The sequence below is a fragment of the Pelobates fuscus genome, chromosome 3 (genome assembly GCF_036172605.1).
Source record: "Pelobates fuscus isolate aPelFus1 chromosome 3, aPelFus1.pri, whole genome shotgun sequence".
In the NCBI taxonomy this organism is placed as follows: Eukaryota; Metazoa; Chordata; class Amphibia; order Anura; family Pelobatidae; genus Pelobates; species Pelobates fuscus.
Window position 1 is genome coordinate 276189160 of NC_086319.1, and position 72089 is coordinate 276261248.

At 42.0% G+C, this 72089-nt stretch overlaps 1 protein-coding gene across 2 annotated transcripts; it reads right to left on the reverse strand.

The window, feature by feature from the left end:
- Nucleotides 1-25235: 25235 nt before the first annotated feature.
- On the reverse strand, nt 25236-39370 carry LMAN2L (lectin, mannose binding 2 like). Of its 2 annotated transcripts, XM_063448602.1 has the most exons (9): nt 39202-39370; nt 36804-36922; nt 34481-34598; nt 34315-34397; nt 33867-33899; nt 33072-33233; nt 31385-31499; nt 27810-27929; nt 25236-27727 (listed from the first exon to the last, which is right to left on the reverse strand). In XM_063448602.1, the coding sequence occupies exons 1-9, from the start codon at nt 39359-39361 to the stop codon at nt 27585-27587; spliced, it is 1053 nt and encodes a 350-aa protein (XP_063304672.1). In that variant the 5' UTR covers nt 39362-39370; the 3' UTR covers nt 25236-27584. The 2 variants fall into 2 exon arrangements, with proteins under 2 accessions (XP_063304672.1, XP_063304673.1); XM_063448603.1 differs by lacking the exon at nt 33867-33899.
- Nucleotides 39371-72089: the final 32719 nt, after the last annotated feature.

A 72089-nucleotide genomic window follows, 5' to 3' on the forward strand; every position in this document is an offset into this window, starting at 1 on the left:
ATTAAACAGGTTGTGGTTATCCTTTCTACGTTATTTCATTTCAGGTTATTCCATTGTGGTGAACTCTAGTCTTACATTCAAGGTATACAGAATTAATTAATTTCATTCAATAGGTCGTTTTTTAGTGGTCCCAAATTTCATATCTATACGTGTTAATGCAGAATTGAGAGGCAACTTGCTACCAGTTATCTATTGTTGTTTTTCTCCAATTCCTAGCAATTGAGATCTTAAAGGACCACTATAGTGCCAGCAAAACATACTCGTTTTCCTGGCACTAGAGTGCCCTGAGGGTGCCCCCACCCTCAGGGTCCCCCTCCCGCCCGGCTCTGGAAAGGGGAAAAGGGGTAAAACTTACCTTTTTCCAGCGCTGGGCGGGGATCTCTCCTCCTCGTCGGCTGAATGCGCACGCGCGGCAAGAGCTGCGCGCGCATTCAGCCGGTCGCATAGGAAAGCATTTACAATGCTTTCCTATGGACGCTTGCGTGCTCTCACTGTGATTTTCACAGTGAGAATCACGCAAGCGCCTCTAGCGGCTGTCAATGAGACAGCCACTAGAGGATTAGGGGGAAGGCTTAACCAATTTATAAACATAGCAGTTTCTCTGAAACTGCTATGTTTCTAAAAAATTGGGTTAACCCTAGCTGGACCTGGCACCCAGACCACTTCATTAAGCTGAAGTGGTCTGGGTGCCTAGAGTGGTCCTTTAAAGGCCATCAATGCATGAATCAGGAGGTATTTATTCTCTTTTGATGTTTGAGGTAGTTTTAAATGGAGTAATATTGTTTCAGGAGTCCACTGCGGTGCAGTAGTTTATTGATTTCTAATAAAATTGTGTCCCAAGCTTTCTTGATTGGTGGGCAATTCCACCATATATGTATTTCATCTGCTCCACATCTCCAACAACTCTGAGTGTCTGCATTGGTAAATTTACCTAATTTAGCAGGAGTCAAATACCTATTTATCAATTTATAGTGGGCTTCCATTATATTTAAACAGTGGGCTACAGAATATACAGATTGAAGAGCCGGATTCCAGTCTTTTATATCAATTTTTACATGCAGGTCTTTTTCCCAACTATTTTTAGCAGAAGGCAACTCCTGAGTTTTCACTGGTTTTATATTATCCACACATTTAGTTATTAATTTCATATATCTTTTGTTCTTAATTAGATCATTTAATTTATAGGCCGTGGATGTCCCGCTCAAATAGCATATTCTGATATAGTTAAAATTTTATATTGTAGAGAGTCCAAATATGCCTCGTATCTCCTTAACCCCTTAAGGACCAGATTTCTGGAATAAAAGGGAATCATGGCATGTCACACATGTCATGTGTCCTTAAGGGGTTAAAGGGCATAATCTTAGCCTCTTTAAATAAATCTGAGATCTTTTTAATACCCTGCTTTGTCCATTCTCGTATATCTAGGTCATCAATCCATCTATCTAAATAAGTAAATGGTGCTAGTAAGATTTTGCATTTTTGGGGTTTTTTATAATGGTTCCAGAATTTGATAAGAGGTTTCAATATTAGATTGTCAGTCTGAGCTGGCTTGTTTCTAGTTTGAAAATTCAATCCTGTATCCCATAATATGTTTACCATATTATAGGGTTCCTTAATATCGTTTGATTCTATTTCAAACCAGTTTTGAGGATTATTATCTTGCTTGATTATATTAATCGTGTGCATCAAGAGCGCTGCTCGGTGATATAGAAATATATTATGAAAACCTATTTCTCCTTGTTTGAGTTTTAAATATAAAAGATCTTGTCCTATTCTTGGTTTCTTATTAAGCCAAATGTAGTTTCTAAATCTTCTATTTATATAGGTCAACCAATATGGTTGTATCGGGATCATTCTTAACAGATTATTTTGGGAAAAATATAAGCCTTTATAGAGTTAACTCTGCCCCACCAAAATATTTCTAATGTACTCCATTGTTTTAAAAGTTGTGTAGTTTCTCTTATTAATGGGATTAAATTAGCCTTGATTATATTCGAGGGCTCTTTCACAATATTTATGCCAAGATAATTAAATCCCTTCTTTTCCCATTTAAAGGCATATTCTTTAGTTAGAACCAAAAAATCATTTTCCATTATGTACATAGGTAATGCTACCATTTTTTTTGTACATTAAGTTTATAATTATATATTATGTGCATTATGTTGATATATTATGTGCATTACTTCTGGTACTGATGAAATAGGGTCCACAAATGTTAATAATATATCTGCATATTGATTAATCTTAAGTTCTTTACCCTTTATTTGAAAACCTCTTATATTTGAATTTAAACGAATTTCATATGCTAATGGTTCAGCCGCCAATATATAAAGGAGTGGGGAGAGTGGACAACCTTGGCGGGTTCCATTTGCTAAATCAAAGCACTCCGACCTAATTCCCCCTCCTACTATTCTACTCGAAGGGGAAGAATAAAGTGCCATAATTGCCAAAATAATACACCCTGAAACCCCAAAATCCTCTAAAGTTTTCCTCATAAAATCCCAACTAACTTGGTCAAAGGCTTTCTCTCCATCGAGCGCTATAGAAAGGAAGGGCGTTTTGTGGCATGAGCTTTCTCTTATATATTTATAATCTTCCTGATGTGATTGGAGGGCATTCCTCCTGGAACAAATCCCACTTGATCTTCTGAGATCAAAGTTGGGATAATACTTTTTATTCTCTTGGATAAAATTGAAGCATAGATTTTATAATCGTATTCAGCAGTGGAATTGGTCTACAATTGGTTATTTCTTCTGGATTTTTGTTTTGTTTTAGTATAGGGACAATATTGGCCACCAGCATCTCTTTTAACATCTTCCCGGAGGACAAAGCTAAATTAAAACATTCCACCAATCTTTGAACTAATTTATCGTTCTATATTTTATAAAAGGAGCCCACAAACCCATCAGGACCTGGAGCCTTATTTTTTTTTTTTATTGCATTTATTGCTTCTTCGATTTCTTGAGACGTAAGGTCTTCATTTAATTGCTCTAACTGATCCTTATTTATACAGGGAAGATCCTTATCTAAAAATATTAATTTATATCTTCTTTAGATGCTGTAACAGGCAGATTATATAAAGTGTAATAATATTCCTTAAAGACACTACCAATTTTCCGGGGTTCTAATATGTCTTGGCCTTGTCTTATTTTATTTATTCATTTATTTTTTTTGTTGTGTTTTGACTTTATTGGTAAGTAATTTATCTGCTTTATTCCCTCTATAGTAAAAATTGGTTTTCATATATTGCATATTATTTACTTTCGCTATTAAAAGCTCATTGATTTTATTTTCAAGAATAATTATTTGATTTGCTACCGCTCTTGTGGGCAATGCTTTATTTAGTTTATAATGTTCATCCAGTGCAATATATAAATCTGATAATGATTTTTCTCTATTTATTTTTCCATGCACTTCTAGACTAATTATATGACCTCTTATGACACTTTTAAAGGCGCACCATTTCATGATAGGTGATACTTCTTTGTCCCCATTTTCTAACCAGTATAAGTCAATTGCTTTTGCAATACTATATCTATTCGTTTTAGATATTAATAATTTATCATCTAATTTCCAGTCAGATCTTTTTCTAGCGAATTTAGTTTTAAACTGTATTTTCACCATATTATGGTCCGACCAAGTGGTTGCAATAATCTTAGAGGATTTTACTCTCTCCAGCAGCTGACGATCAATCAGAATTAAATCAATTCTTGAATATGCACAGTGTTTTTTACTAAAGCAGGTAAAATCTGCTTTGTTTGGGTGAAAAATCCTCCAGCAATCAAAAAGAGCCGCATTTTGGAGAGCATCACGAAATTTCCTAGCCTGATTGTAAACATTCTTAGATGTTTTTTTTTACCTTTCTCTGACTTTTTATCCAATTTAGGATCGATCGCACAATTAAAATCTCCTGTTAATATAACTGATTCTTGTTTGATTTTGTCTAATTTTGATATAAATTTTTGTACATATTGAATTTGGGCAGAGTTTGGGGCATAAATATTGGCTATTGTATTTGTATATACTCTGAAATTTTATAAAAACATTCATCTTAGCAGAAAATAGAATGGCTAGCCCTCTTTTTTTTTTTTTCTTTTCTTGTTAAGTGATGAACAAACAAGAAGAGGAAAAGCCTTAAACGTATGTTTTTCTACATCACCTTGGCGCCAGTGTGTCTCCTGAATACATACAATACGCGCGTTTTTATTTTTCATGCGCTCAATTAAAATGATCCTTTTTGGGGCGTTAATGGAGACAATATTTAACATTGTTAGTCTAGATTTGAAGTCCCACATATCTAGTCCCATCGTTGTAATGCCTTTTGTATCTTTTAGAGCCATCATTCCTTCTATTTATTATTATAACCTCGCAGAAAAAATAAGATATTACCTCCACAGCACAATCTCCTGATTTCGTTATCCACCAAAATACCTGTTGTTTAACTTTGACTTGAAAACATAACATTTGAACACAGACAGTAACATATATAAAAGACAGCCCTATAAGGCAATTTGGAAGGGTCAATGGATAATCCTATCCCATTGGTCCTTCCACAATGATCCTATACAAGGATCTATTTAAATGCTGCGTAACCTCTGAGAACAAGAGTAATCACTTTGATCTCTATTACCACTTAAGATTTCTCTTTTATAGAAAAGAAGAGACAAGCGGATAAAAAAACAAAACATAATTATTCTACTAAAATTACATAAATCACTGTACTAATCATTTATCCTTACATGCAATGTTTAGTATCTATAATATTTATATACTCATATGTAAACCCTTTATCTTGTATTATCTAAATAGCTGTGATTGTCGTGCGATTACTTAATTTCTACATGATTGATGTTTGTGGTTATTTTTTTCGTTTTACATTACCAATTTCTTTTTCTAGTGATCTCTTACTTACTTTTTTTACATACTTAAATATATGAGTTTTTTTTGTGTTTTTTACACACAACTTAAAATTACCTTTACATTCAGTGCTTAGTGCTTATGTCCTTTATATCCCCTTATATTATCCTCTTCTCTGATATTACATAGGCAGTTTTTTTGTGAAATTACTAAGTGAATTAGTGTTTATAGTTTCTCTTATCTTTTCCTTTTTCTTTCCCTTCCTTCTTTTAATTGGCTTACCTAGCCGATTTCTGGTGTATCTTGTGCTTGGGAGACCCCCATTTCTGTATCTGGTGCTTGGGAGACCCCCATTTCTGTATCTGGTGCTTGGGAGACCCCCAAGATCTGAAAAGACCCTGGAGGGTTACCTTCTATGTCACAATGCCATTCTGATCAGTGCTGGGCTTTGTAAGATGCCTAGCACAGATCACAATGCATCAGGCACACTATCTTCAGTATTAGAGATAGGTGACTGCCTTACTGAAAATAGCCAGCAGATGTCGGCAACATACCACTTTGTTTAAGTTTAGAATCCCTTTATTATTATTATGTCTTTATTTATAAAGCGCCATAAATTCCGCAGCGCTTTACAGTGGGTGGACGAACAGACATGTAGTTGTAACCAGACAAGTTGGACACACAAGAACCGAGGGGTTGAGGGCCCTGCTCAATGAGCTTACATGCTAGAGGGAGTGGGGCAAAGTGACACAAAAGGTAAGGATAGTATTAGACCAGGGGTCCTCAAACTACGGCCCGTCAGGGTCCGGAACCTGGCCCAAGCACTCAGGGCCACCCGATGGGCCCTATATCTTCAGGGGACCGGTCAGCGCTTTGGGCGTGCAATAGCACGACCAGGCCCCTTTAAAAAAATTGCAGCCGCAGAGTATTGCTGGGAAGAAGTGATGGCTGGTGGTCACTTCCTCCCAGCTCCCTCCGCGCGGGAGGGAAGAGAGCCAGGCCGCGGGAGCCACGCCGACTCCCATCAGCCACAGCCACTCTCCTGCAAAAAAAGGTAAGCAAAATTAGCTATGCGTATGTATGTGTGTATGTATGCATGCATGCCTGTCTGTATGTCAATATGTATGAGTGTGGGTATGTATTTCAGTCTGTATGTATGTATGTGTGTATATGTCAGTATGTATGTATGTCTGTGTGTATGTATGTGTCAGTATGTATGTCTGTCTGTGTGTATGTATGTATGTCTGTGTGTGTATGTATGTCCATATATATGTGTATGTCTGTGTCTGTCTGTTTATGTGTGTGTGTGCAGTGTGCATAGGAATTCGTTAATATTTTTTATAGTCCAGCCCCAACAGTGTCTGAGGGAGCATGAACTGGCCCCCTGTTTAAAATGTTTGAGGACCCCGTATTAGACTAATGACAGTTGCAAGAGAGGAATCAGTCAGGAGCTATTAACAGTTTAATTGATAAGCTTTTATGAAAAAGTGGGTTTTTAATGATTTTACTTATATCAATACTGATATTAGAAGAAGGAACCCTTTGCAATTGATTACATTAAAGAGACACTGTAGGCACTGTGGCAGCTTAATCTCATTAAACTGGTTAAAGTGTCTGGAGTTCCTTGGTACCATCATTTCATTCAGCATTAAACAGATTTTAATGTTAGATGTGAGTCCCCAGCAGACCATCCCCTCTGTGGTGCTTGGGCTAATGAGGAAGTATTAGCCTGAGCAGCAAAGGGCAGCTGTGATTAGCGGAGAGTTTCAGCTGACTGCTTTTAGTCTATCAGAGCTCCAGCTGACACCATGAAGGGTATGACTACAAGGAAGTGTGAAATGTATGCCTTAGCCACAGCTACAAAAGTGGCCAGACTGTGGGTGGCCAGCTACCCTTATTTAGTGTTAGACAGCTTTTAAGTGTTTTATCGCTGAATGGAGGAACAGTGTCATGGAACTCCAGGCACTATAACCAATTCAAAGAGATGAAATTGTTATAGGGACTGCAGTGTCCTTTTGAGGATTATAATTCAGTTTACAAAAGGTATTTATTATGTTTATGATTAGGCTTAGAATTAATTGTACTGTAGTATTAGGATTATGTTTATTATTAGGTATAGGGTCAACATGGTAACTCCTCTGCTGGTGTCCGCAGAGGAATTCCCTCGCTGGGTTAAGCAAAGGGAATCCTTCTAAGACAATTGCTAATGTTAGGATTAAGATTATAATTAGGATTAGGTTATTGATTAGGTTTGTTGTGAGATTTATGATTATATTTAGGGTTAGATTTGGGATTCAGATTTAGTTTAGGATTAGGGATTTAGATTAGGAGAAGTCACTTCAATAAAGCTCAAAACATATATGAGTCCCCATGATGTCCACTTTTGCAAATGGTATGCCCTAACTGAGATATAGACCCCTCAAATGCATCTATCAAAATTCTAATTGTAAATATTATATGACACTGTAGCTTCACAGGATAGTGACAAAGGCATACATTGGGGGTATTGTTTTATTCAGAAGAGTTTGCTGAGCTTAATTCATGAGGCTTAATTACTGTGGCAGTTATTAGATTTGAAAAATGGCCAACAAAAATGTATGTATAAGTAAAATAAAATAAAGGTTTTGACAAAAAATGGTTTAAAAAATGTCATCACGTTAAGCCATAATATTAACCATAAGAGATACCCTGGAGTGTTTATTTTCACAAATGGTTGATCTTTGTGGAATAATTTCAACAGTCAAATTGCTACAGTGCCCCAAAATGAGAGATACTACTGTTAAATGGCTACATTAAAAAAAGTGTCAAAATACCTTAAGGTAAATAGCCTGTGACATCTGCTTTATATAAATATTTTTGGTTTTCATGACAGCTATTAAAGAGACCACTATTCAGGGACCACATTCAGCTCAGTAAAGTGGACTGGGTCCAGTGTCCCAGGTCCCTTACACCTGCAAAGGTAATTATTGCAGTTTTTAACCCCTTAAGACCGCAGCCAAATGTACAAGTTGTGATCCAAAAAAAATGTAAACAAACCACAGAATTTTACTATATGTCTGTTCAACAATAATTTACCTCTTTCATACTAAGTGCACCCACACTTATTATATATCATTTTGTTCAGGGGAAACAGGGCTTTCATTTAATATCAAACATTCATGTATGGAACTCCATTTTATATGAATAAAATCTAAAAAACTTGAAAAAATTATGAAATCTTCTTATTTTTCAATTTCAGCATGGCAATTTAACTGTTAATGTCAGAATACTATTCGGTTTTCCTGCAATAAAACATACATATTTGTATTCAGAAATGTCTCACGAGTAAAACAGTACCCCCCATGTATAGGTTTTATGGGGTTTTGGAAAGTTACAGGGTCAAATATACGACTTGTCCATTATTTTATTTTCTGCATAGAAATTTGACAGATTGGTTTGAGTGACCTAGGTTGCCTTTTAGACCGTATGGCAGCCCAGAAATGAAAATTACCCCCATCATGGCATACCATTTGAAAAAGTAGACATCCCAGGGTATTCAAAATGGGGTATGGCCAGTCTTTTGTAGTAGCCACTTGGGCACAAACCCTAGCCAAAGTTAGCGGGTTTTTTTGTGTTTTCTTTTTTTTACATAAAATCTGTACTTTCACTGATAATATTATTGTTAGTATATAGTTTACTGCCCTGAAACACTCCTAGTTCTGCTCAGTGATGTCTCACGAGCGCCATGGTACCCCCCATGTATAGGTTTTATGGGGTTTTGGAAAGTTTCAGGGTCATATATACGGCTTATCCATTTATGCTTTTTCACCTTGAAATTTGTCAGATTAGTTTGCAGTGTCCAGGCTGCCTTTGAGACCGTATGGCAGCCAAGAAATGAAAATTACCCCCATCATGGCATACCATTTGAAAAAGTAGACATCCCAGGGTATTCAAAATGGGGTATGCCCAGTCTTTTCTAGTAGCCACTTGGGCACAAACCCTAGCCAAATTTAGTGTTTGTTTGTTTTTTTTGCATTTTTCACATAAAATCTGTACTTTCACTGATAATATTATTGTTAGTATATAGTTTACTGCCCTGAAACACTCCTAGTTCTGCTCAGTGAGGTCTCACGAGCGCCATGGTACCCCCCATGTATAGGTTTTATGGGGTTTTGGAAAGTTTCAGGGTCATATATACGGCTTATCCATTTATGCTTTTTCACCTTGAAATTTGTCAGATTAGTTTGCAGTGTCCAGGCTGCCTTTGAGACCGTATGGCAGCCAAGAAATGAAAATTACCCCCATCATGGCATACCATTTGAAAAAGTAGACATCCCAGGGTATTCAAAATGGGGTATGCCCAGTCTTTTCTAGTAGCCACTTGGGCACAAACCCTAGCCAAATTTAGTGTTTGTTTTTTTTTTTTGCATTTTTCACATAAAATCTGTACTTTCACTGATAATATTATTGTTAGTATATAGTTTACTGCCCTGAAACACTCCTAGTTCTGCTCAGTGAGGTCTCACGAGCGCCATGGTACCCCCCATGTATAGGTTTTATGGGGTTTTGAAAAGTTTCAGGGTCATATATACGGCTTATCCATTTATGCTTTTTCACCTTGAAATTTGTCAGATTAGTTTGCAGTGTCCAGGCTGCCTTTGAGACCGTATGGCAGCCAAGAAATGAAAATTACCCCCATCATGGCATACCATTTGAAAAAGTAGACATCCCAGGGTATTCAAAATGGGGTATGCCCAGTCTTTTCTAGTAGCCACTTGGGCACAAACCCTAGCCAAAGTTAGCGGGTTTTTTTGTGTTTTCTTTTTTTTACATAAAATCTGTACTTTCACTGATAATATTATTGTTAGTATATAGTTTACTGCCCTGAAACACTCCTAGTTCTGCTCAGTGAGGTCTCACGAGCGCCATGGTACCCCCCATGTATAGGTTTTATGGGGTTTTGGAAAGTTTCAGGGTCATATATACGGCTTATCCATTTATGCTTTTTCACCTTGAAATTTGTCAGATTAGTTTGCAGTGTCCAGGCTGCCTTTGAGACCGTATGGCAGCCAAGAAATGAAAATTACCCCCATCATGGCATACCATTTGAAAAAGTAGACATCCCAGGGTATTCAAAATGGGGTATGCCCAGTCTTTTCTAGTAGCCACTTGGGCACAAACCCTAGCCAAATTTAGTGTTTGGTTTTTTTTTTTGCATTTTTCACATAAAATCTGTACTTTCACTGATAATATTATTGTTAGTATATAGTTTACTGCCCTGAAACACTCCTAGTTCTGCTCAGTGAGGTCTCACGAGCGCCATGGTACCCCCCATGTATAGGTTTTATGGGGTTTTGGAAAGTTTCAGGGTCATATATACGGCTTATCCATTTATGCTTTTTCACCTTGAAATTTGTCAGATTAGTTTGCAGTGTCCAGGCTGCCTTTGAGACCGTATGGCAGCCAAGAAATGAAAATTACCCCCATCATGGCATACCATTTGAAAAAGTAGACATCCCAGGGTATTCAAAATGGGGTATGCCCAGTCTTTTCTAGTAGCCACTTGGGCACAAACCCTAGCCAAATTTAGTGTTTGTTTTTTTTTTTTTGCATTTTTCACATAAAATCTGTACTTCCACTGATAATATTATTGTTAGTATATAGTTTACTGCCCTGAAACACTCCTAGTTCTGCTCAGTGAGGTCTCACGAGCGCCATGGTACCCCCCATGTATAGGTTTTATGGTGTTTTGGAAAGTTACACGGTCATATATACGGCTTATCCATTTAGGCTTTATTACATTGAAATTTGGCAAAGTGATTTTCTGGGCCTATATCGCATTTGAGAGAGCATGGCAGCCTGGGTAATAACATTTCCACTATTATGGCATACCATTTTCAAAAGTAGGCAACCCAGAGTATAAGAAATGGTGCATTGCAAGATGTTTGGTCTAACCACTTTATCAGAAATGAAGGGCCCACATAGGGGTTATAGCTTTATTTGTGCTTTTTCACGCACATGAACTCCATTTTCACAGGACATTTCATATTCCTGATATGAGTTATTGCAACAAAGCCTCACTATTTGTATTTAACATTGTCTCCTGAATGTAACAGTACCCCCATGTACTAGATTCTCTGTTTTGGGGGGGAAGTCATGGGGACAAAAATATTAGATGTCCTTTTCAAAGTTGGCAATTTAACAAAGTGATTTTCTGGGTCTATCTCGCCTTTGAGAGAGCATGGCAGCCTGGGTAATAACATTCCCACCGTTATGGCAAACCATTTTCAAAAGTAGGCACCCCAGAGTATAACAAATGGCATAATTTGAGATGTTAGGTCTAGCCATTTTAACAGAAATGCTGGGCCCATGTAGTGATTTCTACTTTGATTTTTGTCTTTTTAATCAGATAAATAGCATTTTCACTGGAAATGTCATAATCCTGATATTAGTTAGTGCACTAGAGACTTAGTATTTTGATTTAACACTGTCTTTTGAATATAACAGTACCTACATGTACCATGTTTCCAGGTTTTTATTATATCACATGAATAGAACAGTACCCCACATACACTTTGATCTGAAGGCAGAGAGAGGCAGATAGATCTTTGATATCACATAGAGAGTCACTGTGCGAAAAGTTTGAGAAGTAAAAAAAACGGAAAAAAAAAACTATTTTTTGTAACCCTTTCAGTGCTAATCACAGCATTAACCCTGTGATCAGTTTTTTATTGGGAAGTCACATTTCAAGTACTACAAATGTAGTATTTTGAGTTGTTTGGTGTAGCCACTTTAGAATGGCTAGCGTAAACAGGGACAGGCCAAGGTCAGGGGAATCCAGAATTCAGAGTAGTCGGTAAAACAAGCCAATGGGTCGGTACAGGCAGCTAACAAAGCGTAGTCAGGACAAGCCGAGGTCAGAAATCCAGGTAAATCAAGCAAACAAACTGCCAAAGTCCCATACAGAGTGATTCAGAAATTCAGCTCTGTATGGTAGACTTTGAAACAGTCTGTTATGCAGAGGGCGGGTAGAGATGGGCAGGTTGGACAATAAAAACTGGAGTCCTTTCGGACTCCTTTCTTGTAGCAAACACGGCACTTTTTTTGGGGAGCTTTTTTACTAGGGGTGGATGGGATTTGGGAAGGGAAGTGTTTGCCACAAAGTCTTTGGAGATCTCCTGATTCCAAAGTGGGATTGGGGGGCTGGGTAAATAACATACGGGACAAAATGCTTAATGTGAATTCGAGGAAAGGGCAGGGCCTACCTATGACCTCTTTTGTATAGAGGACATAGGCATTGAAAATTGCAATCTGGCTCACGTAGATTGCAATTTTCTTGTACCAGGTCCTAGTTTTTCGGTTCACCAGATAGGGCTGTATGCATTGGTCAGCCAAGTCTACTCCCCCCATAAACTTGCTGTAGTCTACAATGCACTTCGGCTTTTCCAGATGCTCAGTGCTACCTCTCACAGACACTGGCACTGTACTTTCGTCATGCATCGTAGACAGCATGTATACATCTTTCCTATCTCTGAAGCGAAGAGCAAGCAACTCATCCTGGCGGAGAGCTGAAGAGGAACCTCTACTGCTTCTGCCACTTGCCAGGGCTTGGGGGAAACCCCTGCGATTCTTCCTCACTGTGCCACAGGCTAGGGTTTCAAAACAATATACATTTTTAAATAATTCTATACTGGTATAATAATTGTCAACCCATAGCCTATATCCCTTATTCAACAAGGGAAGGATTAGATCCCAAACAATCTTGCCACTTGTACCCACAGAATCAGGGCATCCTGGTGGGTCAAGATGGCTATCCTTCCCCTGGTAAATGCGAAACGCCCATGTGTAACCAGTACAGGATTCACATAATTTATAAAATTTAACGCCATATCGGGACCGCTTCGATGGAATATATTGCTTAAATAGCAGTCGACCTTTAAATTTCATAAGGGACTCGTCAATTGAAATATCTTTATCGGGGACATAATTTTCAGAAAATTTGTCTGACAGGAGTTGAATAAAGGGCCGAATTTTATATAGCCTGTCAAACAGTGGGTCGTTTCTAGGGGGACACAGCGAGTTATCATTAAAATGAAGGAATCGCAGCAGTTGCAGGTAGCGATCCCTCAACATAACCTCAGGGAAAAGAGGTGTAGCCAGGATACGTTGCTTGCTCCAGTAGGACCTGATACTGGGCTTTTTTACAATACCCATCATTAGGGTTAAAGCCCAAAACCGCTTCATCTCTGCGACATCCGTGGGTCTCCACATATTCCTGCGACCATGATGGGACCCCGGATGTGCAGAGAGATACTGCATAGCAAACAAATTCGTTTGCTGAGCCATGAGCTCAAATATATCGTCTGACATAAAGAGCTCAAAAAAACGAATTGGCTCGCAGTCGTCCACTGTTACAGTGATGTCAGGTGTAACAGGGAACGGCGGTATTTCTGGGGCCATCATATTTGGAGGCACCCAGTCTCCGCCTGGCATTGGGCTTGCTGAGCGTCCTCTTGTGAGTGGTGGTGGGGCACCATCACTTGAGGTCTCACTCAGAGGCTCAATGTCAGAGGCAGTGATAGTGTCACTGTCTTGCAGAGTGTCACTATCACTGCCTGCCAGAATGGCATACGCCTCCTCGGCTGAGTAGCGACGTGCCATTCTAGGGGGACAAATTAATTAATTTATATACTAAAGTGGGTAATTAATCATCTACCTGCCTAACACCTACTACCCGCCCTCAAAAAATAATATAAATGTACTGATCACAGTATAGGCAGCTGCAATCAGTACACTGAAAGGGTTATTTTCAGATCTATAAAAATAACCCTAAAAAAAAGTCAGTCTGATCAGAGAGCCCTCTGATCACAGTGATCACTGATACAGTACTGTACAGCAGATAAACTGTACAGTTTAGTGATCACGGCAGCGGGGAAAGGGTTAAGGGAGATTTGGGTTGCTGCGACTGACACAAAGGGTAAAAAAAAATTAGAAATAATTTTTTTGACCCCAAAAAGTTTTTAAAACTGAAAGGGTTATTTTTTGATCTGTAAAAATAACCCTAAAAAAGGTCAGTCTGATCAGAGAGCCCTCTGATCACAGTGATCACTGATACAGTACTGTACAGCAGATATACTGTACAGTATAGTGATCACGGCAGCGGGGAAAGGGTAATGGAGATTTGGGTTGCTGCGACTGACACAAAGGGTAAAAAAAAATTAGAAATAATTTTTTTGACCCAAAAAAGTTTTTAAAACTGAAAGGGTTATTTTTTGATATGTAAAAATAACCCTAAAAAAGGTCAGTCTGATCAGAGAGCCCTCTGATCACAGTGATCACTGATACAGTACTGTACAGCAGATATACTGTACAGTATAGTGATCACGGCAGCGGGGAAAGGGTAATGGAGATTTGGGTTGCTGCGACTGACACAAAGGATCAAAAAAAATTAGAAATAATTTTTTTTTGATCCAAAAAAATAATAATAAATAAATACCCTAATCAGGTTGGTCACAGTAATATGCTGTGATCAGCACTGAAAGGGTTAAATAAAATATAAATTTTAAAACTTTGAAAAAAAATTTAAACTTTCTTTTTCCACAGGAGCTGCAAAAACCACGATCTCTCTGCCTCTCTCTCTCAGATCGAAGTGAGGTGAGGAGAGGGGCAGAGACAATGTGTCAGCCAGTGATCTGAGATCATTGGCTGACACATACTAACAGTGATCACAGTGACTGGCTGTCACTGTGATCACCTCCTACAGATCGCGGTAATTGGCCACAGGGGGATGCCTGGGAGGTACAGGCATGCCCCCACCGCGATCTGTAGGGGGCTAATGGCTGCAGTTACATGTGTCAGCCAATGGGCTGACACATAGTAACACTGATCGCACTGACAGGCTATGGCAGCCTGTCAGTGTGATCAGACTGCAGCCTGACAGTTCAGATCGCGGTCACTGACCCCAGGGGGGCTGCCTGGGGGGCCAGGCATGTCCCCCGACCGCGATCTGCTGCAGAAGAATGCGGCCGGCTCCATGTGTCAGCCGATTTCAAATCGGCTGACACATGGTAAATACCGATCGCAGTGACAGCCTGTCACTGCGATCGGAAGCTGCAGACCGCGGTCCCCAGGCACAGGGGGGCTGCCTGGGGGGCCAGGCATGCCCCCCGACCGCGATCTGCAGCGGCCATGTTCCGCCGGCCACGTGGGGCTGAAGACCGCCCAGGACGTACTATGCCGTCCTGCGGCGTTTAGAGCCACCAAAATAAGGACGGCATAGTACGTCCTGCGGTCTTAAGGGGTTAATAAAGTGCAACATTTACCTTTTGAGGGTAAACTTCACCTCTACGATACTGCCACTAGAGGGACTTCCGATTCAATAGGTGACTTATGTTCATCTAACTAATGCTGCACCTACTCACGCTCTGCATGAGGATGTCCAGTGTTACCCAAAACCCCACAGGAAAGAATTATACAATACTTTCTTATGGGAATAGTCCTAATGCGAGAGCAGCCTGAACCAGCACTGATGGACATTGGCGCTGGAGTTAGGTAAGTGAAAGAAGTTTTTTTTTTAACCCCTTCTGCACCACAGGGGTGTGGGACACGATGGAGTGGGGCACAACTTTCCTTTAACCCCTTAAGGACCAAACCTCTGGAATAAAAGGGAATCATGACATGTCATACATGTCATGTGTCCTTAAAGGACCACTCTAGGCACCCAGACGACTTCAGCTTAATGAAGTGGTCTGGGTGCCAGGTACCTCTAGGATTAACCCTTTTTTTTTATAAACATAGCAGTTTCAGAGAAACTGCTATGTTTATAATGAGGGTTAATCCAGCCTCCAAATCCTCTAGTGGCTGTCTCATTGACAGCCGCTAGAGGCGCTTGCGTGCTTCTCACTGTGAAAATCACAGTGAGAGCACGCAAGCGTCCATAGGAAAGCATTGTAAATGCTTTCCTATGCGACCGGCTGAATGCGAGCGCGGCTCCTGCCGCGCATGCGCATTCAGCCGATGACTTCGCGATCAAGATGGAGAGGAGGAGGAAAGCTCCCCGCCCGGCGCTGGAAAAAGAGGTAAGTTTAACCCCTTCCTCTCTCCAGAGCCCGGCGGGAGGGGGTCCCTGAGGGTGGGGGCACCCTCAGGGTACTCTAGTGCCAGGAAAACGAGTATGTTTTCCTGGCACTAGAGTGGTCCTTTAAGGGGTTAAGCTTACAAAACAAACATACCAAATTCTAAAATCGCTCCACATTGAAATTTTATTTTACTCCTTGTATTTTATTTTGTGGCCTGTAACTACCAAAAATAAAAATAAAACCTAGACATATGATGAACTCTGTAAATCAGGACAACTAAATTAATTTATTTTGAATTACTTTTCTTAAGCTGCACTGATTATACACATATTATTGCCAAAGCTGTGAAAAAAAAAATATATATATATATATATATTTATAATAAATTAGAATTTATATATTTATATGTCACAACAAATGAAAGCTGTTTTGTCCTTTAAAAAAACGGTATGTATGTGTTGTTGCAATGGATGAGAAAGATGCTAATTGCAATTGGACACAAACAACAACAAAAATGCTTGTGTTGCAAGCTTCTGAAGCGGTGTCCTTAAGGGGTTTATTTTCAGTTACTCCTCACGTCCTCACCGTTATGTTATATCCTATGCCTTTCTGTTACAATGCCCAGTTGCTCCAAACTTGCGTCTGGTTATCCACAAGTCAATAGTTAGTGATTATGTACCCTCCTCTCTTGGTATTTAACTCACAGAGGTCGTGTTATGTATTTATACTAGCCACCTCCTTTAGGCCTATGTAACATATCTTTTCACGTTAAGAACATATCAGTACGTCAAGTCTCACCATGTATGTTTCCTACTGGCCTTTGAATATCTGGGGCTATTTTTAGCATATATAGTCAAGTGGGTCATTTATTATACTGTTCAGTTTCCTTCGGTTGTTTTGTGTAATGGGTATCACTAGAGTATTTTACTGTTCTGGACTCATTTATTTACTCTACCTACCTTACCGGCAGTCACTTTGCTGCATTTTCAAGTTGTTTGTAACAGTTCTGAATTATGAACACTTAGTTCCCTAGTGTCATTTTCCAGTTTTGGATTTAGGTTAATGAACCAATGCACACCTTTTGCCCTCTACTTTTTTTAATTGACTTATTCTTACTGTCAACTTCTAGATTTCACCAATAGGCCATGTGTATGTATATTTAGTCATATCACATTTTATTTTTTCAAATTCATGTTTTTAAGTAACCACACAAGTGACTCGTTTTTACAAATCTCCCTTCTAACAACAACCACTTGCTCTACAGAATGTTACGTTTAGTTTGGTCTGGCTGTCAGGGTACCTTAGTAGCCATAGTTAGTATTTTTTCCGCTTCTTGTGCCATTACATAGCTGTCCTGCGTGGCCAACGTCCATCCTAACTACAGAGGTATTTTGGCCCTTGGCCAAAGTAATATTTAGTGCCTTACATCTCTGCATTCCTGGCAATGTAGTTAGGGCATCCCCTGTCACAGGCACTCTATCTTGAATCTCTTTAACCATCACTGAGAGGCCAACACCTCACCTCAACGCTCAGGTGGCATATTTACCCAATGGTCCAACTCCTAGGTAGAGCATCATGTCATCCGCTTGATATGACATAGGTCAACCAGTACCTGGGTGTTATATAGTATCTCCCACTAACAATTTTCTCTTTCAGGTATGGTTATAACAGCCGCTACAACACAGGGAATGACAGAAGGGAGGAGATAAAGGAGGTCGATCAGCAAATATGATTTGTTTTAGGTCCAGTTTTGGAAGATGGACAGAGATACGAGCCTAGTACCAACTAGTAAAGAGCACCACTCACATCCAATACATTGTCTCACAGGCAGCATATTGTCATGGTTTTCTACATTCCGCAGTTCCTGTATAAATTTTGACCCAATTTGATCAATTAATTACATCTTTAAGTCTTTGATGTTTATCTTCCTAACAACCTGGGAAGTTTGTGTTCCTACTACTATAGTTACCCTCGCCCGCACATGTCCCCTCTGCAGCACAGAACCCTTTTGTCACTTACCTTAATCCAGCGCCGATATCCCTCAGTGCTGGGTCAGGCTCTGCCTTGGCTTCTCCTTCCCCGATGTTGGGGACCTAATGCGCATGCGCGGCAATTGCATTAGGTTAGCATTATATAATGCTTTCCTATGGGGTTTTGGGTGACACTGGATGTCTTCATGCATAGTATGAGGACGTCCAGCGTGAATTAGGCAAATGACCTGGAAGTCCCTCTAGTGGCTGTCTGGTAGACAGCCACTAGAGGTGGAGTTAACGCTGGATAGTAATTACTGCAGTTTCTTAATAACTGCAATAATTACTATTGCAGGGGTAAGGTAACTGGGACACCGCACCCAGACCATTTTAATAAGTTGTACTGGTCTGGGTGCCTATAGTGTAGTTTAAGGTACATGCAAGCCTAATAATAAGGGGACCTTTGTTATTTATTTAGTTACAATTTATGTAGTTTTAATATTTCTGCCCTCTTTTTTAGGCCTAACCAATCGCCTATCCCAGCACACCACAACCAACCTGCTATTACTACTATAGCTCAAATTTATGATTTGCCCTTGGTCTTTGTCCCTGTCCACAAATGTAAAGGCAATATGCCTGGAGTTGTGGGAGTTATTTTTCAAGCTTCCTCCTGGCATTTTGGAACCCCACCTGATTATATTCTTTCAATAAGTGTGCCATCTCTTTCAGGCCTACCTCATCAGTTTTTGCACAGCACAACCAACCTGCTGCTACTGGTATATTTCAAACTTATTGTATGCCCATGTCCTATGACCCCAACCATAAACAAACACACATACACACACACATTATATATATATATATATATATGTGTGTGTGTGTGTGTGTAAAAGGCAATAGGGCTGAATTTGTGGGAGGAGTTTTCCCTATATAAACTCACCCCACCTCTACGCACCTATGCTGTTTTCCTGTTGGAGTGACTTGACGTTGCCACAACAGCCAGCACTTCCGGTTCAGTCCTCCCGCCAATTTTCCAGCAGCAGCCCATGGACCCGGATCTTAGTCTCTCCGACCGTCCTGCAGTTCCTCCGTCCCGCCTTCAGTACCTCATGTATCACAGACGCCGGCTTCCGGTCACGAGACCCGGCACACTTACGTATGTATTCGTAGAAACCCGTTCGCGTTTTTCCCATGTTCGGGCCTACCAAACGCGGGGATTGGCTCCCATTACCTTCGCATATACGTGTACCGTCCGTGTGCTTTCGTTTAAAAATTCCTGTGCTAATACTCACGTTCGCGGGTTTCCGCTTGTTCCCATGTAGCCTGTTCGTTCACTTATCCTGTTCATTCGTCTGGTTCAAGCCGTAAGTTCGTTTACTTGTCCCGTTCGTACGTTGGTTGAATCATGCATTCATTCGTTTAAAATCCTACCGAGATGTTGACACTTAAGCTTTCGTGGGCTTGGTATAGGGTTCACTGTTCGTTTCAACATGTTCTGAATCTCACTCCATTCGTGCAGGCTTTTCTGTTCGGTTTTCCTGCACTTATTAATAGACATTTGGTTCGGTTAAATAAACCTGCTTTTCGCAGTTTTCCGCTCACTATCTTCACCTGTGCATTTCAATGCTGGTCACAGTTCAGTACTTTACCAATGTTCTTAAATATACTGCATGTTTTAAATTCACATATCCGTGCAGTAGGGCAGGGGTGGGCAATCTGCGGCCCTCCAGATGTTTTGGACTACATCTCCCTTGATGCTTTGCTAGTATTATGGCCCTAAGAGCATTATGAGAGATGTAGTCCAAAACATCTGGAGGGTCGCAGATTGCCCACCCGTGCACTAGGGTATATAGTCTATTACAATTTGGTCCAGTTCATCTGGGATTCCTGTTCACGAATTAACAGCACTTGATGGCCACTCACGCCTGTTTTATAATAACGCTTGGTTACACACTTATTCAGTGAATAAGTCTGGTATACATATATTAATATATATGTATATTTCCCCAACTCGTTACTCACTTTGTTCTCCTAGTATATCACGTATTCTATGTGCCCATATCAATTTAGTAGCATACTTACTGGAGAAACCAAGAACAGCGGTGTTCCTCCAGCAATTTTGTTTCAGGTGTTGTATTCCTTACGTTTATATTTTCATTTAAACATGTATATTAAAGGACCACTCTAGTGCCAGGAAAGCATACTTGTTTTCCTGGCACTAGAGTGCCCTGAGGGTGCCCCCACCCTCAGGGACCCCCTCCCGCCCGGCTCTGGAAAGGGGTAAAAACTTACCTTTTTCCAGGTCCTCCTGCTCTCCTCCTCCCCGTCGGCTGAATGCGCACGCGCGGCAAGAGCTGCGCGCGCATTCAGCCGGTCACATAGGAAAGCATTCATAATGCTTTCCTATGGACGCTGGCGTGCTCTCACTGTGAAAATCACAGTGAGAAGCACGCAAGCGCCTCTAGCGGCTGTCAATGAGATAGCCACTAGAGGACATAGGGGGAAGGCTTAACCCATTCATAAACATAGCAGTTTCTCTGAAACTGCTATGTTTATGAAAAAATGGGTTAACCCTAGAAGGACCTGGCACCCAGACCACTTCATTAAGCTGAAGTGGTCTGGGTGCCTAGAGTGGTCCTTTAAGCCTCACGCAGCCATTTACATGTTGTGCTTATTTAGGCATTGAATCGGACCCATGTTCAGGTCCTCAATACGCTTACGTTCATATAGTGACTTCTGTAGTACTATTTGCTTTCCAACTTTTACAATTACTCCATTAGGCCGCTGGCAATTCATTAGTTGGGTTTACTATTTATTACTTTGGCGACCCATTAGGGGGATTACAGTACATTGAGTTCTAGATTATGCCATACGGTGATTAATACCATCTCTTATTGTATACTTTCATTAATTTCAGTATCAATTCAGATTACAGTACTGATCATCCTTCTGCTACAGTAATACTACTTTTCAGACGTCATCTGATGTTAAACTTACATTAGGTATGTTTAATATACATAGGCTACCAAGCAAACACTTCTACTCTGTTAAATTTTCCACTTACAAGTTGCCCTTGCAAGGTTCATCACTTGATACGTACTTCACTTATCTGTCCAGTTTATATTAGGCCAACACAGGCCGATGTATCGGGCAATTACCTGCCAACAAATATGGGCTCGTTACAGGTTCATAATTCACATACAATCTAGAGTTAAACATTATTAGAATTTTATTTATTACATAATGCGGTATGGTTTGATCTCTGGTTATATGCTACTAACCATACGTATGGCACCTGGGTAATTCTAGTCACTTATACTAATTTTCCGTGTTCAACACTATTACCCCGGCCGACTACTTTATCTACCCCTAAATTGTTTGCAACGTATCTCTTGGTTTATCACAAATTGTTTACCTTAGGTCCCGTTTGGCACAAGTGTCCAGCAGACTCCAGTTTCTCAATGTACGCCTCCTAATTTTTATTAGGCATTTCTATTTGGACCTTTAGTGGTCACCTAAAGTTCACTGTCACCAAGTCTCGCCATTCAATACTATCTACGTTACAGGTAAGTGGTCCTTCATTGCATCTATGCTTATCTCGACAGGTTGAGTTTAATCGATCAGGTATCACTCAGCCTTATTACGCCTAGCGGGTAAGCAAAAACCCTTTACTCTTGGGACGTCAAGAGGCTTGGCTCCTTATACTTGACTCACGCATGGTCCACCCCATGTACACATTCTACCATTTTAATCAATTCATGTTTCATGTTCACGTATGCTCTTTGTCAACGTTTTCTGTCTAAAGGGAATCGACTTTTCACACGTCGCCTGTTACGTTCATATAGAAGTACCTCTCTCGTTCCCTCTAATCTTCATTGGTATACTGTAATCTCGTACGTGGTTCCTCTGTTTACAGATATCAGATCTACATTTATTACTCATAGGTCACAGCCAGGCTTTTCCATTACAGTCAAAAACGTGCACCATCTATTACTAAGGGTAAGAGGAGTTATTTCCTTCCTTCCACCTTCCCTATTACCTACGAACGCCTAATAGTATTCTGGTTGTCCTATCTCTGCAGGGTTTCCAGGTTCTCTCTTGGAGGTCATCTTGGTTACCAAGACAGGTACATTAACCTTAAGGGTCACATGCATATGTTTATAATCCTGATACAATGGCATAGAACTAACTTTAGGTTCAGGAGCTGGTACATGGGGGAAAGCCTCACAGCAATCATACTATCCCGACCGCAATTTCAACAATGTTCAACTTGCACCCGCCATCAACATACATCCAACAATCCCGGCACAACTAGTCACGAATTTATGCTACTCGCACGGTCACTATCCCATCACTCATTCTATGCATGCCAAACAATTTACATCAGGACATTTCCGTTTTAGTAGGTTGTTTGAGCGTCCTTCCGCAGGTAATGACTACATCTAGACCATGATGATTTTTTGGCCTTTCTACCATTTAAAAATAAAACATTACATCATTAATTCTTACCTTCCAGGAATATTACATCACTATGTTTCCCAATCTTACTACTGTTCTTTCCTCATATCCCATTACAACAATCTCCAAAGGCTTCACAAACAGACCAGTCTCTTTCAGCCATTATACTACTCATAACCGAACATACATTCAGGAGCCTATCCAATTTGTTGGATACCAAACCAGTCGATAGTAAGATAACGCAGTTTTCAAGTAACAATTATATTGCCTTCTACAATTTCTCAAGGCCCAGAGAATTAATGATGGTACACCATATAAAGTCAACTCAGACCTTGTCACACACATCAACCTTTACATTCTCACCGTTAAGGATTTCCAAATTAACCAGATCAACTATCTAACCACAATATCGCTATTCCTGACAGGCAACATCTGGCCCATGTTAATACTAGAGACACGCATACCCATATGAAACAGCTTCCACCTAACTCTGTTGCAGTCAGAGGCAGCTCTAGACTTTGAGGCCATAGGTGAAAACTCAAACATGAGGCCCCACTAACAAAAAATTGTCACATATACACAATGATGCACAGTTTACCTGTGTATGTGCCTGAGAGTGTGTCTGACAGAGAGTATCCTTGTGTGTGAATGTATGTCTCTGTGAGCATGTTTGTGTTTTTGTTCGAGAACCTATGGAGTAGCTGCTTGAAGTATGTTGTGTATATGGGGGGAGGGTGAGGCGGGTGATGGTGAGAGGGGGTGATGTGAGAGGGGTGATGGTAAAGTGAGAGTGAGGGGGATTAAGTTGAGAAGAAAGGGGGTTAATGTGAGAAGGGGGTAATGTGAGGGAGGGGGGTCATGTGAGAGGGAGGGGGTGATGGTGAGGGAGGGCGGTTGATGGCAAGGTGGGGTTGATGGTGAAGGTGGTGATGCTGAGGGTGGTGGGGGGTAGTGAGGGGTGAGGCTGAGGGGGTGGGAGAGCCTACCTTTACTTCCTGGTGGTCCGGTGGCCATTACTTCCGGTCTGCAGACCGTGTAATCTCGTGAGAACCAATCAGAGCGTTGCCGTGGTAACCCGCGGCCACGCTCTGATTGGCCAGTTCTCGCGAGACACATGGTCTGCAGCTCTGCTCACTGCGGAGCTGGAGACGGGTGTCTGTGGTGGCTGGCCGGGCAGCCAGGATCGGGCCTCACACCTGGCGGCATACCGGGCCCCCTCCTGGTGTCAGGACCTGACAGTCTGCCCACAGGCGGTTTAGGCGGCCGCGAGGCCCCAGCCAGCGCGAGGCCTTAGACGGCCGCCTAAACCACCTAATTAGAGAGTCGCCCCTGGTTGCAGTCACTTCACGGACATTAACTCAGCCCAGTCAACATCCTTAAATCGAATAGATGGCTATCCCTATATTCAGTTCTTAGATTCTGCTTCATGAATAGAGCTCAGGGAATCGCTCTTTGTAAGCATGCTAAAGGAATGTTCTCTTTGTTTATCTTTGTAAGCAGCATAAAGGAATGTTCTTCACCAATACCTTTTTGGCCCTCTTAATACAGGCCTACCCGTATGTTGGTTTCAGCACAACACTACCAACTTTCTACCTCTCCTCTATTTCCATATACGAATTTAAGTTCCGACCACACGTAAAAGGCCATAGGCCTGAATTTGTGGGAGGAGTGTTCCCTATATAAACTCACCCCTCACCCCACCTCTACGTACCTATGCCATTTTCCTGTTGGAGTGACACCACCCACCACTCCCTCTACTAACTTATCACATTATCCCTGGTGGGCCCTCTTTATACAGGCCTACCCGTACGTTGGTTTCGGCACAACACTACAAACTTTCTCCATCTCCTCAATTTCCATATATGAATAAGTTCTGACCACAAATAAATATAATTATATATAAGTAACAAGGGCTTGCACTCCTGGTTAAAAATTCTTAATGCCCTGTGCAGGTCTGGCAAAATCATATAAATATAGAAGAAAGGATGGATTAAATAAAAGTTACATTTTATTTGAAAATTATCACAAAGACCTTGGAGTGCGGTCCTTTCTACTATAAATATATATATATATATATATGTATATATATCTATAGTGACAAACCATGGGGTTGTGGGAGGTGCTGCTAGTTGGCTATTTATACCTTCCCTAATTACAGTCACTGCAACGTGATCAGTATATCCTGTATCCCACCCTCTACTCCCTTGTTAAGAACCCCATCCTAGGTGGGCCCTCTTTATTTTACAGGCTTACTGGTACATCTGTTTCAGAACACCACAACCGACTTACGTATACTCCTATGTAACAATATATTATACAATGCTAACTTTCTGCATGTTACAGCTTTCATATAAGAGATATAGATATTGATTTTACACAAACAATCTAAATAATTGTGAATGTGAATATACACACACACTTAAACTTAGAGAAACTTGAAAATATATGTAAATGTATTGAAACCTGCCTATTTCATATTTTTATTTTCTCCTGGAGATATGATTTTTAATAGCATTGGTGGGGCTGTCCTCGGATCAAGCTATCTCTAGATTTTCAGGTCACTGCTTGAATTCTAGTGGTATTTAAATTGGATGAATGCAAGAAGGCAGTCACAACAGCTTTTACCTCACTTTCCCCATCTGTCTCTCCCTACCCAGATCGGCTTTATTTAAAATGCATACAAGAAGCAGGGCTCATCATTTATTTATTTAGATTTTATCTCAAGTGTGTAATTTCAAAATTCATATCTAAAACCTACACACACCGTCACTGATGTGTGTCTGTGTACACATAAATATTGTCTTTGCATTTCAGGCAAAATTATGCAAAGAAATCAGGCGCTCTTTAGACAAACATGTAAACACAGGACCATGCACAGGATGCAACACATTCCTATTTTTAAATGGACAGAGTTTAATTTTTAATTAATTAATGCAAAACTGAAAATTAAACCTGCAGAATTTAAAATATTGTTCAACATTACAACTATCTTTTATCCCATTGCAAGAATGTATAATGGATGCATAACATTGGGCAGTAAACTACACTTTTACATTAGGATGTCTGATAAAATCTGAATGCCACTCATTTCACCTTTCCATAAAAAGAAAGCACATACACGCCTCTTGCTGGACTGCATAGCCTACAATGGGAATCGGAAAGGAAATGTCAATCGTTTGGCCACTTAAATTCTCCACCTCTCGTATTTTGCCCTAACATCTGCAACATTTTGGTCCATTCTTGGTTTAATGAATGGCCATGAGTGAAAGCTAGCCACAGACACAAGAAATAGACTTTCTGCTGCATAACTAGCACAAACTTATTTTTCCAGTCACAGTACAAATTACTCTAATAAATACATTAAGATACAAAATTACAAGAGATGTCAGAAAACCTTTAAGCTTATACAAATCAGTACCAAGCCAAAGAGACCATAGATATTAACTATAGAACACAATTTGTGTTCATTCTGGCACTCAGTGACTTAATACACGGGTAGAGAAACAGCTAAAGGCCTCAGTTTATTAATTTTCAAAAAGCTTTTCAAAGTATTTAATGCTTTTGGATAAACTTTTGAAATTATTTAATATTTAGAAAAAATACATTTTGAGTTTATCCAAAAATAATAACAAGGCCTAAGCCACGTTCACCAGTTTAATGCTTTACAAAGCTTCATCGTTTCTTTGTGGCAGCCCAGTGCTACACAAATGATACTTTTTGGGGGTTTCACCAACTACAGCCAGAGCCAATGTTCCTAACCCTCTCCTCATATGATTAATTCAGGGGTAGGTAACCTCCAGATGTTGTTGATCTCCTCAGATGCATTGCCCACATTATGGGAGATGTAGCCCACAACATTAGCTGTGCTAAATGTTGCCTACCCCTGGATTAGAAGTATGTTACGTCCAGTGACATGCTCAGCTGATTTAATTGATCAAGCAAAGAGATGTAGCTACCACTTAGTCAAGGTAGAGGTTTATTTATGGATTTCCAAAAAACTGCTCCCTGTCTGGAGGTATTGAGGACAGAAATTTGTAAAGCCTTATAAAAATACCTAAACATAACAAGTTGCCAAAGTGTTTCAGAATGGACTGGCAGGGAAGGCTTAGTTATTGTGAAGTACATGCAAACACTGGCTGTACCTGATGGGAGTTGAATGTATTCAAAATTCCTTAAAATATTAGAATAGCGTTTTCCAAGTAATTGCAGAGCCCTGTCCCTGAGAATAATTCATTTTATAAACCACTTTGTGGGGGCGGGGTGTAGAAAAACAGGCAAAGCTATTACATTAAGCCGTCAGAAGTTTTGTTTTTTTTTTGTTTGTTTTCTTAAACCTAGATTTCTAAGGCAGTTCCATAGTCAAACATTTGGTGATACTTGAAGTCAGGGCTGAAAATTTAGGCAGGGGAAAATAGAAAAATAAGTAATTTGTCTGTAGTGAGATACAGCTGTGTGGGCTCTTTGGATATTTGCATGATTTACTTTAGCAAAAGCTTAACTTTGCTTCTATCATTGCTATTTGGAATTACATTAAACATCTCTCCTTTTGAATGTACCTTCTATTTACACCAAACTACCAATTTAGATTGTGAATGCTCGTCAGATGGTAAAAACTAGGTTTTTTTTTTTTTTATTCGCCGGGCCCGCAAACTGGTGAAAGGAAGAGGGAAAAAAAAAAGAAAAAGAACTAATGTGAAGTGCTCCTTGTTTAGAACTTGTAATTACTGCAGCCGAACTAACTATAGCAATTTGCGATAATTTACATTATAACAACAATTCTGAATCAGAAAACAGAAGTTTACAAAACAAAGTAAAACTTTAGACCAGAAAGGGTGGACAGGAAAGTTGGGTAAATTCACAGATTGACACACGAGGAGCAGGGGCAGATTGGTTCTTTAACAGCAAAATGTCTTGTGAGGATGCAGGCACATAGTAAAGAGTATGGTTCACGTGTAACTGTTATTTGCAAAAAATTAAATAACATTAAAAGAACTCTGAGGTAAGGCAGATCTATAAAAATAATTACATCTTCAGTAGCAGCTTGTAAAAAAAAAAAAAAAAAAAAAAGAAAAGAAAAAGAAAAAAAAAGCCCAGTGTTTAAAACAAACTGAAGATAAATAGTAGTAGGGCAGGCAGCGGAGCAGTATTTCAAGCCTGTAGTGCCATTTGTAGATAATACTCCTCACTCCGAAGTAGTCAGACTGTAAACCCAGCCAGTGTCTGCTGCCATGGGGAAAGAGAATCAGTAGAAATGCTTGCGACTTCTCTCCTGCCACTTATTGTACACAATTAGCAAGATGACCCCAGCAAAGACCAGGCCCAGTATGGAGAAGAAGACAATGATGAAGAGAGCAAAACCACTCATAGGCTCGGACGACTGATCAACTAACGAAGAAAAGAAAAGAAAAATGAAAACTACAGTAAACCAAATACTGAAATACAGATGTGTGCCAGAAAGTGTGATTACCTCCAGGTAGCTTCATGTTGTCTACACTGGGTATAAATACTTCTTTATCTGCAGCTTCTTCATCCGGAGAACGTGTCACACTTAGTTGGTACAGTTTGAGAGAGATAATATCATGGTTATCTGAAAAAAGATCAAAGAGGCACATTATAGCATTGTAGTTCCTACATGTACAGGAGGACTATTATTAATATGGTTTTGCACCTTGTACAGCACTGCAAAAAGTACAAGAAAAAGTTATACATATAAAAAAAAAAAGTTATTTCTACCATTTTTTTTGAAGAATGTCATGGGTGTTTTAGATTATATACTGAGATCAAAGTTAAAGGGTTACTCCAAGCATCATAACCACTACAGCCTGATTTTGTTGCACAGAGTGTCAATTAGCCACTCTGGAGTTGATTTAATATATATTAAAAAAACAAAACACCACCACCACCACCACAACAACTGTATGTGCAGAGTTTCAAAGTGAAATACAGAAGTGATCATGTTGCTTGGAGTAACCCTTTAAATCATTACATGCAAGATATATTTTTGCAGGGAAATTTCCACTTTGAAACAAACATTTATTCCCATTTCATTGCAAAGCAACCCCATAGTTTAAATCTGTTTATCAAAAACTAATGTGGCAGTTCTTTTGCTTCCAACCTCTTAAATACCAACAACAGTCTATGCTAACTTAAAGGGACACTATAGTCTCAAAACACACAGCTTATTGTATTTGTTCTGGTGAGTAGAATCATTACCTTCAGGCTTTTTGCTGTAAATACGGTCTTTTCTGAGAAAATGCAGTGTTTACATTACAGCCTAGTGATCACTCCACTGGTCACTCCTCAGATGGCTACTAGAGGTGCTTCCTGGGTCAGTGCTGCCTAGTGTACAGCAATGCCATTCAGTGTCTCCACCCTGTGCATGCAGACCCTGAACTTAATTCAATGCATCTCTATGAGGAGATACTGATTGGACAGGGCTGTGTTTGGCTTAGGCTTGCACTGCCCGTAATCTGCCTCCTAGATAGTCTCAGCCAATCAAATACTTTCCTATGAGAAAGCATTGTGATTAGCTCAGATTAACATTTCTGATGTCAGCCAAGCAGGCAGATGAGGGCCAGCAGCAGCAGGATGAAATAGAAGTAAGATTTTGAGGGGGGTGGTAGGGGGGGAATGGAAAGTTGTGCTTATTTGAAGGAACACTCCAAACAACATAACCACTACAGTGTGCTGTACTGGTTACGGTGCCAGGAGTGCCCATCAGACCCCGAGTAAAAAGGTCCATCCGTACTAAGGTAAAGATGGTTTGACTACTTACACTGGGGGCACAAGGGTACTCCTGGCACCATAACTCTACAGTGTGCTGTAGTGGTTACGGTGCTAGGAGTGCTCCTTAACAGCAGCAGCATAAAAAAAAGTATACTAAAAGACAAATAATAATTAGAACAGGATAACTCTGAAGGAGGATGAGTGCCCAAGAGTATTTAATTTAATATATAACTTTTAATAGAGCCCTTAAAAGTGGAAGGAACAGTTCCTCCCGTACTTTATGTTTTACTGTTATGGTGGCGATCCACATATCTAACTCAAACATTATACTCAAGGCTAATCTCGAATCATACCTCTAACAATTGTAACTGTTGGGGTTCACTGTCGACCGTGATTGATCCCCGACATATCTGTACATTTAAGGCTTTTACCAGGCACCATCCAAAGCTGTATAATACGAACTCTGTTAGCATATTGATACACTGTTAACTAAGGGGTTAGATATAGCTATGGGCGGATTAGCGATCTCCATGTAGGAGGTCTCAGCCTTTATGACTACCCTGTTACTAAGGCTAACGTTGTATCTCTGCACCTTTCATTACAATATGCACTAGGAATTGTTTGTGCAGCCAATATCGTATAGCCGTTATGACATATTTGTATGATTTATTGTTTGTATAAATCGTAGAGGCATGAGCACACTATTTACGGATAGTTATCTACCGGGCAAATTCTGCCTCTGCACTAACTAGATTTCAGTATTGAGGATACTGGATAAATTCTGTACAGTTCCCCATTTACTAATGATCGTCACCTCTATTACCTCTACGATCCCCACATCAGTCTAATACCATACTAGGATCGTACTTAGTACCACTGTAGATATGCCATTATGAATGATTAATTGTATTTGCTGCCGTGAATTTGCAGGCTTTTGCATACAATCTTATTCATATCTCTGATTTGGGCAAATATCTGTCTTTTGCGCAAATAGATTTTTGTTCTGAGGATACTGTAAACTTTTAACAGTTCCTCTTTTACCAAGTTTGTTTCACTGTTGGTGGTGACTTCCACTTTTAAGGGCTCTATTAAAAGTTATATATTAAATTAACTACTCTTGGGCACTCATCCTCCTCCTCTCTGTGTATACTACTTTTGTAGTTCCTTTAGGGTTAACCCCTTGCCTGTGAGTGCCCCTTTCAGGCTTCCAGGTCTCTTCTGTTTTCTCCTTTCTAAGGATAACTCTGAATGACGCTATTTTGTAATAAAATCCTAAGAGAATTAGTGGATGTGCACATAGGCATGACATCACACATGCGTGATAATTTCTAACACGTGGCTAAAGAGAAAGATTGTGTTTGCACCCGAGAATCATTTTTTTCCTCCACCTGTAACTAATGATTGTTTAGGTGATTAACTGCTGGGCAGGAATAAAAAAAATAAAAATATAGCAATAGGAATTTTGAAAGGAAATAGGCATTTTAATAGGTTCACATAGTGAAACAATACACAATATTCACCAGTTTCCATGCAACTGCAAACTGACAGAAGAATGGATCAAGTTAAATTTCCCCAGTTAAAGATTGAGTTAATAAATTAAAGGCTTGAGAAACAAAACTGGTTATTGTTCTCGAAGGAGTGGACACTAGGATTTTTGAATCAGTTTGTGCAGCACATGAAATAATAATGGGTATGCCCCTCATGTTCTTTTCTTTTCTCTTCTTTCACTGCAGTTTACTTTTCACATTTCTATGGCATAGCTGTAGAAGAGGAACGTATGAGTCCAGAAAAGAGAAAGACCTACCAGGGCACTGTGTACCAAGCTAGAATAGATAACAATTGCGTTTGGGATAAGGGATCTCCTACAGCCCCCTGCTGTCTGTATACACAACTCATTGGTGAGTAGACTGTGCCGAGCCTATCAGATACCGCATAGCTTGCTTAAGATGACAACGGTGGAGATGGGAGCCCTATAAAAAGTAGTACGTTGGTCTACGACAATCACTGGGCATCAGAGATTACCCTTCAAAGGTGGGTTGATACTCGTTCGCTTCAGAGAGGTACTTCCTGAGGCCCAGTGCTAAACACTCACTATACAAGTTGAGGTCTGCATATCTCACATTATACATCAAGATTGTTATTGATATTGTTATCTGCACCTTCCTGAACGTATATTTCATGATTAGAGACCTGCGTGTCTCACCACCATTTTATAGTCTTCTCCCATGGCTTATTTTTATCTCTATGCTGTGGGACATTTATACATACATTTTTAATACAAATATATTTACAAAAAAAATATAAAGGGAATGCTACCTGACAGGTCTCCTGTGACCGCAGAGGCACCAAAGTAATATCCACGAGGCAGGCGCACACCAGGCACATCTAGGCAGTCCTTCCATTCATGCTTTCCATCTATGTCTATCATGATCTAGAAGAGCCAGCAATGGGAAAAACACAGCTTGGAAAGTAGGTAACAGACAAACAGGAGGGAAACGAGTGTAGTGTACTGAGCAAATTCTCTGGGCCACACCATCCAGAGCAAACTTTATATTCTACAGAGTTAACATTACACTGGCAATTTTTTTTTCAGCAGGTCCAAGATGATCAAGCTTGGGTTTCTATGAGGTTAATATTTGAAACATTTAAAGCGGCACTGTCATGGCGAACTTACCTTTCCCCAATCGCTTCCTCTTGTCTCCCTCTCTCAGGATCGGTTCTTCATATCTGCTCTAGTTTTGTTTTTTAAACATAAGACAAAGTAGGGACTTTGTCTTATGTATTTTTCCTACGCTTGAGCAGCTTTGACACAGGGGAGGAGCAAAATCTGCTCCATTTCCTGTGGTCAAAGCAATTTCCCCACAATTTTCACCTTCCTCCTGCTGCTTCATTCGGCGTTCCAACGCCGGCAAAACTACCAAATTTTGTCCTAACAGAATGAGAACAGTTTGTCCATTAGTGTTAGGACGCACTTCAGGTTTTTTTTGTTCGGAATTTCATTCCTACGGTATTAGGGAGCTATCTACTAAAATGCTATATTTACTAATACTAAGTAAAGTTTATTTAGTATTATTAATCTGCCCAATGTCTACTAAACAGTGAGAAACTAGTGGCTGCTCACTGTTGAAAAAAAACACCCACCACTACTTTAATAAAGTGTCCCTTAGTGAGGCACCTATAAAAATAATTAAGGGGGAGGGGTGGGGGAACAGCAGGAGGAAGGTGAGAATTGTGGGGAAATGGCTTTGACCACAGGAAATGGAGCAGACTTTGCTGCTCCCCTGGGTCAAAGCTGGTCAAGCGTAGGAAAAATACAGAATACAAAAAAGTCTCTACTTTGTCTTTATGTTTAAAAAAAAAAAAAAACTAGAGCAGATAGGAAGAAATGAACAGATCCTGAGAGAGGGGGAGAAGAGGAAGCAATTGAGGAAGGCAAGTTTGTCATGACAGTGCCGCTTTAATTACTGCAATGAGCAAGTTACGACAGCATGTATGCAACAGCTATGAAAGGATTATTGGTTTGAAAATCCTCATACTGATCTCCTTTAGAAGATTCCAAGAATTGTTTTGTTTTTTTAACAGAGTGAAGAAGGTATGTGGACAGAAAGGTTAATTACACTAGGTACTGTGGTAATATGGTAAAAAAAAGAACCCAGGACATACTTGAAAACGAGAGAAATCTCAATGTATCTTTCCTGGTAAAACATTTTATAAATAAATGACAAATATTAGAAGAATAAAGTAAATAAATCAACAGAAGTAATTATTTAAAATACATTAAACCCATTACCCATCTTAAAAGGAACACTATAGTGCCAGGAATACAAACATGTATTCCTGACACTATAGTTCTGATTCCCAGAGCCAGAGCTCCAAGATTACAGAATGTGATGCAAATAGGAAACTGCAAAAAGCGGATAACAGAGGTCTAAATAAAGAACCACATACAGTGCCGATTAGGGAAAGAGTCCTTATCAATTTTAAGCTATTAGTGAAGTCTCACCGTAAGTCGACGTTTCACATAGCGGATTACGAAGAAGGTGTCATGATCTAGGTTCCTCACCATGGCTGTACAACCTCCAAGCTCAGTGGGACGTCCATCCCGGCTGTGATCATATGTCAGAGACCCATTGCTGACCATAGCAGATATATAGGGGAATACACGCTATAAGAAAAAAAGTATAGTATGATGATGAGGGTGCTCTTTACAGTGCAATGTCATATTCTAGTCTTGTAGGCCACCTTCACACCCCCCATACTCTTTGGTTTCTGGGTCAAGTCCCCCCCCCCACCTTGGATAATTAAATTGAGCTGTGGAGGAGGCACTTAATGTATGCCATATGTGAAAAATGCAAGGACAGAAATTTATCCTCACTGGTTATTGTCGGTAAAAAAAATGTGTTCTTAAAATGTATTCCAGCAAAATGGTATTTAGTCACACACAGTATAAAATACTGAATTGCAACAGGGGGAAGAAAAGCCAGCAGTATATTAAACCCAGGAATCCTATTAACTACTGGAATGCAATTAATTTCTTTCATATATGCTTGGCTTAACAGGTACACGTTAAGATAAGCCATTTCTAAATGTGCAAGTTCAAGCGTAGAGAGTTTCTAAACACAAACAATGGATTAGAAAACACCAAGAGAAACAAAAAAAGTCTACAATGATTATTTCTAGATAACAGTTTTTAAGATGCATGCTCAGAATACAGCCTCTCGTTATTTTGGTCCTTTGGGTAACAAGGACATACCCTCTCCCAGCCAGTCAGAATATAAATAGATAGACATTGCAATACCTGCATCCCTGGAGAGTATCTTTTCTTTTGAGACTGCCATCCAGAAGCACAGGAGAGAGAACATACAGCAATATACAAACATGCCACTTAGTTACACACTCAAAAAAAGGAGCAGAAATGGATTAACTATTACATATCCACATAAACATAAGCAAGTGGCCGGCAAGATTTAGCATAACGGATTTTGATGAATGTGTCTAGTTTACAGAGTGAGCAGAAATCAGGAAGTGTTTGCTGCTGGTGGAAGGGATACAAGCAGATTATGATGCGGATGATGGGCTTTTTGTTTTTTTCTTTAATAAATCGTAAATACAAATAACTGCACTGGGAGGTTAATTAAATGATTTTCTAACGGGCATTGTTTTTGTTGCAGACTATATAAATTAACACAAACATACAAATGAAGAATGGACTTTGCAGGATGAAGGACAAGGCTTAGTATACTCACCTCATGCTGCTTCTCCTCATTTGGGTAGGTGTCTACAAAAACACCTAACCCAACAAAGTTATCTTTACTCCCAAATACAGGACCTGCAACAAGAAAGAGTGGTAAATTGTGGTTCTGAAAGTCACATCTGAAGAAGATCTGAAGATTACTGTCCACTAATCCATACCAGACTGCATCTTGTCCTTGGTGTACCAGATAGCAAAACCATCTCCATTGAGGTTCTTCTTGCCCTGGCCATGGATTTTGAAATGAACTTGCAACTCCCAGTCTCTCAGATAACAAGGCTGGTGGAACAGAAAAGTTCACAGATCATATACCAAAAGCTTAATTACTATTTTCCAATGTAATTTTCTGCACATTGAATAACAAGTAACCTATAACAAAACTTCCACACGCACGTGTGCAAACTATCACAAAACCATGTTTGTTTTTAACTTTCCTAAAATGTCTACATGTAATACAATTATCCTCACATTTATTAGAGTGTAAATAGATCCCTCTGTCTCCTTGCGGTTTGTAACTGCAGCCCCTTCATTGCCAGACATCTGAAAAGGCTGCTATAATTCCTCCTGTGCGTGCACAAATATTTGTACGTTGGGTTTAGTGTCAGCTGTTGCTCTCTGCCCGCCAAACATTCCTGTATACTGCAATGGCCAAGAAGAACAAAAAAGTGGCAGAGGTGTTGGAGCTGGGGGACCACTTCCCACTTTGGCGATAAAAAATATCGGAAAAGATTTTAGTTCCTGAAGGTATTACAATACAGACCACACAAACAAATGCACTAGCAAGAAACACACTTTCAGACACTAACTACCAAACACTTACTCTCCTACAAACAAACTGCCAAACACAGACTCTCCCAGACACACACACACATACACCAAGAACTTTGTCCTGTCGTCTGGGATTTGTCAGTCTGTTCATCCGAGGCAGGTGGGCGGCTGACTAAGGGTGTTTGGAGGTGGCCGGCCTCATAGCACAGTCATCATCAGCAAGCTGGCAATTATAATGGCTGATATACTCAGCCATCAATTAAAGGCTGCATGTAGTGCCAAATTTAAATGCCCCAGAGGAACCTGGAGAATGCAGACAGGAAGGCGGCAAAGGGAAAATGGAGCCGGTCAGTTAGAGAGGGAGCTGTCATCATCCTGCTCTGCTTCCTTGTACACCCTGCAGTAATGCTGGGAGCCGCAATATGACATATTTCCGGCCCTGGCATCACTGAACAGTGGCCGAAGGAGCAGAGAAAGGAGCTTGAAGATGATCAGATCAGCACCACTGGGCCCCAGGGAAAGGATCCACTTCCAGCTCTCCCAAAAGGTAGGGATGCTGGGTGAACTCGAAATAAAAATAATCTGTGAGTTTGTCAGTATTAGTGTGTGTCTGTGAATTTGTTTGTTTAGGTAGCTGCCCTTGCCTCCATGGCTGAGATCATCAATCTTTATGATCTCAGGAAAGCATAGGGAGGCTATTGCACATGTGTTCATCAGCATCCACTCTGAGTTTCATTGAATCAATGCATCTTTATGGGGAACCTTCAGCGCCTCCATGAGTGTGGAGACACAGAATGTAGGTGTTGCACAGAGCATTAAACTGTAGTGGTTCTGGTGACGATAATGACCCTTTTAAGAATTGTATTTTTTGGTCATTGAAAATAAAGCTGTTAGTTTTAAAAAAAAAAATACCACGCTCCTAACTTTTTCAGCTGCTTCTAGATTTCAAGAACATTTCTCAAGCCTTGGCTTAAAGGGATACTATAGTTCTAGGAATACAAAGCCAGAGTTGTGGTGTGGGGGATGTGAGCTGTAATTGGGAGTAGAGGGGCTATAATGGGGGTAGGAACTTTAGCAGAGAGTGAGGACATTCATAGTCAACTAGGAAAACGAAAGTCGCCTAACAAGCAGGAAGTGCCTCTAGTGGCTGTCTAACAGTCACTAAAGGCAGTCTTAACCCTGTAATGTACTTATTGCAAAAAAAAAACTAAGAAATGTAGGAAGAGTGGGAAGAAGAGTAAATGGGTATAAACCCCAAAAGAGATGAAGGACCATGTAAAGGTAGAGTTGAGGTGCCCTTCCAAAAAGGTAGATTATTAAAGAAAAGGACTGAGGCAGATGTGACAGAGACCAGAGGATAGGAAGAGGAGTTAGATTTGGACTTTGGGAGCAAGCAGTGTATTTGGCAAGTGACATAATTTAACAGTGCCCTCTCCAAGGCTCACCAGTGTATAATGCACACTGCTAACAATATGCCAGCCTGAGGGTACAAAATGGACAAATGTGTTTGGTGTGAAAAACGCGATCAATTTTCTTGTCTGATATTTCCACTAGTTTCCAAAAGGTAGACGAAATAGCATACTCAAGGGTTTAATCATTACTTGTTGATAACTTGGAAATTGCAAATCATTATGTTATAGAGTTGGGTAATGTTTCCAGTTTAGCTACTTTGCCCAAAAATACTGCTGTCTTGTCATTTCTACACAATTGCCTTACCACGCGGTTCCAAACAGCCCCCTGCTTGCTCTGTTGGTCCGGGGTCAGTCGTACATACTGCGGGGTTACAAGGACATTCCCCGTCAAATCCCACAGGGATGAGGAAGAAGAGCCCACTCCTGAAAAGTATTTATGTAAACTTATTGCTTCTATATTTCAACATAGATACAAAAATAAATAAAAAAACCCCTTTCTACATCCCATTAGCCTTAAAACAGCACTGTCATGCCGAACTTACCTTTCTTTAATCGATTCCTCTTCTCTCCCTCCTTTAGGATCTGTTCTTCATTTCTTCCTGTCTGCTCTAGCTTTCTTTAAAACAGAAGACAAAGTAGGGACTATTTATCTAATGGAGGTTTCCTACACCTGACCATCTCTGACTAGTGGAGGAGCAAAGTGCGCTTACTTTCCGGTGGTCAGAGCAATTTCCCCACAATTCTTACCTTTCCTTCGTGTTCCTGCGAAGCTTCCTTTCACTTTTCCTGAATGTCCTGTGATTTAGACAGAACGCCGGCAAAACTACCAAATTGCGTCCTAACAGAATGAGAACAGTTTCTCCATTCGTGTTAGGACGCAATTCGGGACTTTGTTCGGATCGGAATTTCATTTGAATGAATGAAACACTGATCCTATTCGTGCCGCGGCTGCATCTTGCAGCCGCTTAGTAGATAACTCCCTAATTCCCACGATTTCAGGGGCTATCTACCAAAAGGCTGAAAGACCTAAATTGGTCTTTCAGACAAATTTACTAATATCAAGTAAAGATTACTTAGTATTAGTAAATTCTGCCCCTACTAGGTATACCGTGAGCAGGGGCATGTCTACTAAACAGTGAGCAGCCAGTGGGGGCCCTAAATAACTATGGGGGGAGGTCTATTGTCCTCCTCTCCCTAATACCGTGGGAATTAGGGAGTTATCTACTAAGCGGCTGATGCAAGATGCAGCCACAGCACAAATAGGATCAGAGTTTCATTCATTCAAATGAAATTCCATTTCAAACAAATTCCCAAATTGCGTCCTAACACTAATGGAGAAACTGTTCTCATTCTGTTAGGACGCAATTCGGTAGTTTTGCCAGCATTCTGTCTACATGACAGGACGTTCGGGAAAAGTGAAATAGGAAGCTTCGGAGCAACAAGGAGGAAAGGTAAGAATTGAGGGAAAATTGCTCTGACCATCGGAAATGAAGCACACTTTGCTCCTCCGCTGGTCAGGTGTAAGAAAGCTCCATAAGGCAAATAGACCCTACTTTGTCTTATGTTTTAAAGAAAACTAGAGCAGACAGGAAGAAATGAAGAACAGATCGTGAGAGAAGGAGAGAAGAGGAATAGATTAAAGAAAGGTAAGTTCGGCATGACAGTGCCACTTTAAAGAAACGCTATCTTATCAGGAATACAAACATATATTCATGACACTATAGTCCTGAAGTGACTGTTTAGGTTACCAAACCCCCTACGATCTCCGTAAAATGGTGGTTTTACGCATCTTTTCTCCCATAATGCGTCAGTCTCACCACAGCTGGTCCCGCCTCCATGGCTGAAATCAATCTTGATATTCTCAGCCAATACAATGCTTTCTCTTAGGAAAGCATTGGGAGGCTATTGCGCATGCATGCAAAAATGATGCACAAATCTACATCTCCTCATAGAGATGCAGTGAACCAATGCATCTTTATGGGGAATGTTTTAAGGAAAAATTAGCCGAACTGACAGTATAGCTGACTTTGAGACTTTATCCAGTTCGGCTCCTTTGGCCATAAATTTTTAATTTTACTTTGAATTCCCAACAATTCTCACTTTAGCAAATAACCCTGATAGCGGGGTGTTTATTCACCATACATTCAATGAAAACTAAATTGAAAAATTCTGACAAAAAAAAAATTGTCAAAACTATGACTAAAGCTAAAATGTACAATTATTCCAAATCTGCACATTTTGTTATTTGCTTTTCAATTCCCTACATTTCAGCCAGGATTGTTCACTAATGTAAGAATTCAAAGTGAATTTCGAATTTGAGGTAAAAATAGCCGAACTTGAAACATTCTCTAAGTCATCTTTGCTTCCAATTCGTTTGGAATTCCCACTTTAATGAATAACCCTACCAGAACATCTTTCATTTAAGACTTCACCCTATTTCTTCCCCTTATCTCTTATAATTGAATCTACCCTTATTTTTATATATCCCTTGCCAACGTTTGTATCTATATTTTCTGGTATTATCACGCGAGACACATGAACCATGTTTATGAAGGCAGTCAATATACATCAAATGCTTTGTTCTGTAAAAGCACCTGTTTCTTCGTTGATTAATATGGCCCATTGTGGTATATCGCAGGACCTGATCTGACTCCTCACCCAGTCCTTGTCATGACTCCACTCACTCCCGTTGCCCTACTCACCCTGATAAGGTTTGGTTAGAGAGTGCTCTCTCTTCAAATACTCTTCTGTCTGATCGGCACAGCTGGTTTGTAGGAGCAGAGAAGCAAGAAACAGAAAAGTCCACGGAACCTTCCACCTTCCCCTAACCCACAGCCTCCGTCTTACTATATCCGCCGCCATCTTGCTACTCTCTCCTCTGGCACGACGCCAGCCAATCGCGACCTATACTCGTTGATAACGTTCATTGGGTAGTCTTGGCACGCTCTAAGCTCCCAGAGGATTACAAAGAGCCAATGAGTTATCAGGAAGTGAGCCATCTCCGAACAGCCGCACGGTGATTGGCTAGAACGGTCTTACAGTTTGGGTATCTTGACAACCAGTGGATTGAGTGTGACCACTCTTCACTGTGTGATGTACAAGGCGGGGGTGCTAACCTTTAGAAATACAGTTACTTACACTATGTTAAACATTTACAGACAACAATACTCTGTTACTGAGATAGTTCAGTTAAAAAACAAACTTTAACATTCAGGAGGTTTGGCAATGCGAATCACGTGCTATTGTGTGTGCCAGGTGCTAAATGTTGAGACACATTCTGTTGGTTTCCATGGTGGCTGTTCCTTTCCCCCAGAATAGCACCTTATTTTGTCCCAAGACAATCTCCTACCCAGTATCTAATTACATCACCTATTCAGTGAATAGAAAAATACATTGCAGTTGATTCTGTGAAAACATGTCAGAAATGGATATAACAATTAGGGGGACATACTAAAAGGAATGACAGATTGGAATGCCCATAGACTTTAAAAAGGCAGTGGAATGCCCATAGACAATAATGGAAGTAAAATTCCAAGTCACATTTAGCTTCCCATTATACTCCATGGGCATTCCATTGTATCATTCACCTGTCATTCCACAGAAAAGAGCTATAATCCCAGTTACTTTTAATTTTATAATCTACTGCTGTACTTGGGGAACACGTGTGGTAAAGCTTAATTTGCTATGTAACACAGATTTGCCGGCAAATTAGTTTATATTTTATTTCACATTATACTCTATGGGCATTCTCTTTAGTCATTCACCCTTGTCATTCCATAGAAAATATTAATAATCCCACCTAATCTCAATTTCAAAAATTGACACTGAATCTGGAGAGTATTGTAGCAATACAATTGAAATATTTCTCATTGAAATATTTTGTTTCCATTATTCTCTATGGGCATTCCTTTTACTTCCATTATAGTCTATGGGTATTCTACTGCCTTTTTAAAGTCTATGGGCATTCCAATCTGTCATTCCTTTTAGTATGTCCCCAATTAGGCTTGTCTTGATTTTAAATACATGGTTGCCGCCTGCAAGCAGGAGATATTAGGCAACCTTCCAGGACCTTGCAGGTGAGCCACAGCTCCCTTGCTGTAGTTAGAAGGAGAGTCTATGTTCTCTCAAATTTTGTATCTGGCCCATGGAGAGGTATGTGGGCTGTATAAGGGGGCTGCTTGTGGAATTGTGTGTGGATGATGTCACATTGTGTGTTTGATGGTGTGTGTATGTGTGTGGCTGCTTGTGGTAATGCATGTGAATGGCTGCTTCTGAGGTTGTGTGCATGTATATGGATTGGCAGTGGTGCTATGTTTGTGGGTATGGTGTGTGTGTGTGTAGGCTGTTTGTATTATTTGTATGAGGGGCAGGCTTAACCTCTTAAGAACGGCGGGCATGCTATGCCATCCTTAGGGACCCGGCTCTAAACGTCGGTGGGCGGCATAGCATGTCCCTGCCGTCCTATGTACTTACCCACTCGCCGGCAATTGCGGTGGGGGAACTTACCTGCCATGCCAAGGAGTCCCCCTACTGTCGTTCCGCCCTCCTGGGCCATGTAATCGCTATGTCCTTGCGAGGACCTCACGATCACATGGACAGAATAGTCATCCACAGCAGTGCCAGCAGGGGAGTGCCTGTAATGACAGGTAGTCCACCTGCTGCCTTTAAAAAGTAAAATGAAAGTTTTAAAAGCCGTTTAAAATAAAATATATACTTAGATCATATATATTATTTATATGATCTAAGTATATGTATACACTTACGCACACATACACATACGCTGTCTAAGTGTATTTTAATATTAATATATATATAATTATATATATATTTGAAGATAATGATCAGCACTCTCGGACTTTGAAAGGTTAAAACTTACAGTTTATTGAATTTCCATTAAAAAGATCAACGTTTCAGTTCCGTCTGGAACTTTCATCAGGATCAGGCATATATATTAATATCAAAATACACGTAGAATGATATTGATTAAATATATATATAATATAAAATAAATAAATATGTAAATACGTTAAAATATAAATATAATAAAAAATAAATAATTTATATATATATATGTGTGTAATTTCGTTCTAGCTGTATTTTATATCAATATATATATAGATATCAAAATACACAGATAACGAAATAATATATATATCTATATACTTAAATATATACGCATATATCACTATATATATACCTATGTATAAATGAAAATAATTTAAAATTTTATTATATATATACATATATATATATACATTCGTGTAGATATATAATAATTCTACGTATATATTTATGTAATAATTTTACATAATTAGGTCATTTTATTCATTACAATTTGCAGGACCTGCCTGACAACCCAGGCCGAAAGTCCAGGGAATTTAATTCGCTAGCACTATATTTAACCCTAACAAGTATATAGGACACTAAATTCTCTAAAATATAAAATACTTTGATAAATATATAACTTAGCAGCACCTTATGAGTATAATAGCTCTAAAAACACTAAATATGAAAATGTAAAAACATAAAGTGCGCTGTGCCTTTAAAACCGTGCCAACAGATTTTTGTGCATTTCAATTTCAATCATTTCAATCAAAGTGCTTAGTATCAAGAATAGTGCTTATATGTGGTACAGATTCCCTGTCCCTGGATTCAAAAAGCGTTCTGTTCCATTTGCCTGTCTGTTCGGTAGATTACATTCCCTCCTATTCTAACATTGTCCTGTTTGACTACCGAACAACCGCACGAACCAGGGACCACCCGGGAGCTTGTTAACACCCATTAACACCTTGGAACGGTTCTCACCGCAATGTTCTAATTGTTCGTCTGGGTGGCCGCAATTCCTATGGACAACCACAAGGTGGTGGCCATCTTGTTCACACGAACGCAGGCAGCGGTGTTTGGGCATGAATTGCATAGAACTAAAATCGGACTCAGAAACTCCCGAACACCGCTGGACTTTCATCATCACCAGCATTCGGTTCTATACAACTTAGAAGGGCACTGTTCGGTGAAATTGTTCGTCTGGATGAGGGGAACAAGCTCCATGGTAAGACTATTGACTCTGTCCGGTAGTTTGTACGTTTTCAAACTACCGAACTAGACCGACCACAAGCCCTGATTCTCTGGAACTGTTTTGGGCATGGAACCATGCCTGCGGTGTTGGTCAAATAAATGACTTCCAGGAAATTCCTGAACTCCTGAACTGATCTGGGTGATTTTTGGATATGTTCGTCATCCAGATCAGGGCAATCAGGGGATTTAACTTTGTGGGGTTTTATGTGTTTTGGGGGTACTTTTGGGGTGTTTGGGGGAAAAGTGTATTTTTCTGTGCTTGGAGATAATTGGATTAGACTAGTACAGTTCCTGATCCAATTATCTCCCAGGCACAGAGGAGGGATTATCTCATTATGTATGGGAGTGTCCTGGATCTGAGAGCCAATGTAATTGTGTGTTTGTTTCTGCTATGGTTTACTCTCAGGTCCAGAGGGGAATACCCCCTTGCATGGGGATTGTCATAAAAGGCCAAGTGTGGTCCCATTAAAATCAGTTCACTTCACGCTCAACATGCAGCCTCGTCTCGTGATTGTAGAGAACAGCTATACCAGCTATACCTGCTTCGGATTGCTAAACTGGCTATGATCACTAGCTCTTGTAAAAGCTACACAGCTATACCTGCTAGACTCTCTGGAGTAGGAGAGGTCCACCCACTGGAAGCTGGATCCTGGGCTTGGGTCCAGGGTGGGTAGAGGACAGCGAGACCCCAGTCAAGTTGCGGCGGCTAAGGGGCTACTTTGCTTATTGTGTCCGGTACGGTGCTTATAGTACTCCAGGCTACTAGGAAGCAGCGATTGGCGGTCCGTCACAATATGATATTGTGCAAAATATTACCACCAGACTGCTCAGACTATATGCGCTTTGTATATATCCAATATCCAGCTCGTACAGGTAGTACTATCACTGCGGCTACTTTAAATCGTGATGGACACTGGCCGAGGGATGTGATCTGAGGAAGCCCAGAGTGGCGAAACACGTCATCATGCCGTGCGTAGTTATGCAATCACGTCATATTGAGAACGTCCAGGGCCGGCGCTACCATTAAGGCGGACTAGGCAGCCGCCTAGGGCGCCCCTTGGGGAGGGGCGCCGCCAGGAGCGCCGGCCCCCCTAATGCTGCAGCCGCCCGAGCGCTCTGTAGAGAGCCTCAGGCGGCTGCAGCTTCGCCCGGGCTTGTGCGTCCATGAGGGCGCACCGCCCGGGCGCAGCATGAAGAGAGGAGCTGACAGGAGGGAAGCGCTCAGCGCTCCCTCCTGTCACTCCCTCACTGTAGCGTGGCCGAGCCCTGTATGATCCGCCGGTACAGGGAGCATTTGTCTCCTGTACCCGGACGGACTAACAGGAAGTGAACACTGAGTGTTCACTTCCTTTTAGTCCGGCCGGGTACAGGAAACAAAAGCTCCCTGTTCCCGCGGACAGTACAGAGCTCGGCCACGCTACAACATAGGTAGGGGAGGGTGGGGGGAATAAAGGGAGGGGGAGAAATAAATGGAGAGGGAGGGAGGGGGGAGAAATAAATGGAGAGGGAGGGAGGGGGGGGAGAAATAAATGGAGAGGGAGGGAGGGGGGGAAATACATGGAGAGGGAGGGAGGGGAGGGGAGGGCAGGAGAAATAAATGGAGAGGGAGGGAGGGGGTGGGAATAAATGGAGAGGGAGGGGGGAGGAGAAATAAATGGAGAGAGAGGGGGGGAGGAGAAATAAATGGAGAGGGAGGGAGGGGGGGAGAAATAAATGGACAGGGAGGGGGGAGAAATAAATGGACAGGGAGGGGGGGAATAAATGGACAGGGGGAATAAATGGACAGGGAGGGGGGGAATAAATGGACAGGCAGGGTGGGGGGAATACATTGAAAGGGGGGGAATAAATTGACACGGTGGGGGCGAAGTAATTGACAGGGAGTGGAATTGACGGGGTTAGGAGGGGGAATGAGAGTGGGGAGGGGAGAAGAGAGTGACAAGGGAGGGGGAGAAGAGAGGGACACGCAGGGGAGAAGAGAGTGACAAGGGAGGGGGGAGAAGAGAGGGACAAGAGGGGGGAGAAGAGAGGGACAAGGGGGGAGAAGAGAGCGACAAGGGGGGAGAAGAGAGGGACAAGGGGGGGAGAAGAGAGGGACACGCAGGGGAGAAGAGAGTGACAAGGGAGGGGGGAGAAGAGAGGGACACGCAGGGGAGAAGAGAGTGACAAGGGAGGGGGAGAAGAGAGGGACAAGAGGGGGGAGAAGAGAGGGACAAGGGGGGGAGAAGAGAGCGACAAGGGGGGGAGAAGAGAGGGACAAGGGGGGAGAGAAGAGAGGGACAAGGGGGGAGGGAGAGAAGAGAGTGACGAGGGGGGGAGAGAAGAGAGTGTCGAGGGAGGGAGAGGGGGAGAAGAGAGTGACAAGGGTGGGGGGAGAAGAGAGGGACACGCAGGGGAGAAGAGAGTGACAAGGGAGGGGGGAGAAGAGAGGGACAAGAGGGGGGGAGAAGAGAGGGACAAGGGGGGGAGAAGAGAGGGACAAGGGGGGGAGAGAAGAGAGGGACAAGGGGGGGAGGGAGAGAAGAGAGTGACGAGGGGGGGAGAGAAGAGAGTGTCGAGGGAGGGAGAGGGGGAGAAGAGAGTGACAAGGGAGGAGGGAGAGATTGACATCCATCACACACACACAATGCACCCCTTGCACACAGAAAAACACACAATGCATTACACACACAGACACACACACACACACAAGCAATTCAACCCTTACATACAATGCATCCCTTACACACACAGAAACACACAATGCATTCCTTTCACACACTCAATGCACCCCTTACACACACTCAATGCACCCCTTACAGACGCACACACTGCATCCCGTACATACACAGAAACACACATTGCAGCCCTTACACATACAAACACAGATTCACACAATGCATTCCTTACACACATATCAGGACATCCCCTACTCGTGTGAACAAACTATTTGGTGAAACATGAAGGTGGACCCTGGGGCCCAGACCATGAGCTGTGTAAAGGGCCTTTAAAAAAATGGAGCTGCTTTCCGTTCTCCCAGAACACAAACATCCTCCAGAGAGCCTGTTCTACACCAGAGGAGTGGAGCCAGACTGCAGCTAGAGCCCATCACTCATCTGATTGTAAGTAGGCAATCTAGTATATTATTCGTGGCACTAATCTCTAATTTACCTCACATTAAAGGGACACTTTAGTCCCCAGAACCACTGCAGCTTAATGTAGCGGTTCTGGTGACTATAGCCTGTCCCTGCAGGCCTTTTAATGTAAACACTGCGGCACTGCAGCACTTGCGTTAGTTAACATGGGGCATTGTGATGTCATATGGGGGGGGCGGCAAACTTTACTTTTGCCTAGGGCGGCAAAAATCCTTGCACCGGCCCTGAGAACGTCACTAACTCCGCCTACCAGTACGGACACAATATCCGGGAGTGCCAGCAACTGGTATCACCGAGGACTTTTGGAAACTTATCTGTGGGACTGGTGAGGCGAAGGGGTTTTATGACATGCTATGTTGATTTTAAATGAAATAAAGATTGTTCAATTGGATCTTGGCTGTCCACCGTCTTTCTACAGCAAATGTCTCTTACCTGCTCATCGTGTGCTATATACATACCTGATTCTTTTTATATTTGGTGTATATACAGTATTACACTATATTTTTTTTATCTTTTTCTCTTTCGTGTTGAACTACATATATAGCAAGTATTATATATTTTTATTTACAGTGTGTAAATTGGCACAATAAGCACTTTAACCCCTTAAGGACGGCAGGCATGCTATGCCGTCCTTGGGGACCCGGCTCTAAATGCCGGGGGGCGGCATAGCACGTCCCCGCCGTCCTTTGTACTTACCTGGTCGCCGGCGATCCCACTCTGGCGATCGCGGTGCGGGGACTCACCTGGCATCCCAGGGAGTCCCCCTTCTTCCATTCCGGACCCCCCCTGGGCCATGTGATCGCGAGGATCTTGCGATCACATGGATGGCATAGCCGTCCATGTCAGTGTCAGCATGGGGAGTGCCTGTAATGACAGGTACTCCCCCTGCTACCTGAAAAAAATAATAAAAGACAGTTAAAACAGTTTAACATGGGGGCGGGGCCTGACAGCCAAGATGGTCAGTCGCATGTTCTAAGAGCTCCTGCAAGAACGGACAAAAGGACGCTGCTACTGAGCGACATACAAGCGTCAGCGGCAAACGGTGTACGGAAACAAACACACGACGACAAGAGCAATAAAATGATATCTGCCCGACACCGGAGCGCTGCGGATAACACTGTGTCAGGGTACCTGAAGCCTCTACCTCCGAAAGAGGTAGAGACTCAGTAGTTTACTCCTCCAGCAGGTCGGCTTCCTCCATCCCTCGCGGCTCCCCTAGACACTCTCACGCCGGCCGCGAGGGATCCCTCTCATTTTATGACGTCACGCACGCTGCCCGACGTCATGACGTCAGTCCGGACCGATCTGTCACTCAAGTGACTGGAAGCCACTCAGGACTCGTCGGAGGCGGGTATACTCACTGTAACCAGGGTATTTAAACCTGTTTCTCCCATTCACTCATTGCCCTGTCGTGGTTCTAGCCTGTCTAGTCACACAGTGCTCTGGCGATTTCAGTTATTCCTTTGGTTCCGACCCGGCTAGTTTGACTTACTCTGTTTCCCTCTGGTATCCTTGACCCGGCTTGTTCCTCGCTCACCTGTCCTCTCGTTCCCTCGACCTCGGCTTGTTTCTGTACGTTAGTCCGGCCATTCTAAGGCCCGGTATACGTACCCTGTCCTGTTTGTACTTTGCGTGTTGGATCCCTGTCCCGATCCTGACACACTGCACCAGTCATGCGGCCTAAATCAGAGCGAAGCCTGGGGCCCGGGGGAGGCGGCCGATCTCCCGGCACAGGACGAGTTCACCAACGAGAACACAAAACAACCCTGCTACCCCCCCTCCCCCCTGGACCGGTGGGGGACATCCCGGTCCTCGCTGAGGGTGAATTCCCCCGTAATAATGCCTGCCCAAGCGTTAAAAAAACTTGGCCAAACAGAACTACCAGTGCCCAGCCAAGATGGCGGCACAGGCGCAGCCCAGAACAAAGCATGCACTCACTCAGCCACCCAGGCACACGTGGGAGTTTTTTGACCGGCTTTGCGCTTATCTCTGGAAGAAGATTAATGCCCAGAGTCGGATTTATAAACTAGCTGTGAGAAGGGTGGCGGCGTGGATCCGCCCGGCTGCCCGGCAGGGCCTGCAGGGGAATCCTCCTCGTGGCTTCAAAGCAGCCTCCCGGCGGAAACAAAGAAGGGGCTCAATGTGGCAGGAGAAGGTGCCATGTTCCCTGGCTGGCGGCACCCACGATACCACGCATCAGAACGGGACCCGCCGACGTTCCCGACTTGTTTATCATCCAGCGGTCCCAGCAGCAGCCGACCAACACAGTGCAACCCAGAATAGAGGTAACCACACCGCTCACCACGACGCTACCCATGCAGCAGGGTCGTCGACTGATGGACGAAACCGGCAGAAAACCCACCCACTGCTAACTGTGGCAAGGGCCCTGGGGGGACACTAGCCCTGCCGCACAAGCAAAGTCACCTCTATCTTACCAATCAAGCGTGTAGCCCCCAGGCAGGTCACCACTACGATGGACAGGTCTGTACACCCGGTGGGCATAGGCTGAAAGGGTTAATTCAAAAGTGTGGTGTTGGGCTCCAGCCTCTACATTTTGCACCTTATGGGACATTGTCACCGCTGGCAACAACCTACAGCCCAGATACTCACCTCACAGCATGTGTATTGAACTGTGACCAATATAACTTATCTTGCATTGCTTAGGCCTGCCTGTTAGTAGTTACACTCAGCATGTTTAGCCTGTGACTAGCTATTTATTTTATTATTTACTCTCTTGCTGTCAGGATCCCGCGGGCGGCTGCGAGGGGAGGCTGCAGTCCGCTCGTGGCACTCACCCACCAGCCGTCCGCGGTCCCCTCCCTGGCGTGCGCTCGGCATCCTCCCAGCCACGGATGCCGCCCGCGTCTTCCTCTACGTCCCCCAGTGGCAGCATGCATGACGCTGCACGCTGGGAGACCGCCCATTTTACTAAACGCCGGGGTCAGCCACCTGACCCGGCGTTAAAGGCACAGTGCCTCAATCACAGTGGGAGGTCTAGATATCTCCCACGTGTGATTGTTAATTCTGATTGGAAATTATCCAATCAGAATTAACCTAATGATTTATATACTTACCTTTCCTGTTCCTCTCTGCCCTGTTGTGGTCTTTGCTTGCTAGTACTACTACTGAACTTGTATTTCTGGTTACGTACTCTCTGGCTTGTTTATCTGATTTTGTGACTTTCTCCTACCCTTTGACCTCGGCTTGTTTCTCGTTATTGTGTCTTCTGGTTCCCCTTACTCGGCTTGTCTCCTGACTATTCTTTGTGTGCTTAGCCCGGCCACTCTAAGGTCCGGTACTGCACCTTTTCTGTGTGTGTGTTAGCGTGTTTGGTTTCCGGAATCGTGACACTTGCTTTAGGCAACTATGTTTGTAAGCGCTTCACCAGAGACTGGCACTGCGCAATCTCACTGGCGTTACCTACCTTAACTTTACATAATAGGTTTACACCTACGCCATGGGACAGCCAAACAGGAAAATACCTCATAGTCTGTAACAAACCTGTTCCACATATATTCTAATTCTGAAACACGAAAGCATGTTATTTCATTATAATTACATTAACATAGCTAACCTTGCACTGTTAAACATTAATTGTTTTCACCTGCTTCATTTACTTTTACTATGACGATATAACCGTTTAGCTAAGCGGGATAAAAATGTTAAAAAAATGAATAAAATAAAAATAATTTTTAAAAATTATATGTAGTAAGGCCTTTTGGCCTGTGTTTGTGGGAGGGGCGTATGACACACCCTTTCCCTACTTAAGGGACACCCCTTACCTGGCTCCATACCTTCGAGGTCAGCGTTGCATGAGAATCCACTTCCGGTTCACGTGCGGCGCCATCTTGCTTTTCAAAAAACCCGCGGTTTTCGTCCGGTGTAGCTGTGTCCAGGATTCCTTACAGGTTTTCCGCCCGTCCAGCTCCTCACGAATCCGGTCTTCGTCGCAGACTACGTCCTAGTGACTTCCAAATCGTAAGTTCGACGCCTGGATCATTCCCACGGCGTCGCGCTGTTAACCAGGCCTTACTTTACGGCCTAACACTTTACGGCCTAACACTTTACGGCCAGCTACACTTGGCGGCTAATAATCTTTTCATTAGTTTCTTTACGAATGGTACTCATTCACCAGTACCCACTTCGTTTCAAGTCGTTGTCTCATGGCATACGTACTCATTCGAACTAACTGTCTTTCGGTTTTCTGCATTACTCATACACGTAACTTTCGCATATTTTCTGTATCAAACAGTTCTGGTCATTCAGCGATAGATGCTCACGACAGTTTTGCTCATGTCATTCACATTGCTATTCCTTTCATAGCTTGAAATTCAGCACAGCCTGTATACGTATATATAGATAAATATAGGCCGGTTATTTACCTGTTTATGTACAATCCATAGGATATGTTATTTAAATCTAATTATGTGTTATGTTATCTTGACTTTATATAAAAATTCATGTTTCTCATTAAATTATATAGCAGGTATAGTACATAAACGTGATAAACTTTCTCTAAAGGTATTTCTGTATATTACGTTGTTACAACCATGTACACACAATTACATGGCACGTACACTTCTGACCTTTATGCATGTACTCAACGATATATCGAGTATACAAGAACACGGTCCCAATATCACAAACTGTCGGGTTGAATCACACTTTCGGTTCAACCACTCATACGTCTACTTTTTCTGCATATTGTCAAGTTTCATATTTTCTACCTCACCCACATCCTTCAATTTATATCAAGGTTTATTTAATCTATACCGGATAAATCACATAAAACTCCCTGCACCAGGAATACTACAGTAGCATGGCCATATATATTTATAATTTTGGTCACCAGGTAGACACATTATACGCACCCACTACCAGGGTAAATCCCTGCGTTACGGTGTTACCCCATAACAAATCAGGCAGGTGACTACCATGCTCAAAATTTTCCACTCCTACACATACGGTCAAATTCTACGACAGCATATCTAGTCTACATTAGTATCACAGGATCCAATTCTCATACTATCATTTCTATTTCTACCCATTTAGGTTTATCCAGGTTGTTCTTTACCTGACGTTTCATATACGTATACATACTATCAGGTACGTAAGCCTGCTCACGTATCACATACGTTCTCCCTACATAGGACTTAGAGTACTGGCAATCAGGGGTATAGGCCCAAATAGGTATCTCCCCTCTTGGCATACTGCCTATAGTTTAGCGGTCCGCGAGGCCAACACCCCGCCTCAACGTTTCGGAGGCAAACGCCCCTCGAGCAACACGTGAGTTAGCCGCCTCGCATTATAGAGAGGGCGTCACCTGTCACTCCCTTCCCTGTTTTCTTTTATTATCACCGAGAGGCCTACGTATTCCTGCCACTACGATGGGTGGCCTCAATATCCCCTGGCGCCAACGCATAGATAGAGCCTCTCATAGCCACTTGGCAACTAGCAGGGCCTCACCTGTCACCAAAGAACAAGATTAATTTTTCACCTTAGCCGGCATAGTTAGCCCGCCAGTACATCCCCTGGGGTTTTCACCACACTAACGATATATTTTCTCATCTAGTATGTCTCAAGAAGGGTTAGAGGATTTCTCCATCCCGAGCACTCCGGTTAGACCAAATACCCCATCACCGGAAGAAGACATGGCTAGTCCTGCATCGTTCAGGTCATGGACAATCCCTCGCATTACCAGCGAACTCAGGAGGCGACACATTCCTTTCCCCGCTACTGCCAGGAAAGCGGAACTATACAAACTGTTGCACACCTCAACTGATAACTCTGATGCAGGGGAAGGGACTAGCCAGTCTAACCCGACAGATATACACGGCATGCTAACATCCCTCATGTCATCCATGGGCAAGGTCAACTCCAGGCTGGAGAAACTGGAATCGGTCACCACAGCCCTTACCATGGCTGGGTCAGCCACTGTGACCCCTCCGCCACTGGTCGAGTTGCCACTAGTTTCTCCAGCCACCACCTCTGACGAGCAGGAGGTTAACCCTGCCCATATGATACCTGAGCACCTTAAGAAAGACATCCTGGAAGGTAAAGATGTCAACTTAGCTGCACTACTAATTGCCTCCCAGGATGTGGTGGAGCATAAAACTTATGCGTATGAGGATATTTCTGTGGTGGTCAAGTCCAGGGATGCACGCCTAAATAGGAAACTCACCATCCCGGAATTTGTGATGGCTTTTGGCATCTACCGGGATGTCATATGTGCCGTTTACCCACACAGGCGTGAGGAATTTGACATGTATATGCACAGGCTGGTGGACCTGGGCAATAAATATGGTGGATCGGCATTCTACGATTACCATAGATCTTTTTCTGCGAAAGTGTCAGGCGCCTTCTCACAGTACGGGACAAGGTCCAACTGGAGTAAGATAGACACAGTGATTTTCTGCAGACACTTTGCAGGTCTAAGGACGCCGGCTTGTGCATACTGCTCCTCCATGTCTCATTCAGCAAATTTTTGTCCCACCACTGCTAACGAGCATACCCACTTGCAAGGACCTAGCTCCGCTGGTCCTACGGAGAAAATAGCTAAAGACAAACTGGGTAGACCTATCAAGTTTCTGGGCAAATCCCAGATATGTAATAACTTTAATGTTGGTACATGTAATTACAGCGGTTGTCGTTTATTGCACATATGCTCAAAATGTTTCAGGGCACATGCAAAAATCATGTGTCCCAATAAAATGTATCCCAAACAGTACCTAACGTCTATAAACATATCCCTACTTGCGACATTTCTGTCACAGCATCCATCTACACATTTAGTAGATTTCATAATCTCTGGTCTATCAGAAGGATTCCACACGGGTATCATACATATGCCTTCAGGAATCCTGGAATGTGCAAATCTACAATCCGCCCAACACAACCCTACAGCTGTTGACACACTCATAGCTAAAGAAGTGACAGAAGGTTTCTTATTGGGACCTTTTCAATCCCCTCCTTTCACTACATGGAGGACAAACCCTATCGGGGTTGTCACAGGGAAATCTTCCAACAAGCAGAGACTTATTATCGATTTGTCGGCACCACACACCTCTACCACTCCTAGCCTCAACTCCCTAATACCATCGGAGGAATTTTCCCTGCAATATTCCACTATAGATCACGCCATTACGGCTATCATACAGGCAGGAGTCGGTGCATGGCTCAGCAAGACCGACATAACAAATGCATTCAAACTACTACCAATCCACCCCACACTGTGGCACCTACATGGCATCAAGTGGGCAGGGAACTACTACTTCTTCTCATGCCTAACTTTTGGTTCTAAAAGTAGTCCAGCCATATTTGACACATTTGCCGAAACCCTATGCTGGTTACTACTCAATATATCCAGATGCCCTACAGTCATACATTATCTGGACGATTTCCTAATGGTCGAGGAGAATTCTTCCCCTCCCAGTAGCCTCAAAGAAACCGTCAGCCTATTCAACCAGTTGGGGGTCCCAGTCTCCCCTACCAAGACCGAAGGCCCAGATACCATCATCACTTTCCTGGGCATCATGCTAGACTCGGCCAACATGCAAGCTAGCCTACCACGCACTAAGGTAGAAAACATCCTGACAAACATCAACCTCTATATACAACTACACACTTGTAACCGCAAAGAATTACAATCTTTACTGGGGTCACTCAATTTTGCCATGCGTATTATACCTCAAGGCCGTGCTTTCATCTCACGTCTCCTCAGCATGTTCCCACTGTTTCTACATGATGCACACAGATTATCCCTAGATACCCAAGCCACGGCAGACCTTCTCATGTGGAGAAACTTTTTAACCACCTGGAATGGTAAAAGCATGTTCCTCCCTCAATTGTCTGACACCTCTCCTACTGTTTGGACAGACGCGGCGTCTACCACAGGTTTTGCAGCGATATTTGGGAACGAATGGCTTTGGGGCAGCTGGCCTTCAGAGGTTCAGGACCTGGAGCATTTTTCCTCTACCTCAGCTCTTTTTGAGATATATCCCATCGTGGCGGCTGCCGTGGCATGGGGACATCTATGGACAGGTTCATCAGTAAGGTGTTACTCAGACAACCAAGCAACCTGTTACATTATTAACAAAGGTCGCTCCAAATCCCTTACTATCATGAGATTTCTGAGGAAACTCACTTGGTTGGCAGCATGTCATAATTTCTTCTTGCATTTTGTTCATATTACAGGTATATGTAACGAGGCAGCTGATAATTTGTCTCGTTTTAAATTCCAGGCCTTTCATCAACTTCTCCCATCAGCCGCGCTCACAGCCACGGCCACTCCACTGTTCCATCAGCTAGTAATGGACTAGACGTTATCATGCAACATTGCAGAACTTTGTCCCAACTAGCTCTATCTACAAATACCCGGAAAACCTACAACAGAGCTTTCAGTTTATTCAAAAGATTCCTTTTGGAACACAACATATTACAACCGTTCATCATGACATCTTTTTTAGGTTTTGCCTCTTTTTGCCACATCAAACTCAAACTTTCTTACAACACAATCAAACTATATCTTACAGGCATCCAACATCACATGCTGACATTACAACCCAACAACTCAAGTTTCATGTCATCATACCAAATCAAGAACATCCTTAGGGGTATACAAAGATCCGAACCCCCGCATACAGCACAGAGGCTTCCTATAGATTTTCATATCTTTAAGGAATTATCACAACTACTAGATCTAAAACCCTTCTCCATCAACACAACTCTAGTCATCAAAACAGCAATTTACGTGGCTTTTTATGGGTTTCTGAGACCTAGAGAATTTACCGCCATCAATACAACACAATCCACTCACCTACTGCTCCATTCGCACTTAACCAAACACATGGACTATTATATCCTGACACTACCTCATTCCAAAAACAATCAACATGCTCCACCCGTAGAGGTTAAATACTATCCGACTCACAACAGATGGTGCCCCGTCCAAATACTGGACTCTTATACAGAGAGTCTCAAGGCACCGCCATCACAACCACTTTTTGTTCTACGAGGTTCAGTTCTCACTACTACCAACTTCATGACCCACGTCAGGTCCTTACTAACACAGCTGGGACTCAAGCCAGCTAACTATTCAGGCCACTCCTTCCGCATAGGAGCGGCCTCCACAGCCTCCAGTGTAAACATACCGGTTCATGTTATCAAGACACTGGGGCGCTGGAAATCATCCGCTTACACACGATACATTCCTAACCCTGTACAAGAAGTAAGAAATGCTTTTCAGAACATGTCTTGTTAAAAGTATGTATCTTGGTAGTTTGTATTAAATATTGAAATTTCTATTTTTGCCCTCTTTATTTTCAGGCCTACCTCATCGTCAGTTACGGCACACCACAACCGACTTGCTACTTTTATACCATCCTACACTTATTAAGGTCTTATTACTCTTTACCATCATGAGCCCTTCACACAAGTAGTAAGGCCTTTTGGCCTGTGTTTGTGGGAGGGGCGTATGACACACCCCTTCCCTACTTAAGGGATACCCCTTACCTGGCTCCATACCTTCGAGGTCAGCGTTGCATCACCCTCCCACCCACTCCTCTTTATCAAACTCCTTTTTATTACATCTCTTCTTGGTGGGCCCTCTTTATTTTCAGGCCTACCTCATCGTCGGTTCCGGCACACCACAACCGACTTGCTACTTTTATACCATCCTACACTTATTAAGGTCTTATTACTCTTTACCATCATGAGCCCTTCACACAAATATATATATATATATATATATATATATAAAAATCCAAATGTGTGGCTGCACTCACGGTTTAAAAGTCCAAAGTTTAATGGAAAAACGATTTAAAACATCAGTAGATCTACTGATGTTTTAAATCGTTTTTCCATTAAACTTTGGACTTTTAAACCGTGAGTGCAGCCACACATTTGGATTTTTTGGATATTACAGCTATTGATGGTTGGCACCCGGCCATTAAGGGACACTAAAGCGTGAGTGCAGGAACCACTTGTGTTTTTTGGTATATATATATAAAAAAGAACGATCAACGTTTCAACCTATTCAGGTCTTTCTCAAGATCAAAAGTGCATACAAATTAGTTTTTTTCATTTTTCACACACAAACAAATATTAACACTAACTTTGGCCCGTGTTTGTGACCAAGTAGCTACTGAAAAAGACTGGACATACCCCATTTGCAATACCTTGCGTTGTCTACTATTGCAAATGGCATGCCATCATGGGGGTAATTCTCATTCCTGGGCTACCATATGATCTCAAAGGCAACGTAACCAATCTGCCGAATTTCAATGTGAAAAAACTGAAAAATGTAACATGCTATATTTGACCCTGTAATTTCTCAAAACCCCATAAAACCTGTAAATAGGGGGTGCTGTTTTACACGTGAGACATCGCTGAATACAAATATGTGTATTTTGTTGCAGTAAAAGCAAACAGTATTATGGCATTCACAGTTAAAATATCATGTGGGGGGGCGGAGCCTAGCTTCTAGCCTGAACGGACGTGCAGGAACTGAGCTCCTGACCAAAACTGCGGCCGCTCTCCTCACTAGAGATCTGGCAAACAGGCTCAGCACACCTCCGAATTCCTGCCCCCCCCCCTCCTTGGACCAGTGGGGGATATTCCAAACTAAACAACCAAGCGACTGTAGTACACACCGAGAGCTACTGTACCAGGGCCTGATCGGGAAACCTGGGTGAGCCACGAGGCACCTTCAAGATGGCAGCGCAATCCCAGCACAGTCCACCAAGCTTACTGCACCAGAGCTGGAGAGAGGCTTTTGAAACCCACTTTGAGGCTGTTTGCCAAGCATTCTGGGACCGCATAGCCACACGTGGGGCCCTGCCAGCAACCCCTGACATAGCACCTACCTGCCACACAGCAGCAGACACCTGCCCCCCTTCGTGTCGGGGGCCCAACTGGAGGAAACTCCAGGCCGCAGTCCGACCACCCGCGGGGACAACCGCAAGCCGGGAACCCACGATCTGACCTCAAGATGGAGGAGGATCCACGGACAAAGAGCACTAGCTCCCTACAAAGCCCGGAGCCGAAGAGACAGGGACCTGTCATGCTGCACACAGCGCTCGCACAGCGAGCAGGGCAACCCATGCTCACACACATCGGGAAAAGCCACAGATAAAGCAGACCTTAAGCAGATTCTACACTGAGGCAAGCAAGAGGCATAGGCTGAGGACGGCGGACAACACATTCATAAGCTCACCTCCTGAAGCATGACACCGGCCTGAGCCCCGACCACACCACTTGGACACTGATAACAGTAACTCAACTTAGCCTCACAATAGCCAGCAACAATAACCCTCTCTTCCAAAGCTATATTATGTTTGTCATATATGCTGTTGCTTACTCAGCCTGTCACACATAGACACTACACTTCAGTGCCAAACACGAGCATCACCACAAGACACTAGCCTAGCACATTAACCATAACAACTGTGCATGATCTACCTGCCTAGCAATGTATGCGTGTATCAAACGTGAAATACTACTCTAACCTACGCTCAAACCAAGCTTGTTTATAGCATAATTGAATACCTATAGTCGAAGCTACAATGTTTAACCTGCTATGTTATTATAAAATTGTGCCTGATAATACAACGCCCCGCATGTTACGCGAGGGAAATGCTTGAGGAGTGCCATTGGGGCACTTTGAGCCTGCATGTACCAATTCTATGCACTGCAAAAATTACAAAAAAAAATTTAAAATAAAATGTCATGTAGAACTAAAATGATATAAAAAATTCTTATTTTCTCCCATTTTTTAAAATATTTTATTCATAATAAATTATGGTTCATACTAAACATTTAATGTTAAAATGAAAGCCATGTTTCCCCTGAATAAAATGATATATAATAAGTGTGGGTGCACTGTAAAGGATCCTGCTATCTGTGCAGCGCTGATCCTTGAAGCGTCTCCCGAAATCCAAGCTTAAAAGAGTGAAGTAGTGATTATAGCTCCCAATTCCCCAAACATGAGTCGAGACTTCATGAAGGGGTAAAACTAATGTGTTTATTGATGGCCAAACTCAGCCCTTTTATGATGGTCTCCCAGCAAGGGAACTCCCACATGGGACCTTGTGGAAGACTGTAACAAAATATGCAGAACCAATCAGTATACAGTACAATTCTTATACACACCCACAGGAAGAGTGTAACCCCTCCTCTGTATCCTGGAGATAATTAACTTACCCCTCCTCTCTATCCTGGAGATAATTAACTTAAGTGGTTGCAGAGAACCTAATTATCTCCGGGCAGAGAGAAACATGTGCTTTTTACCTTTTAACAAAACTGTATTAAAATCAATAACTCATGTTTCGCTGAACGAAGTCCCCATGTTCCACACACCCCCAGATAGCTTGGATCTGAGCGCATATTATAGGCAAATAGCGCTCAGATCCCACGAACACAGTTCTCAATAACGTCGAGTAAAGTTTAAGTTCACCAGTTGTTCGTGCAATTCCATCCGAAAAGAGTTCCATAACTGTAGCCGACGGATCGGCTAAGGGATGACCGGATAACATAATTATTTGTCCAATTCTGTCTGACGGGATAGGCCATCTGCGTTGGCATTCTGCTTTCCATGACGATATGGTATAGTGAAATTATAAGGCTGTAGTGCCAACAAACAAAACTGTATTAAAATCAATAACTCATGTTTCGTTGAACGAAGTCCCCATGTTCCACACACCCCCAGATAGCTTGGATCTGAGCGCATATTATAGGCGAATAGCGCTCAGATCCCATGAACACAGTTCTCAATAACGTCGAGTAAAGTTTAAGTTCACCAGTTGTTCGTGCAATTCCATCCGAAAAGAGTTCCATAACTGTAGCTACCTGTGGTCGGTAGTTTCTTAGTATTATACGAATTGAGCATAATACGTATGGTCAAACGAAATGCTGTTTCTGAGGTTGGTTAAACAGGGATTTCGTTACATGCACATAATATGAAAGAGGTGAATTATGCCTGAACAGACATTTAGCGCAAACTCCAGGTTTTCTTTACGTTTTGTTTTGATCACGTGTACTTTTCTCTCAGTCCTTAAGGGGTTAAATAACTTTGTACCCAATGTGAATGGAAATTGCAATTTAGATTTGCACAGCACACTTTATTTATTTGACGCTTGAGTCTTCTCTGCTGCCATCAAGTCACTCTTTGCATCCTCCACAGGACATGCAAGCAGTCCCCCAGTATATTGTGAACTGACACACAAGTCAGCCAGACAAAGAACCAGGAAGTTGCACCCACACTCCACTCTGACCACCCATTCCAGGAAAGTACTAAACTTCTCAAAATAGACACCGGACATGGAACACCCCATTGACAAACACAAAGCCATCTAAAACTCCCCCCAAACCAGCACCCACAAGAGATGTTGGCCCTCATAATGGACCGGCAGCAACCGAAAGCCGTCCCTAGCCTCCCTGACCAGGTTCACCGACTTGTAAAAGGAGGTGTAGTACACTGAACAGAGCTCCCAGTCCAAATCAAATTTGACTAACCGGACTTGGGGTAGGACGATTGGTGGATCAGGCGGAATTCACCCGCCTCTCTCTTTGACACCCTAAAACAGAAACTAGGCGAACGACCCTGCTCTGCGTCCCAAACTAACCTCCCTTCTTTTTTTTTTTATTCTTTTTTTTTTCTGTGCACAAGGTAACACAAAGGCTTACAATGCCACAACAGCATAAATAAGCAATGATGTCAACGTAAAACATATACATGGCATGAGAAAGTGGCACAATTTTTTTTGTTTTTTTTAAAGTACAGTAATACACATGCTAATCGTACTTCTCTAGATAGAAGTTCCCGGAGTGGGAGAAGAGGCATGTATAAAGCAAGTAACGGTAAGAAACATAGAAACATAGAATGTGACGGCAGATAAGAACCATTCGGCCAATCTAGTCTGCCCAATTTTCTAAATACTTTCATTAGTCCCTGGCCTTATCTTATAGTTAGGATAGCCTTATGCCTATCCCACGCATGATTAAACTCCTTTACTGTGTTAATCTCTACTACTTCAGCTGGAAGGCTATTCCATGCATCCACTACCCTCTCAGTAAAGTAATACTTCCTGATATTATTTTTAAACCTTTGTCCCTCTAATTTAAGACTATGTCCTCTTGTTGTGGTAGTTTTTCTTCTTTTAAATATAGTCTCCTCCTTTACTGTGTTGATTCCCTTTATGTATTTAAATGTTTCTATCATATCCGCCCTGTCTCGTCTTTCCTCCAAGCTATACATGTTAAGATCCTTTAACCTTTCCTGGTAAGTTTTATCCTGCAATCCATGAACCAGTTTAGTAGCCCTTCTCTGAACTCTCTCTAAGGTATCAATATCCTTCTGAAGATACGGTCTCCAGTATTGCGTACAATACTCCAAGTGAGGTCTCACCAGTGTTCTGTACAATGGCATGAGCACTTCCCTCTTTCTACTGCTAATACAACCAAGCATTCTGCTAGCATTTCCTGCTGCTCTATTACATTGTCTGCCTACCTTTAATTCATCAGAAATAATCACCCCTAAATCCCTTTCCTCAGATGTTGAGGTTAGGACTCTATCAAATATTCTGTACTCTGCCCTTGGGTTTTTACGTCCAAGATGCATTATCTTGCACTTATCCACATTAAATGTCAGTTGCCACAACTCTGACCATTTTTCTAGTTTACCTAAATCATTAGCCATTTGGCTTATCCCTCCTGGAACATCAACCCTGTTACATATCTTAGTATCATCAGCATCAAGACCTTCTGCAATATCACTAATAAAAATATTAAAGAGAATGGGTCCAAGTACAGATCCCTGAGGTACCCCACTGGTGACAAGCCCAAGCTTCGAATATACTCCATTGACTACAACCCTCTGTTGCCTGTCACTCAGCCACTGCCTTACCCATTCAACAATATTGGAATCCAAACTTAAATATTGCAGTTTATTGATAAGCCTTCTATGTGCAACAGTGTCAAAAGCCTTACTTTTCTAGGTAAGCAATGTCTACTGCACCACCCTGATCTATAATTTTAGTTACCCAATCAAAAAAATCAATAAGATTAGTTTGGCATGATCTCCCTGAAGTAAACCCATGTTGTCTCTGATCTTGAAATCCATGTGTTTTTAGATGTTCAACAATCCTATCCTTTAACATGGTTTCCATCACTTTCCCCACTACTGAAGTAAGCCTTACTGGCCTATAGTTGCCCGACTCCTCCCTATTACCATTCTTGTGAATGGGCACAACATTCGCCAACTTCCAATCTTCTGGGACTACTCCTGTTATCAATGATTGGTTAAATAAATCTGTTAATGGTTTTGCTAGTACACCACTAAGCTCTTTTAATAGCTTTGGGTGTATTCCATCAGGTCCCATTGACTTATTTGTCTTTACTTTGGACGGTTGAAATAGAACCTCTTCCTCTGTAAACTCATGTGTAATAAATGACTAATTTATAATTTTTCTTAACTGAGGTCCCTTTCCTTCATTTTCATCTGTAAATACCGAACAAAAATATTCATTGAGGCAGTCAGCTAGACCTTTATCGTCTTCTACATACCTTCCTTCTTTTGTTTTTAATCTAACTAATCCTTGTTTTACTTTACTTTTCTCATTTATGTATCTAAAAAAAGTTTTGTCCCCCTTTTTTTTACTGACTGTGCTATTTTCTCTTCTGTAAGGACGTTGATTAATATGCATTAGCATAGATACACGGTTAATGAGCAAGATTATTGAGACATGTACAGAGCTGTGCAAGATTTATGGGGAACCACAGCATTTTTGTCTACGACACAGCAATCAACCCATATAGGTGTGGGCAAAAAGGGGGTTCCGCCGTATGGAGGCTGCAGCCTTAATAGGCAAATAGTGTATAGGCAAATAGTGCATTGGCAAACAGTGCATAGGCAAATAGTGTATAAACAATTGGTGCATAGGCAGATAGTACATAGTTTTGGTCCAGGATCTGTTCATGCCTTTCATCTCACGCCATCTCTGGTTGGATCTTTCAGTCCCTAGGGGTCGCTGAATCATGTGGCAGCCTCAGTATTCTGTTGGTTCTTTGTGCTCGGATCCGTGGGTGATGCCCATTGCCGCGGGTCATGGGGTGCTCTCCACTCCGCTGTCGCTTTTAGGAGGTTTGCCGATGGGGTGTTAGTGCCGCTGATCTCTCCGGTTCTCTCCCCTCAAATGCTGCATAGAGTCGATCCAGGGTGTTTGACGATGTGGTGTTATTGCCATTGATCTCTCTGGTCCCCTCCACACAAATGCTGAGTCGATCCAGGCGTGTTAGCATACTGCCGCCGCGTTGTACGGGATCAGCATTGCCTGTTGTGGTGCCTGCAGCCGCCATCTTTGGTAAGCGGAGTTTCACTGCTGCCTCGCAGCTTTGCCTATCTAGCAGGGTTCGTGTGTGTAGTAACAAGCTTGTAGGGATGCCATGGTGGACCGGGATGACCCCCGCCGGTCCAAAGGGGGGGGGGGAGGAAGGATTTGCAGTGCCCTACAGGACTTTAGAGCTGGGAGACCGGCCGCATCTCCTGCCCCGCATCAACTGCTAGGCCCCACGTCGGACCTGCCTCGTCGAGTGCGCCTGAAGAGTTCATGATGCCCCAGCCCCAGTCTCAATGGATGCCCAGTGGGGTGGGTAGGTGAGGTACCCATGTAGCTCTGGTGGGTTGCCACAAATAAGGCTTATAGTCGGCCACTTGATCAGAGCTCCAGGTGGATGCGACTTCTCCGCATGGCGGTCAAGCTCCGCCCCCCCAACTAACCGCCCTTCTCAACTTATTTCTCACTATTTCCGGCAAAGCAGCCACTGAGCTAAAGTTCTTTAAGGATACCACTGACTCCCATGGAACAAATGGTCCCCTGAAATAGTGCGCCTCTGCTCCCCGAAATGGTGAGGCCTTCTGGGCCATTATGATCCCACCGCATACCCGCATTAGCTGCCAAGGGCTGATTAAATTGTTTTCATAGCTGCACCAAGCCAGCTCCCCACAGATTCTATAGGTGTCCCAAATCCCATCCTCATAACAAAAGTGTGACGAACATTCATCCGGCACCTTTTCCCCAATAAAGGGGGAAAAGGTGGGTCAGAATACAGAAACCTTAGAGCCAGTTCCCAAACATCTTCAGTATCCTCCTGTAAAATAAACAGATGCACACAGGGAGCAAAAATTACAGGGAAGGAATGGGGGATGTAAGGAAAATTATTAACACTACTTATAGTTACCCCTAGCTGTTAATAGAGAATGAACATAGAATACATAAAGGCATAGCCAGTGAATAAGTAACTGAATAGAAGAAAGGTATCTGAAATAGGTCCACATGGACCAAACAGTGTACAATTATGCCAGTGATAAGAAACCATCTTATAGCCTCCAACAATAGAGAAATGGGGAATCCTCAATAAAAATAAAAATAAACAGACATTTGGAGTTGGGGAACCTCCAGGAACCAAATGTACTTCTACTGGTTGAGTGCCAGGGCTAAAAATAATTGTTGTACTAGTATGTGTGTGTTGTGTGCTGGCTGTGTGTAGTATATGTGTATGTGGTAGGCTGGCTGTGAGTAGTAGTGGTGTGTGATGTGTGTTGACTGTGTGTAGTGTGTGTTTGTGTATAATAGTGATGTGTTTCTAGTCCCCCTCCTGCAGTGCTGCAGGTAGGGGTCTATGATCCCTGGTGTTCCAGCAGAGGTAAAAAATCCCTGGTGGTCCATGTTGCTTAATTTTCTGCCTGATAGTGCATGGAGGAGAGAGGAGTAAACTGGGACTCATGGGTAATTCTGCCTCCTGGAGGGGTTGGTGGAGGCAAACTTGTTGTGTGCACATCTGTCGGGTACAGACCTCAATAACAGCTCCCTCACAGTCTGGTGCTTAGTGAGTCAGAGCACAGCCATTGGGAATACAGGAGGCTGCACTCTAACTCAGTAAATGCCAGGTTATGAGGGAAAAATAACTGAGGTCTTTACATGATTGCACTTTAAGTTCCTACCCTTGACCCTGTACTCATGGTAGCAGCCTTGTCACTTGTCTGCGGCAGGGCTAAAGCCTAAAGAAAGCCTCCTGCCCGGAACTACATGTCGATACAAATTCAATACTTTTGGAGAAGCTTTTCAAATTATTTTCTAGTTTTGGATAAACTTTTTTTATTTTAATATTTTGATAGATTTTTAAAATATATTAATTTTATGTATGTATTGTATTTGATATTTAAAAATATTTTTTTAAAAAGTTTATCCAAAAAATATTAAACTGAGCACAATATTTGAAAGTCCCCATTTCATATCCTGGTCTATTGTAGTTCTAGATATTCAGAATGTTTAGTATGATTGCATAACAGAGCTCAAAAACAAAAACTGCAACAATAATGTGTGTATAAATAAACAAACACTTTTATAGTTTTATTTGTGCAAATATGGTATTTTATTATGGAGCTACAAGTCACCTGATAATTGAGGATAATTTACATTCTGAAGGTCTTCTGCGAGTGCCACTGCTATTTAAGTATTTTTCTATTTATTTTGTTGTAAGAATGTTGCACTTGTATTTGTATGGCTGACTGTAAGTTAAATGATGTGTTGCTGGAGGCTAGTCCTTGTAGTGCATAAAGTATTTGGGGTATGCTGTCTCTTATTTAAGGTGGGGCATGGTGACAGCATCTGTGGATTTGTGTGCTGTAAGCTTAATCATTTGGACTACAGGAATACATTTTGTCATAGAAAAAGAAAAGGTCAGAAGAGGTGAAATCTGCCTGTTTACTGTGTAAAAGGATAAGTATCGTGGTGGTCTCTGTTGGTGAAGAAGCGACGGTTGACGTAGCGGGACCAGTCTACCTTGTTCCAGTTTCAATTGGTGGCAAGCAGTGGATTGTCCCTTCTCGCTTAAGGGTGTTCAAGCCACTTTGAAGACTGAGTTTCAGGAGATCTCATCTGAGAGGACAAAGCTGAAGAAGACAATCCTGAAGGATCTGCTGGAAGCCAGAGGACAGGTTGCTAGCAACAAAATTAATTCCTTGCTGATAGCCAGTGTGAGGGAAGGCAACAGGGAAAGCATCAGTTCTGCAGCATCTGGGGAGAGCAACTTCTCAAGAGAGGTCAGAAGGTCTGTCCTTCTATGGCCCCAATCCCAGTCTGGAAGGGTGAGGCACGTGAGAGCAGAGGTTACCAAACTGCTAGTCGAGATCCAGCCAAAATGGATATCTACAAAGGGGAAGAATAAAGACAACTCATAGGGTAATATATTCTAAATTAATGAATGTCTATGGTTCAAGGTTACACTCACACACATTAGTTGATTGTAGGTATATCAAAAAGGTAAGATGATGATATCGGAATAGTATGGACTCCTCAGACTTCAAACCAAAGGGCATGTGGGAACAAAAAATAAATACAACAATAAGTGCAGACTTAAAAGACCAGTAGTAGCACTGGTATAGATAACACTTACACACTGGAGGTGTAGTTCAGGCACATAGTGGTCTCAAAAGGTAGTTGCTCCAAGAATTGAAGGTGACTTTTTGCTAATAATAAAAGTAAATTTATTAAGTATAACAAAGAAATAATAAAAAAAAGAAATAAAAGTAAAAATAAAACATAAACGAATTAGATAATAGTAAATAAAAGTCCCACAGGGGCCCAACCCTATGCGTTTCATCCGGTGATCCGGACTTCCTCAGGGGTATCGTCTCAAAGTGGAGTCAGTCTGTTGTCGTCTGAGCTGTTCCTGTCTTTTAAACCTCACTTGCCGCTCCTTTTCCAGCCACAAACTAATCCGGCATCATAGACAGCAGCTGTAGATGATTACTTCGAATTCAGATAACATCACGTGTTCATCCGTGCGTCAGTGCGTAAACGTGTGCGTTCCATTTGTGCGTTCCATTTGTGCGTTCCATTTTCAAAAGAACTTATACAGCGCGTACAGATATTAACTTTGTTCGTATATCTCCAAAACGTTCATGATTAAAAACAATATAACGAAAAATTAGACACATAAGAGAATGTTACTATATGTTTGAAAAAAAAATATATATTCTTTTTTTTATATATTTTTTAATATTTTTTTTATATATTCTTTTCTATTAAATTAAAATTTAACTTTAATTTTTGGATTTTTATATAGATCATTATTGGGTTTTTATAGTTACATGGATTGGTCATTCATCATTTATTATTTATTATTATTCATTATTTTCTACGATATTTTTATGCTACTGTAATATATGTCTTCTTAACATATATTAAAAAATTAATTTTGGGATATATTACTTTAAGAACTTTATATATAAAAAAAACTTTAAAAAAGGTTAATGCTGAACACATTTCAGAATGTATTTTGTTCCTTCTTTTAAAAAAATGGAAAGCAGTGCATGTTCCAAAGAATGTATCAAACATATAGTAACATTCTCTTATGTGTCTAATTTTTTGTTATATTGTTTTTAATTATGAACGTTTTTGGAGATATACGAACAAAGTTAATATCTGTACGCACTGTATAAGTCCTTTTGAAAATGGAACGCACAAATGGAACGCACAAATGGATGCACACGTTTACGCACTGACGCACAGATGAACACGTGATGTTATCTGAATTCGAAGTAATCATCTACAGCTGCTGTTTATGATGCCGGATTAGTTTGCGGCTGGAAAAAGAGAGGCAAATGAGGTTTAAAAGACAGGAACAGCTCAGAAGACAACAGACTGACTCCACTTTGAGACGATACCCCTGAGGAAGTCCGGATCACCGGACGAAACGAGTAGGGTTGGGCCCCTGTGGGACTTTTATTTACTATTATCTAATTCATGTATGTTTTATTTTTACTTTTATTTCTTTTTTTTATTATTTCTTTGTTATACTTAATAAATGTACTTTTATTATTATCAAAAAGTCACCTTCAATTCTTGGAGCAACTACCTTTTGAGACCACTATGTGCCTGAACTACACCTCCAGTGTGTAAGTATTATCTATACCAGCGCTACTACTGGTCTTTTAAGTCTGCACTTATTGTTGTATTTATTTTTTGTTCCCACATGCCCTTTGGTTTGAAGTCTGAGGAGTCCATACTATTCCGATATCATCATCATACCTTTTTGATATACCTACAATCAACTGTGTGTAAGTGTAACCTTGAACCATAGACATTCATTTATTTAGAATATATTACCCTATGAGTTGTCTTTATTCTTCCCCTTTGTAGATATCCATTTTGTATGTATTTTCTGTGAGGACTGGGAGGAGTCCTTTATTTTCTACACTGTGGGAATTACATATAGGTAAAACTATCCTATATATTTTATTCACCAAGTGGTGTATAGAGTTTTCCATTATAAAGGGTATACCTATTTGTTTTGCTATAGTCGATATCCAGGACTGGGCTAAGGAATAGGCCCATCAGTTACAAGTAGCAGAGATCAAAAACAGACAAGGGTGAGCTGGAGCACTACTGAGGACGAAACAACCCTTCAATGCATTTTGAGTACTAGAAGTAGGAGGAGGACATTGATGGTTACATGCAGGATTTTGAGCAGCAGTGCTGAAGTCTACTTGGCTGTCCCAGACCACCTGTGCCAGGACTATGCCAGTGTGAAAAAAACTATTATCCCGGCATGCTACCACTCCAGAAGCCTATCAATGGAAGTTCCAGGATCTGCGAAAGAGGGAGCAGGACTACTGTGGTAAATTTACATACAGACTATACTGAGCAAACTAGCGACAGGGGTATCCAAAGTGGAAGAGAGACTCCAGCTTTTTGTCCTGAAGTAATTTTTCCAGCACATGGATCCAGCAGTCTGTGATTTAGAGAACAAAACCTTTTCATAGTAAAGGAGGCTGCCAGATACTTGGGCACATGGAGGAGCACTAGTGTATCCTCTGCACTGCAACCATTTCCACCTCGAACTCCATCTAACAGCAGTTCCTCAATCAGTGTTTCAGCCTATTATCACACTACTGACCAGAACATCTGCTCCCCTAGCAGCAGGGCTGCCATCAGAAATTTTAGGGCCCCTGACACAGCTCAAGATCTGGGCCCCCGGGGCCAGCCCCGAGACCGCCCACAAGGATGAAGTGTGTGTGTGTGTGTATAGTGGATGTACAATGTGTCATGGATGCAGTGTGTATAGTGGATGTAGAATGTGTATAGTGGATGCGGTATGTGTGTCATGGATGCAGTGTGTATAGTGGATGCAGTATGTTTGTCATGGATGCAGTGTGTATAGTGGATGCAGATTGTACGTTTTGTGTAATGTATGTAATGTTTGTATGCATGCATTAGATGCAGAGTGTGTGTGTAGTGAATGTAGGTGTGTGTATAGTGAATGCAGAGTGTGTGTTTTTAGTGGATGTAGTGTGTATAGTGAATGTAGTGTGTTTGTAGTGAATGAAGTGTGTTTGTAGTGAATGAAGTGTGTTTGTAGTGAGTGCAAAGTGTGTTTAGTGAATGTAGTGTGTGTGTGTGTGTAGTGCCGTGCGTGTTTAGTAAATGTAGTGTGTAGTGAGTGAAACGTGTGTATAGTGAATGTAGTGTGTGTGTAGTGCAGAGTGTGTTTAGTGAATGTAGTGTTTGTAGTGAGTGCAGAGAGTGTATAGTGAATGTAGTGTATGTGTAGTGCAGAGTGTGTTTAGTGAATGTAGTGTGTGTGTGCGTAGTGCCGTGCGTGTTTAGTAAATGTAGTGTGTAGTGAGTGAAACGTGTGTTTAGTGAATGTAGTGTGTGTGTAGTGCAGAGTGTGTTTAGTGAATGTAGTGTTTGTAGTGAGTGCAGAGTGTGTTTAGTGAATGTAGTGTGTGTGTAGTGCAACATGTGTATAGTGAATGTAGTGTGTGTGTAGAGCAAAATATGTATAGTGAATGTAGTGTGTGTGTGTGTGTGTGTGTGTAGAGCAAAGTGTGTTTAGTGAATGTAGTGTGTGTGTGTGTAGTGCAGAGTGTGTTTAGTAAATGTAGTGTTTGTAGTGAGTGCAGAGTGTGTTTAGTGAATGTAGTGTATGTGTAGTGCAGAGTGTGTTTAGTGAATGTAGTGCAGCATGTGTTTAGTGAATGTAGTGTGTGTGTGTGTAGTGCAGAGTGTGTTTAGTGAATGTAGTATGTGTGTAGTGCACAGTGTGTTTAGTGAATGTAGTGTGTGTGTGTAGTGCAGTGTGTTTAGTGAATGTAGTGTGTGTATGTGTGTGTAGTGCAGAGTGTGTTTAGTGAATGTAGTGTGTGTGTAGTGCACAGTGTGTTTAGTGAATGTAGTGTGTGTGTGTGTAGTGCAGAGTGTGCTTGTAAGGATTCAGTGTGTGTGTAAAATAGGGGGGAGGGGAGTATTTTTTTTTTTATTTGTGCATATTTCAATTTTATTCCCCCCTCCCTGGTTCTTACTGTGCCAGGGAGGGGGGAGATCGCATTTCCAGTTGATCCAGTGGCATGGTGGAGGGAGCCAGCTGCGGTACATTGAAGAGGGGGCCCAGCAGCACACATTGTCTTCCTTTCCAGCTCCTCTCTGACTAACTCTCACGAGACAGGCCTGCGTGGTGTGCGGAGCATTGCCATAGTAACCCGTGGCAATGCTCTGGCAGCCGCAGGGTGCAGGAAAGTTAGACAGAGAGCAGCTGGAAAGGTGGACAGAGTGTGCTGCTGGGCCCCCTCTTCATTGTACAGGTAGCAGGGGGCCCTCTGTGCACATATATATTGCGAAAATCGCTAAATATATATATATACATATATATATATATATATGTGCACATAATGAATATGGGGCTCGGGGCCCCCCAGGACCGCCGGGCCCATGACAACCGTTATGGTTGTCATGCCCTGATGGCGGCCCTGCCGAGCAGAACCCTTGGAATAAGTGCTATTTGGTGTAACCAAGTGGGGCTTTTCCAAAACTATCACACACAAAATGGTGCTTCTCGGACAGAATGGGCCTCACAACTGCTCTATCAGGTCCAAGAGCAGGAATATGCTGTTACTCCTATCACCGATATTTGGAGTAATTGTCAATCATGCAAGATGCTCAGTCACAGGCCATGGAATACGTGAGGGATAGTAAGATTTTCCACCGCATGGAAGGACCTACAAAACTGCAAGATAGGATTACAAAGCAAAGCCCAAATCCACTTATTAACGTATGAACTGGTTTGTTCCACTTTACATGTGGTAAACCCTGTGCACCACCAACAATTGGCACCGGTGAATGGGCTAGTCGTTCAGGAACTGAGGGGCACTAGACAGCGCATTCTGTGGCTGTACAGATATCAGGGGAATCTTTGGAACTGTGTGCTGGAAGCACTTGTGCCTGTGAGCCAAAAGCACTCAGAGGAATCAATTATGTCCTTCAAGAAGAAGCAGTCAGAAGAGATGAAATCTGCCTGTTTAGTAGGTAGAGGACAAGATATGACCCTTAAGAATCGTGGTGGTCTCTGGTGGTGGAGAAGGGATGGATGACATAGATGGACAGGTCTGGATCCCAAGCTAGGGAACAGTCTACCCTGTTTCTGTTACACCCTCTGTGACAAAACCCCTGTTTTGGGGCTATCAGTGCCCTTTGTTAGTATGCCGTTCGCACATTTCTGCCCTATTTATTCCCTTTTATTGTACCGAACAAACTAACGAACAGCCAGACCACACGCAATGGGAGTGTGCAGCCTGTTAACCGCCCAGAAGTTGTAGTTAACCGCAACTAATTGGTGAATGGCTGGGTGGTTGCCGTTCGTATGAACGAACACGTGGCGGCGGCCATCTTAAATTGTCGTAAGCCCATACGAACACCACTGGGACCTCCAAACTTCCATCTCTTCATTTCAGTTTATACGAGCGCCACCTCGTTCGGTACATTCATAACCCACGAACTACACCGACCCTGATAGCTAAAAGCCATGGAACTAATGCTGGACAGATTTCTGCTGAACGGTTGGTGAAAACTCCATGGCGATTCGACTGTGTTCATGGGATCTGAGTGCTGTTCGGATATATTAAGCACTCAGATCCAAGCTATCTGGGGATATGTCGAATGTGGGGGTTCAGTTATGTGAAATATGAGTTATGTATTTTAATGTGTTTTGTTACAGTTATAAATTGGAAATATTTGTTGTACCTGGAGATAATTAAGTTTACTACGGCCACTTAACCCAATTATCTCCAAGATAGAGAGGAGGGATTTTACTGTTTCTGTGGGAGTGTTTCACATTGGATTGTACTTTGGTTACTGTAAATTGTGTTCCAGTCCTCCACTAGGTTCATGTGGGAGTATCCCTTGCTGGAGGACCTGCATAAAAGTCTGAACTGTGGCCACCATTAAACAGATACTTTTACCCCTTCATGAAGTCTTGGCTTATGTTTGGGGGATTGGGAGCTATAATTCTGCTACACTTGGATTTCGGGAAATTCTACACGGATGTACTCAGCTTGAATATAGGGAAACTGTTACACCCTCCTCTATCCATACTTAAAAACACTCATTATAAAGGACTTCTAAAGATACCTAGTCCAGTTCACCTCAATAAAGTGGCCTGAGTGCAGTGTTTCTATAGTTTCAACACTGCAATGTTATTTCTATTGAGAAAAAAAAAACGGTTTTCATGTTATCCCTTTTATTAAGTGTGTTAAAAAAGTTATGTTATGTTTAAAAGATTTGCAAAACTTTAAATAAAATAATTTAAAACAAAAAACCTGCATTGTTTACATTGCACCCCTTGGAATTGTCTGATTCTGTGCTTGCTATTGTCAAGATTGGCCTGGCATTGGATTGGACCATTATAGAGGAGGCCAGGCATTCTTCATGACATTGCAGGAGGTTTACAGGTAAACAGCGCTGGGGGAGCCTTGGCACTGGAAACAGTGCCAATTATTTTTATCACAAAGAGGGGGAGGGGCCTGTATTTTAATAGGGGCAATGAAGCATTAGGAATACAGTGTTTTGTTTGTAACTCTTCAGTGCTTCGTTAACTAAAAGTGTACCTCTTTGGCAGTTTCAAACCTATAGGAAATATGGATGTGTACTGCATAAGCATCTACCAGTCACTCACATTCCCACACACAAACATAAATAGAAATCTTTTAACAGATATACACACTGTCAGAAATACAAATAGCTACGCATAGCCACACAAACACACACAAATACAAATAACAAGAAAGCTTAGACACAAACTCTCATACACACAAAATTACTTAACACATACACACTCCCAGAAACACATCAATATATAAACAGATAGGTAGGACAGGAGGGTGGCTTATGTGGGCTTCAGTGTCAGCAAGTTAGTGATAGAGGTTGATAACTGGCTTATTTTGCACTCATCTGTGGAGCAGTACTCTGATATCACATTCTTTAATCTCTGAATGCTCTCAGTTAAGGGACCCGATCTGATGAAGATTCACAATGTGACCTATAGATATATGT

What these genes read in the sequence shown, in the direction of transcription:
- LMAN2L (XM_063448602.1), bottom strand. Translation starts at nt 39,361, where the DNA reads ATGGCGGCGGATATAGTAAGACGGAGGCTGTGGGTTAGGGGAAGGTGG. An exon ending in CAAGGACAAGATGCAGTCTG is followed by an intron (nt 34,398 to 34,480) that starts GTATGGATTAGT and finishes TTCTTGTTGCAG; the next exon opens with GTCCTGTATTTGGGAGTAAA. An exon ending in ATGTGAAACGTCGACTTACG is followed by an intron (nt 31,500 to 33,071) that starts GTGAGACTTCAC and finishes TGGCTCTTCTAG; the next exon opens with ATCATGATAGACATAGATGG.